The sequence below is a fragment of the Corvus kubaryi genome, unplaced genomic scaffold (assembly GCF_017639235.1).
Source record: "Corvus kubaryi isolate FWS band 111438036 unplaced genomic scaffold, C.kubaryi_AGA036_p1.0 37391, whole genome shotgun sequence".
Lineage (NCBI taxonomy): Eukaryota > Metazoa > Chordata > Aves > Passeriformes > Corvidae > Corvus > Corvus kubaryi.
Genome location: NW_024581130.1, coordinates 483,252 through 555,340, shown reverse-complemented (window position 1 = coordinate 555,340; position 72,089 = coordinate 483,252). Strand labels below are relative to the sequence as shown.

General features: G+C 38.5%; 1 long non-coding RNA gene across 1 annotated transcript; it reads left to right on the top strand.

Moving 5' to 3' along the window:
* Nucleotides 1–47,841: 47,841 nt before the first annotated feature.
* On the top strand, nt 47,842–57,805 carry LOC121669348. Its single transcript, XR_006017732.1, has 3 exons — nt 47,842–48,549; nt 50,466–50,603; nt 56,121–57,805. It is a non-coding gene; the product is annotated as an uncharacterized LOC121669348 (long non-coding RNA).
* The last annotated feature ends 14,284 nt before the right edge of the window (nt 57,806–72,089 follow it).

Genomic DNA, 72,089 nt, shown 5'->3' with positions numbered 1-72,089 from the left:
TAAAACTAGACTAAAAGCCTAGTTTTACAATACAAAAAGGAGTTTTGTATTTATAAATAAAAATTAAATTGATATTAAAGTTGCCCTCTAGGGATTTAAATTTTTATACTTCAGCTGCTTCATTAATACAGGGTACGATGCACAGGATATTTTGAGCTTTAATTCTTTAACCATCCTGTCTACCTGTAACACTTTTGACAGAAAGTAAGTACTTAATGCCTTGTTTTGCTTCAACATCTTTAAAGAATAACCTTTCTCTACTAGCAATGCCATTTCCCATCTTGCTTGATCGTCTGGTAGAAGGGAACCAGCATTGCCTACATATTTATGCACATAAAATCACACATATGAACCCGTAATGAAGTCCAGTTAACATAGGTTTCAGTGTGACTTCTTCATATATTTGAACATGCATTCTAGAAACCCACAGAGATTAGAAATTCTTAAGGAAAAATCAGGCAGTAAAGATATTGCCCAAGTGATATCTTACACCAGGGTGGAACCAACAGATCCAGTGTACATTCAATAATTTATGCAACCACTCTGTCAAACATTTACACTAATTCTTGGTTCTCACTGTCTAAAGTGTTTTGAAAGTTTAATTGTCAAAACTTTTTTGTTTCTGCTTTATGATCCACATCTCCTAGAAATGGCCTTTAGGAAGTACAGGGATTTCAAGTGGCTTTGAACCTGAGGGAGCTAAATGTACTTGTGTCGTTATACTTCACCTTGGTTGTTTTTGACTCACAGTATTGCTGTTAAACCCAAGTGGACATAAAAAAAAAAAATCAAAAGGCTCCTTTTTTTTATTAAGTTCTCTGATGAGAATATGTATCAAGAAAAACTAATTCATCAAAAAGAGAGTGTGATGGTGGGTCATTCTTTGGTTTGGAAAGTTGGGTCCTAAATGTGGTGTGTCAGGTGTGTCAGCCTTCTGAAAAAAACACATTTGAGGCACCATCTTACTGCTTGCTTAAGGCTCCTGTATAGTTGCCAAAAAGCTGTGAAAAGCCAAGAAATTGAAACTGTCATGGAGTATGTTTCACTCTAATTATCACAGTTCATGAAATGTTGGCTGTTTCTAACAGATCTTTACAGATATTTTAATCTGTGCATTTTTGTCTGTCATGTGCAGGTTGTTTGTTGAAGGAGCTTTTACATAAAGAGAGACTGAAAATAGCACCAGTAAAACAATTAATAGTGCTCTAAAAATGCTCTTTAAAATAGTCTTGTCTGTAAGTTATACCTGACAGAGAGAATTGGGAAGGCACACTAGAAACGCATTTGTATTTGTCTTGACTGGCAGTTGATGCTCTTATTTTTGGTATGAATATTGACATGCTTTAATGGTAGGGCGTTGTCTAGGTTTTGTCAGCTGCTGTGTTGCTGCCTCACAGGTAGCATGAATATGTACCTGTCTTTTGGGGTGACCCCACATTGTTGGGGTTTTCACACAGGCAAGTACTTGTATGTAAATTAAAATACTCACAGGCTTGACCTTTTCCTGCTAATTGTTTTTCTTCTGATTTCCTCTTGACATTAATTGCTCCACAAAACTACACTGGACAGTATATTTAAAACTAATAATAAAACAAGGAAAACTACCTGGAGAGAGTCCTTAATAGAAATAAAGTTTGGAAAACAGTGGAGAGTCAAAGACAAAGCATCAGTCTACTTGTTCTGAAGCAGCTGCTGTGTCACATGAGCCAGCAGCTGCCAAGGCCTTCGACTTGGAGGAATTCTGCCATAATTATCCTGACTCATTACAAACTTCACCTGGCTTTAATTCACCAATATAACCTACATAACATTTCCATTGAGATGTCCTGAGTGTGTAAGCACAGCAGGGATTAATTTGGGGACATCTGAGTTTTTTCCTCCTTTTCTACACTTTTTTCTCTTTTCTTACACTAAAGGACAACAAAGTTCTTGCCACAAGTAAGCGTAGCCATCACATGAACATCAACAGAATACAGCACGTTGTTTTAAAAACAAATGGTGAGTAAAGCAATAATGATTTGCTGGTTATTGTAAAGCTTTGCCAATTTAGCTATTTGCTATGCTCTGAGGATTTACATGGGCTCCTCACCAAGGCTTTAGAAAGACTATCAGCAGTGTGGCATGTTGATTCCTTCCTCTCTCTGGTTTGTCTGTGCATTGACTGTTGCACATGGTTTCCATATGCAGTTGCCTAAAGTACACTATTTTTGAGGATTTCAGCTGATCAGAGCAACTGTAGGTAGACTCTAATGCTGGTTTTGGAACATGATATAAAACTGTGGGGTGTTTTATGCTGAAACATCACTATTATATTAATTTTTAAAGAAGGTGCTAACCATCTTGTAGTCAAACGTCTTTATGTCTTATTTCTCTTTTCCATCACTTCTGGCAGCTTATTTTGATTTCAGATCTGCATTTTGTGGATGTGAAAAAGGGTTGTTTTTTTTTCTTGAAGTATATCTCAACACAAAGATTTATTTATTTCATAGTCCCAGTTTAAACAAAATTTAAGTTTGAATTGATATCTTAGATTTAAATTCTCTTGCAGAGGACTTAGGATATAGGCATTTGGCACAGCAATTTATGAGAGAGATGTTAAGGGAAGTGTTACTTATATTAATGGATGTTGTCGTTGTTTTAAGAGGTCTGAAGGGTTTTAGTTGTTGAATTTAGTGGAGTTTTTTTTGTTTGGTTTGGTTTTGGGCTGCATTTTTTTTGGTTTAGATGTTCTATTTTTTTTGTTTGTTTGTTTTGTGTGTTTTTTTAAGCCAGCTGAGGATAAACGTGTATGGGTGCCTAAGGAAACAACAACATAAAAAGTATACTATTTACTACTGAAAGCTACCTTGAAACATGCTCTACCTCTCAAATTTGAAATATCTTCATTGATCCTTCCAGTTAATGCTAAGAGCCAATGGTAGCTCACAGAATGGTAGTGCAGAGAGATTAACTGTCTTTATATTTGCATCTCTACTATTTCTATTTGTGGCTCTTCATTGCGTGTATCAGAGCAATTATATTCTATTTTGCACAGTAACATTAGGTTCTTTTAATTAATTATTTAGTAGTTTTAAAAATTTAAGTGTTGGGTCTATTTCTTTCATATATTTGTGGTCCTGATTCATAGAATCACAGAATCATTTAGGCTGGAAAATATCTCTGAGATAATTGAGTCCAACCTTTGACCAAACACCACCTGGTCAACAGGACCACGGCACCAACTGCCACATCCAGGTGTTTCTTGGAGCCACCATCCCTTGAGGTGTTTACCACCTCCCTGGGTGGTCTGTTCCAAAGTTAACAGCCCTTTTCATTAAGAAATCCTTCCTGTTGTCCAATCTGACCCTCTCCTGGTGCGACATGAGGCCATTTCCTCTTGCCCTGTCGCTGGTTGCCTTGGAGAAGAGGCTGACCCCCAAAGCCCACTGAAGTCAGAGGAAAGACTTCACAGATCTTTCTTTCCTTCATTGTTTTGGTGTTTGATTTTTTTTTTCTCTCTCCACTGAGTGGATTGTGAAGGCAGCAAGGTTTTGTTGACAAGTAACAGGATGATTCATGAAAAATTGACAGAAATAAGAGACTGGCCCTTGTACTTTGTACCTGATATTTGAGGCTGTAAAAGCACACAAGAATTGAGCCATAAGCAGAAATATGCAAGCAAAATCTGATGACAAGCTGCAGAACAGGTCTGAGGAGTTGTACAGAAGCTGCAGGTCCTTAGAATCTCCCCAGCCAGGTCCCAAAGATGGGCATCCTTTTGTTGGGCTGGCACACTTGGCTGCTTAGGAAGGGTTTGTTAATTCACTGAATACCAAACCAAAAGTGTCCAAATGAGAGAATGCCAAAGGTGATCAGCTTGCCAAAAGGTTTTGATTTCAAATATATGTCTCTAGAATGGTGTGGACTTTAAGGAGAGGTTTGTATAGCTGAGACACCAGCACCAGGTCTGTAGCTGCTTCTTGTTCTTGCTCTCTATTCCCCTTGTTTTATGTTTTATGCTCAGCAGTAGCCATTAAAATCTTTCCTGTTGCTGTCAACCTTGTACTAATTCACTGTGCACTGTGACATTAAAGCTGGAGAATACTGAAATACAACTAATTAGGCCAAAGAAAGAATAGTGAATATTTTCGTAGTTGCTATTGCAAATGGCTGTTGCAGATAGAAGCAGTCTTAAAGTTGCAAAAAATTGTTAGGGCATATTCTCACCTCTTTCTACTCCCTCTCCTAATGTGAAAATTGCCATTTTTGTACTCACACTTTACATGAAGCAATTTGTTTTAAATATAGTTATACTTATCTGACAAATATATGTATAAATGCATGTATAAAATGTTCACAATTATTTCAAATTATCCCTAATAGAAATCTGGTGTTACCTGAAAAAAACTATGAACACTGTTATTTTGAGTGCTTTTCTTGAAATTTTTTTTATAATAATCTGCTAAGAGAACTGAGAAATTGAAACAATTTAAGAAAAATATAAAAATATTTTAGCACTGATTTTTTTTCTAAATTTCTATTTTCAAGGACAGATAATCATTTGTAGAGACTGTTCTGATGGTGGTCTCTTGTTAGGAGGGTATCTGTGGGGCAAAATGGATTTGCATACAGGTTAAAATTTATATTGAAAGTAATTTTGAAAGGTATTTCTATGTATATTTTGGTGCCTTATTCCTAAAATGTGCTAGATGCTAACATGTCATATATATTCCTGCTATTTTCCCAATTAAAATAAGTATTAATTTTAAAAAAATCATGTTGTCTTTGTTTCTATGACTAACTTTATTTGAGAAAATAATATTTCTTTGTGCATCATGATGCAGCACAAGTTCCTCAGAGGTGATGCGCTGTTTCTACTGAAGAACAGGTAAAGGCAAATACTACTCTTTACCTCCAAATTTAGCAGACCTTTGGCAGGTTCCTTCTGTTCTGTGGGACAGAGACACCTTGGAAAGATTGAAGAGGCACCATGGGGGTGAGCATGATAAATTAATAAATCTTTTCTGGTTCCTCTTCATTCAAGGTTGTTTGTTAGAAGCAGGAGCATGAGAGACTGTTCAGGGCTGTCTGCAGAAGATGCTGAAAATTAGGTAGAGACTGACCCTGCAGAAAATGTAGAAAAGGTGGGGGCACAGTCATGTGAAAAGGCTACCTGCAAAAGTAAGCATGTGGCTTGACTACATTTCATTCCATGTCCTAGTTATTGCTGGATCGTCTTGGAAAACCATCAGGTCACAGAAACAAGTCAATGATGAGTTACAATTTACCCCAAGCTCCATCAGCAAGAACTTATAAATAAAAATAAATATATAATTTTTTAAAAAAAAGAAAGTTCAGCTTTTTTTAGGCATTTAGTTTGTTTTGCTGAGGGAAAGAAGGCAATCAGGAACAAAGGCACTGCAGTTTAGTGGCATAAGCTTACTTTGTGGAAGTGTACAGCTATAAAAGTAGCAATTGGGAAAGCCATTTGAAGAGGGAGAGAAACTGAAACTGCTTAGGGAATAAATATATCCATAGCAGGTAGAGACTGTGCTAGGGACATCCCAGCTGTTAGTTATATCCAGGAGCAGAAATAAACACACATTTTATGGATCAATTAAAAGGTTTAGTAAAAAGCACTGGGGTTCTTTTATCTAATCCTTTGTGCACCATCTAGATCTAGTTCCCAAATAGTCTTAAGAGAATACAAACCATCTTGCAAATTCCCTTCTGATACTTGTGGGTTTCAGGACACTTAAGCAGAGGACACATGCCCCGGGGTCTGTCACGACTCTGAAAGTATTTTTCTGCTTTTTCCTGTGTGTAATGGCACATGATCTCAGACATTTATTTTCTTTTCCTCTAATGAATGTTCCTTTCAGAATAATGTTTGAATAAGGATAGAAGTAATCACTTTTCCTTTTTTCTTTTGTTTCTAGGGTTTTTTTTTTCTTCTCATCAGTGATTCTTTTCTTCCTTTATTATTTATATAATTAGCAAGCAGGCAGCATAATAGGCCAAAATGTCTCTTAACATCATGAATTGAGAAATTCATCACCAGCTTATATAGTTTCTACTCATTCTGTTGGCTATTTGTTTTATTTCTGAATTACTTTTCAGTTTTTAGGACTAAAAACATGGATAAATTCCTGTAATTATGCAGGAAGATCCCAATTTTTTTCCATAAGAATTTTTTTTCCCCATCCCAATTCATACTTTCCCTACAGTTAATGAAAGTTACATGCAGAATATATTCCCAAAGGATTTACTGGAAAATTTGACAATGCTAAAATAAACAGAGGGTTGTGGCAACATGCTCTGGTGAAAATAAATGCTGTCTCTGTTAGCTCAGCTGCTTGGGTGCAGGAAAGCAGTTCTCTTCCAGAGGCTCTTGTCAGATGCCTGTAGGACTTTGGCTCATTTACCATTTAACCTTTCCACTGTGCTTGGCAGAAAATCCACACCACTGCCAAAATGTGATCAGATATTGAGGAAGTCCAGGTCCCTTCCAGTCTCTTGCCTTTGCTTGAGGAATCTGAATCAGGGCAATCCAACGTGGATTTAAGGCATGTGCAGAGAACACAAGTTTAAGTAGGGACTGTGGCTATGTATAGAACACACATTTGTCTTACTTTTTCTGATCATTTATAGTGACTTTGTTTTCCTCCAGAGACCAGCAATTGTAAACTGTAACCTATAAGATCTTGGGGAGGGGAGCAGAGATTGAACCTTCCTGGTTTCCATTCAGATGCACTTGGGCTGCTCAGTGTTCCCAAGGAGTAGCTGAACGATGTAGTGGAACTGGGCATTTGCTCTGGGCATGCTGTGACTCTCTGTACAGATGGCATGTATGTGCCGCCTCACAGAGGTTACCTCTGTATCCTAATCCAGTCATTCCAGACTCAAAGACCGGGATTGTTTTATTTTATATTTTTATGTTGTATAAAAAAGGCTGGTGTTGGAGGCTGAAACAATGAAAAGTGAAGAAAGAAAAAAGGAAATAATGAAGAAAAATATTGTTGTGTCATTTTCAAAGATATTATTCTCCTTCTTTATTTCCTTTCTACCTGCAACACTAATGTGTAATGAATATACTATTTCGGTGAAATAGATTTTCTTTACCTACTCAAATATACCGAATAAGTCAGAGTTGAAGTTGATACAGCCAGCCTGGGGTTTTTTGTTTGTTTGTTTGTTTGTTTGTTTTTTTAATCTGAGATAGACAGCAACACTGTCCTAGGAATCTTGTTGGCAAATTTTTAGCATTTACAGAAAAAATGGATCCTTTTCTGTTTCAGCAGTGTTGCAGGGCTTTGCTGTAGTTCTGCTGCCACAGTACTACGTGCTGATATCTAGCTCAGTAGATAGCAGGAGAAAAGCCAGTGTATTCATGGAAACGGTGCTTTCTCAGACAAGAGATAATCAGCCTAGTGTCAGTGTCATGCTGCAATCAGACTCTGACAAGGTTTGCAAATATCTTGAAAGGAACTGCTCATCTTCAAATGCTGTAGCTCAAAGCCCAAGTGGAACAAGCCCCGAGTTTGCTGCATGTCAGCTGCAGAGCTCTGTTGATGAGCACAGCACGTATAAACAGAGGCCACTGCTATCATCGCTGGCAGGAACAGCCAGATGCACTGGGCTGGTCGACTACTTAAAATCTTGCTGCATAACCACAGAAACTAAAAATGGAGCTTAAAAACCCATTACACAGCTCCAGAGCCATAGACTGTCTTTTTAAAGCTTCAAGGCCATTTTTAATCAGTGCCAAAGACTTTTTTTAGACATGTCTGTTCTCAGGAACTTCTGTCTGGTTTTTACCATTCATGAGAACAGAATGAGTCCTGGGGAGGGATAGGGCGTAGGACAGTGGTTCAAGCAGCGGGATAGTCCCTCCCAGCTCTGCCACAAATGTGCATGCTCTGCAACTGGGAAAGTCATTTGCTCTCTTCGTGCACTTATTTTTCCAGCTGTGAAATGGGGGCAATACCTCATCTATAACTGCAACACAAGGCCTTATTCATTAATGTGCTCCCAGTGCATTTTAAGCTCTCTGGGATGAATAGCGAGCACCCTGCAGGAAAAAAAACAGCCAGAAGGATAAAATATAGTTTGTTATGTGCTGGGCTATCTCTCTGGATACTGTGGTTTTGAGGCAAAGCAATTTGCTTTTTTCTGCTGTAGTCTCTCCTATCTTTGAGGATTAAGGGTTTGGGGAAGGCTAAAGCAGGATTCTCCATGCATTGGCAGCTCTGCCACCGTTGTGGTATGGTGAAGCCAGTCTGCAGTGGAAGGGCCGTGTCATGCGCATTACACCTGCTTTCTGTGGGTCTAAAATGACTTTCATAATGGGCCATACTGAAATTAAAACATGTCATAGCCAGAAAGGACCTAATCTGCTGTTGTCTGCACCTAGGGCTACAGAATCTCTCCCAGTGGTGTTGTGCAAAGCCCCAAAAGCCTGTCTTAGATGTACATTTACTTCCCTGGTGTGGAGGGAGGCAGTGGCAGCCTGGCTGGCATGTAGGGCAGGGAAGCCTTTGTCTTCATCTATGAAACACAATCAGTATTGCAGTTTGAAATGGCAGACTGTAATGCCACTATTTGACAATTTTAGGCAACGAGCAAATATAAAAGACAAAAAAAGAGCCCAACAAGTAAAATTTTACATGAGGTTTGATGTCCTGCTTTTTTTTAAAGACAATGTTTTCCCTTTTCTCTATACTTCCCTTGCAATGTTAAATACGGAAGTTACGCAGTGAGAACATTTCTTTCTCAGAAAAACATAAATCCCCTAAGAATCACATAGAGAGAAGCCTCTAAACCAATGGGGTTTTTGTTCTGCAAGCTAATTAGTAGCTTTTTATCTTATAATGAGCCCTGTGGGTCTGCAGTTGGTCGGTATTTCCATTTGGGCACATTCACAGGTGGAGGACCTTCCTGGAGCTTGCCAGGTTCCCAACTGAATCCCCTAGATCCTTGCTCTTGTAGAGCAGTATGATGAGAGAGTGAGTGCATTTATTACCTCAGTTATAGCTGTGCTCTCACACTCCATCAGTTCTTAGAGTCTAAAAGGACCAGAGATTCCACAAAGGCTTCCAAGCCAAACAGAAGGGACGCCTCCAAGAGCAGTGGGAATGTCCAAAGCCCCATGGTCACTCACAGGATTGCAACAGGTGCAGAATCCATCCTTCTGTTCTGCTTTGCAAGTTTGCAGATTTAAAAACCTGTATTTAAAATTTTGCCTAGTACTTTCTGTTAGCTGTAGAGCCAATAACACTCAGCGTCAGGCGGTCTTGGAAAGAGGTTAATAGACCATATCCCAGGACTTCATTGCCAGATCCTGGAAAGTCTGAATTTTCATACCCTTGCAGGTCACACTAATTTTCAGTAATTGTGAGGATTTTAGTATTGTTATGATAATTTAGGAATAGAAAGTAAAAACTGACATATGGAGTCTGGTTCAAATAAATTAGAAATTTGTTCCTGGAGACCTGTTGCAGTGCTAGGTTTGGTCTAGCAAGCTGCAGCTTTCCCAGAGAGCTCAGCGGGGTTGCTTAGGGCAGAGCAGCCATTTCTGCCCTCCCGTAGTCCTTTTTGGATGGCCCCGCACTCTTGCTCCGGCCAGCTGTCAGCTCAGCAGCACAGTGATAGCAAAGGAGGCGAGAAGGGTCTCTCCATGAGGGCTTCCGAGGACCTTCAATGTTACATCATGTTGTTCAGGTGGTTCCCAGAGGCAGAGAGACCTCGTGATCCCAGCACAGGGGGGTTTTCTCAGGGGCTCAGGGGTAGTCCATGGGCAGAGTTGGGGTACAGGAACCAATAGGGAGAGCCTGAGGGAGGGGCCAGGGCTAGGGGCAGGGGAAAGTGGGGGGGGAACAATGTGAAAGGCATTTAATAAGTGAATCAGTGGGAAATACAACACCACAGAGACTTCCCTCTGAAATAATTGCAAGACATAATATTCCACTTTACAATTTCCAGCTTTTGTTTACATTCATGAATTATGGTGAGACTGCAGCTCCAGGTCTTCATAGTGAAACAGATCAAATTTGATTCTAAAATAAGGAACGACATAAAGATCTGGACTAAAATTCATTTAAAGGAAAGTAGTACCCTAGAAAAATTAAAATCGTAGTTAAAGCTAGTTCAAACGAGCTTTACCGATGTTTTTCTGTGATTACTGGTGTATTTAGCTTTTTATATATTTATGCTGAAAAATACGATGTTTCTTTCTGAAGAATTGAATGTCATTGAATTTTGTCCATGAATAAATTAATCTCTTTTCAATAATCTATCCCTGCTAGGACAGTACCATAACAGGAGACCTCAGCTTTTGTGCATGCTATGGATCTTGTCTGGCTCAGGAGAGCAGATTAAACATCTTTGTTTTACGTGTGTTATTTTCCTGAAGCCTGAAGGACTACCTAGTTATAAATATGCAGGGAAAATCTGTTCCAGTACATATATACCTTCTCTGCATTATATCTCTAATAGAAAATGATTGGAAACTGACATACACTGACCTCCAGCAGGTAATTATCTGATAAAATTGATACTTCACTTCAAAATGCCTAAAAAATTATACTGTCAGATTGATGTTTATTCCTAACAGCATTCTGGAGAACTTCCCTTGATCTTAGATCAGTCCATTGTCAGATTCCTTAAAGGCCACATCATTTATAAATGATATGAACTGCAGATGTATAATTCATGTGGAACATAGGGCTTAAAACATTTGTATTAAAAAGGTAAGGTGATCCTATATTAAATCATATTTATGGCCTAATTTTAAAGTATGGAATCCTTCTGACTGAAGTTTAGCACTTCTTACTTTTTATTTTTTAGAATTTATTTGAGAAAGAGGTAACTGTGACAATGATGTTGGCAGACAAGTGGTCTCTTTCTAAAGTCCTTGTGTTGATCTGTCATATTATTTTCCATTAGCTCCCCTTATGCTTTCTGCAGATTGCTTTCAGCCATATTTTTACTAACTGTTTTTGGAAGTGCAAACTGCAGATTTCAGCATCATTGTTTTGACATTGCAAGCTCAAGGTTAATGGAATTTCTTAGTGGATAAAAAGAAAAATAACTACATTTTAACTTAAATCATCTCGTGGGTATAGCCAAATTGCAGGAATCCTAGAAACCATTACCATTAGAAATATATATTTTAAAAGAATATTCTGGATATATTTTGCTATTTTTTTCTTCCTTCTGATTAAGGTCTAAAAAACACCTAAAATTTGCATTTCTTTTCCTACTGCATAAGCCCAACTTTGTTGCTATCATCTCTTCTCAAACATCTTTTAATAAATTCTGAGAAGTATGACAATGTTATTTGGTAGGATTATAATATTTTTAAAACCTTAGCCTTGATCTCAATATTACACTTTTATCAATAGAAATAGAAAGTAAAAATTGACATGTAGAGTCTGGTTCAAATGAATTTGAAGTTTGCTCCTGAAGACCTCTCTCTAGCAAAATATAAAGATTTGCCACTGTCTAAGTTCATAAATGACCTTAATTGTTTAAAAGCCATGTCTTTAATTACACTTTTGAAGATCTGCAAGCATTTCCTAATATGATACTGAGCAGTGTTTTGGCAGAATTCTCTCTGAGATTTGTTTTCTTTGAAGTTTTAGCTAGAGTTACGTTTGCTGTCCTTTAATAATGAAGAAAAGTAGCAACAGTAATTGTTTTCTTGTAATACATGACGGACCTTTCTTTCCACTTTGCCTCAGTAATGGGAATTGTCTGGAAGTTTGCTTTTATAGTTCATGGGTGCTAGAAGTTAATGATCTTAAGTGAAAACAGGCAAACTTTTGGGTGCTTCAGAAGCGTCTTACCTGAAAAACTTTTGATGCAGTTATTTCATCCCCCTTTAGGCACTTGCTCTCAGCACACACAAGTGGGCACAGAACAGCCCCATTGCTGGAATGTAGCTCTCTAAGCGGGGGAAAAGCCGGGCTGCTGCTACAGCTCCCAAACTGACCATACAACTCCTTTAGTGCAGGAGGAATTTTGCCACTAAAAAATTTTGCTTTCCTTCTTTTCCCCTTTACTCTGCTGTAAGTCTTGCTTCTCCTTGTTCCCAGAACAAGCAAGCACCTTATTGTCATATCTTGCTCTTCCATACCATGCCCAGTGTGCTGTTTTCTTGCTTTCCTCCTTCTTTACTCCTTTGCCACATGTTACCTTTCCTCACACATAAGCAGTGGCTATGGAGTACTGTTTAGTCATTAAGATACTTTGCAGAAGTGCTTCCCAGGTGACAATATCAATAATAACAACACTAATTTTAAGGCTGAAAGTTTAGTATTTTAAAAATGTATTTCTCTTTTCCTAAGTGTCACTACTGCATTTGTAATTTGACTGTGCTACCGAGCAATAATACTGGGGCTAGAAAAATATGCAATATGTAGAAGAACCAACAACAGACTTGCCGTGACCTAGCTTTTATAGGTGTGGCGTTTCTACCATTCCTCTTCAGAAAACTCATTGTCCCTAGTTTAGGATGGGAAGCCAAAATTTTTGAAGTTACTTTGTTCAATTTCACCATCAAATTCTTAATCTGCCTCAGTAATTTCCCTCAATATGATTATTTCCTGAAACAGTAACTGAAATACGATAGCAAATAAAAAAAAGGGGAATGTAGCACTGCATGTGTTTATTAAAGTATGATCACATCAGATAACCTGATATTTTCATTAAATTAGGACTTTAAGTAACTGATTTCATAGGCAAGGAAAATGTTAGATTTTAGTCTGTGGGGACTTTTGTAAGGAATTTGAAATGGTACTATGCAGAAAATTAGCTTTGTTTAAGAAGATGGAGATAATAAGCAGAAATTTGAGATCAATAACAAATTGTCAAAAGTTTTGGTCTTAGATCTGAAGCAGTTTACCAATGAAGTTCCCTTAGGATCACTCCTGAGGTTTTTCTTACTCACCATTTCATTAATATTTTTCACATAGGGAGTATGCTAGTGACAACTGTTCATGATGTTAAGTGGTGTTGACGGTATACTGGAGAGCAAAGATTTCATACTGGAAGAAATTTCATACTGGATGAACTGGATAATCCCAAGGAATGGCAATACATGGGAAGAATAGACTTTTTCATTGCAAGAAGGTTGTCTTTTTGGGGCCAATATAAAAAGAATTCCCATTTTCAGGTAGGAGTGAACCATTTGGAAGTGATGAAAAGTATGTGTGCATATAGTTTTGGGGACAATTATGTGCTGGCCTTGTAGTACAACTACAAAATAGGGAAATGGGACTCCAAGGGTTACAAAGCGAAGGGCTTGCTGTTGTGCCTGGAAAAATTTAACTCTGTTGTTCAAAGACCTGTGAGATTTAACTTGAAGTAGCATTGAATCGTCTAAAATAGTTAGAATTTCAGCTGTGTAATTGACAGGACACAATCACCAGCAGTCTTTTTATTTTTGGAAAACAGTGAAAAAAAAAGTGATTTACAAGAAGCAAAATTGGCAGTTTTCTGTGATGCTTGTGAAAGGCACCAGATGAGCTGAGCAGGTTCCTATTGAATTACACTCTCAGGACAGACATGAAGTGGCACACACTGGTTTGGTGTGAGTCTTTGCGCAGTCTTCACTCACCTCTGTTACCATGCCCCGACCATTCCTGCTCTCAGAGAACAGGAATGTTCTGCTTCAGTCTGCTGAACCCAGGTCTTGCCACAGGGCTTTATGAACCTCTTTCTAAAGTGTTACCTCATGCCTGCAGAACTAGACTATTTTTAATAAAGGGTTTAATTACAGAGATGTGATAATATTATTTTTCCATGTAAAACAAGTAAATACAGACTTATATTTTGGTGCTCCTACAAATGTGTTCTTTGTTTCTGCCTTTATACAGGTGACTACACAGACTGTAGGAATGTGAAAATAATTTAATTTTCAAGGCCATTCTTCTCCTTCTGATCTCTACTGCAAATATTGTGATCAGTGCTGCTTTTTGTAGTAATTTTCTACTGGGAGAAACAAACAGGTCACCCAGGAGATAATATTTTACTAGACCCTGATTCAACACTACAAATTCATTTATTTTTAGGCTGCCAATCACTATGATCTTACAACTTTCATGTGGTTTGAACAAAAATATTGCTCTCCGCAGCCACAAATCTCTCATAAACAGCTCCGTGCCATCTAGTGTGTTTTGAGGAAAAAAAAAAATGTGCATATGGAGAGAATGAATACAGGTGTTTTCCCAGTTCAAATGAAGTTAACATAAGTTAGATTATGTACTTAAACCCATTGTAGTTTGTACTTTCTTAAATGAGACACTTTACATTTTGGGAGATGTTGCATCACAAGCAGCCTTAGGTGTCTTACCCCTCACTGATGAAGTTGAGCAAAATGCAAACCATGAGGGGAAAGTGAGGAGCTGGTGTTTGAGCACCTCTTGCAGGCATCTTTGTGAAACAATTTCAGAGTCAGTTCACAAGGGGGTCACTGGCTGTTCTGCTCTTTTGAATGTGCAAGGGTGATGTAAACTTGAAAGAGGAAAAGTTGAAGAAAAATGGTGTATTGTCTTCCCCCTGCCCCAGCTCTCTTTCAAATGATAAGAGAGGAATCATCAGTTTCTCTGGAACTAGCCTTACTTCAGTATTAAATCAGACAGAAATTTTGGCTGTTTACCCTGGAGTGGGCAGGGAGGCCATCTGGTTCTGCCAAGAATAAATCATAGATGGTGATAATAAGATTAATATTAATATTAAAGCATGCATTCCAAAGAGCAACAGCATTCGGGTTTGCATCACCACCAAGAGACAACATGTCAAGCTGGCTTTTATGGGATGTTCCTCCAAATGAAACTACCAGGAAATACTCCATGGGTGTGGGAAAGACCACACTGGATGAAGTGAAGTAAATGAAGCTATTTTGTTGAAGTCTTCATGACTTGAATAAGCATGTGTTTGGAAGACACAAACAGATGGGCAAAGTAACAATTGTTTTCAATGCAGGTTTGAATCTGCTTATGGTTTATGCTTTTTGGATTAGCTTTAAATGAGCAAAGACTCTATCTTTATCATCATAATTATTATCCTTTTTCATCATTCTGCACTTCCTCCTCCGTGACTAACAATTCCTAAGTATAGTTTAAGAGGGAAAGGGGCCTTTTCCCTATCTATATGGAGAGGAAAATCTGCCAAATTCTCCTAAGCGTAGCTTAAGGGAAAGGAATTTTGATGGAGAAGGAATGGGTAAGAACATTAACATAAAAATAACATTCTTTGCAGCAACCCCTGCAATGATGGAAAAAGAAAATATACAGATAAAATACTTTGATAGTGAAGGACCTGGGCTAACAGCAAATTGACATTGTCACCATCATCAAGAAGAGTTCATCCTGCTGTTGTTGTACAGTACAAAGAAAGTCAGGAATGATAAACATACCCTATGTTTACAAATCAATTACTTAAATTAAATTCCTTTGTATCTCTTCACTTTTGTTCTCACCTCTTTTTATTCACCAACTGTCTTCCATATGTGTATTAGCAGAGACATGCATATCTGGGGTTTTTTTCCCCCAATAAGGCTTGTTTTCAGTGGAGAAGTTATCCCTAAATGCATTCAGCATTCATAGACTTAATATTCCCATAACTGATAACAGATTAATTGGAGCTAAAGTGCTTTCTTCCCCGTTCTCTCAAACACACATGTGACAGGATATTTCTTTAAAGTATTTTAAATATTGCTTTCATAATTTTAGGTCTTAATTATCCTAACTTTATCTGTGCTCAGAAAAAGCTACTTCTGTGAACCTCTGGATAAACCAACAGTGACACTTCCATGCTTGTCCCTCTCCTTTGCTTTCTCCTCCTCCTTCTACTTGTTCTGGGATCCAGAGGCCATTCAAGGAGGAAGGGGAAGACCAAGAGAAGAGAGGCTTTGAGGAAAAGTTGGCTTGTATCAGAATATACTAGGACTGTTCCTTAATTTAATTGATGAAGCGGGAGCTGAATTCATTAGGACATTTAGCCTCTACCATATGTGGAATAAAAATTCTTTTCCCCACTCTTTTTATGTCTTAAAATTATAATCTTCTACTTCATGTATACATGCAGTGTGTACTCTTATGAGGATAAACCCTTTCTTTCTTTTTTATTTTTCACCCTGTTAGATTGGGTTTATATCTTCTCTGCTCAAACATTCCTTTGAAGCTTCTGCAATCAATATGAAATTACTTTCTATTAACTGAAACAATATATATATGAAGTGAGTATAATCTGAGCACAATACATTGTTCTAAGCAGCAGCAACTGCAAAGTATTATTTACTGCAGCACAATGGAAGTGATTAGTGCCTATGGTATCCATTCAGCTGTTATTTACTCAAATAGTGTTAAGAACACTTTAGCCAAAACCAAATTTGAAAGGCCAAACAGGAGAGTAAGAGTGAATATAAAAGACATGAGAGAGGGAGGGAAGAGGAAAGGCTGACAAAACTAGGGAAGTGAAATGGATAGACTTGTGAAAAGGGGAGGCAGACTAAAGAAGATGGCTGGCAAGGAAAAGGAAGGTGAATGGGAAGAAAGAATAGTTTTTATGTGTATGTTTGAAGTAATGTTTGATGCCATGTTTATTTCTGATACTACTCCCTTTAAATACACATAGACAGGCTTATATTACACAGAATTGAAGTGGTGCAGTGAATGCCTAAAAACATCAGTTAATATAACTTTTGCTATAAATTTACAGAATCCTAAATTCTTACATAGAGAAAATGAGGTGACACAGACCTGTGAAAATTAAGTGGAAGGAATTAATGTGGAGTCTGTATTTTCTGAGAGACTTTTATTTCAAGATGCGAAATCATTCTCGTAATGTACAGTTTTCCTCCACCACTTCACTCACCCAGTCCTAGTATTTTGCTACTGTTTCACTGCCTTCTCACAGGCTGCTGTTTCCTCTTTGCTTCTGACAGCTAGACCCCGTGGTGGGATCCCATGAACTCCCTTAAAATGCTGGAATGGGAGAATCCACGTTCTCTGCTTTCATAGTAATGCGAGCTTGCACGTTATGTGAAGATTTAAAGAGCCCTTTGTACATGCTAGTCATTAATTCAATCCATCAGAAAATAAACATGCATGTGAACTCTATCCTATTACATTCTGTGGGGATTTTAATCTGGAATATGCTGGTAAAATCTATTTGTATCTTTGAAATTACAGTGAAAATCCTCTCTCCTGCATAACTGGTAGTACCAGTTACCAATTATTTAAGGAACTAGGTACCTTAATCATAACAGCTAACTACTTTTGTGACTTTTTTAAGGTCTCTCCTAGTTATGTCCTTTTTGAAGATAACAAGTAGGGCTTATACCAGCCCACAAATCCTGGAAATTAATTTCCTGAAAGATCTCCCATAGATGCATTGAATTTTTTGAACAACATGTTTAGAAACTGCCAGCATTCTAGGCGTTAAATAGCATTCTGGTCATTGATAAAGCTTCCACTTATAATTGTACAAGGTATACATGCTAACAAATAATGGCTGAAGCCTTTGAAAATACAAACCTGTCTGTGTGAATTGGGGCTTTGTGCAGAATTGTCTCATAACATGTTGTGCCACCTATTTTTATCCTCACCTCCATAAGCAACATTCAGCCAAAGTCTAAGAAGGTGATTTTTTGTTAGGTGGTGTCTTGCTATTTGTATTGGGGGTTGTGGGCAGTTTTTAACTGTCCTGCAAAGTGATGATCACATGGTGATTGGTCATGGGAATCTTGTTTGTGCAGGGCTGGGAGAAACCACTGGTTGATTTGTAAAACACCCACAGAAGTTCAGTTGATCAGTTGCTAAGACTGCAGAGAGGAAAAAAACCTGGTTTGGTCCTCCTGGAAAGCTTGACTTATTTTTATTTTAGTTAGTTTTTGTGGCCATGTAAACCCTCAGGCAAAATAATGAAACAAAAGGAGAGAGTATCTGAAATTTACCCTTCAAAAAGCAATTTAGTTGGAATAATTGTTAGTTCAGTGCCAGAACTAAGGTTCAGAGAGGGAAGCAATTGGCCTCCATGTGTATGTGTAAAATTTGGGGTTTTGGGGATGTAATTTTCTTTCTTAATGGATACACATTCAGTAAAATGCCAGTTTAATGAAGGGAGAATTGTAAACAATTATATGTTTAGAGCTTCTCAAAGATTTTTTTAGGTTGAGTCTGTGGGTCAAAACTAATTGTGATGACTAGGAACAGGTTAGATTTCTTTTTTTGCCTTGCCAGTGTTGCTTCTTGAGCTTACCTAAATATTCCTAGGCTGACTCTTATCCTGTTCTCAACTGAACAAAAACTGTTTGTAAACCAAACATGTCAAGTACATCAGATTTTCACTCTCTTTCTGTGTCTATGCTTAATATTCAAGGAAAAGAATGGTATTGTTTCTGAAACAGGATTTTATTTCTTTGTAAAGATTGGTATTTGAAGCTGCTCTAGATTTGTAGAATTGGGGAATCAGTTAGTGGCCAGAGTGAGGTTAAATGGAGCAATAAATCTGAAGTTATGATTAGGCATGCAGACTGGGTTTCTTCAGAGCAACATATGCAACACAAATATACAGCCTCTATAAAATGGAATGGGAGCTGTGTAGTTGCAACTCCAGCACAGTTTTGAAGGTTTATGGCACTATTTTAAATCAATCTTGCAATTCTTCTGTTTCTTTTTGCTACAGCTGATCACAGGCTTATTTTCCTTTGCAAGTTGTGATTGGCTTCAAACCTTCCAGAGCCTTCTACATTCTGGATCAAATTTAAGATGTAAAAATACGTAACTTTTGAAATGCCATGGCTTTAAGAACAGTAAAAGACAGAGGGTAGGAATGAAAACAAGGTCATGATCTGGATTAGCCATGCTTTTGATATATGAAGTTTATTTCAGTAGTTTGGGCCTCTTTGGAATGGAGACTAGAGAAATTCACTGGGTTTTTTTTCAAAAGGTCCCATTTTCTGCAACTTCATTCTGGTCTGCTTTCTTCCTGTCATTGTCTCCTTGATCTCAAGAAAGACGACCTGACTTGTTTATGTAAACATGATGACAGAATTTGGACAAACAGGAAAGTAAGGAAATCGCTATGTTCTCAATCTAGGAGAAAGGCAAATATATTCCATATTTCAAGCAACATTTGGCTTTAATAATCATTCTACAAAGGGAAGAGACGTTGCCCAGACAGAAAGAAGCATTCATGGGGAGAGAATCAGAAAAGTGGAGAAGGTATATTCAATCCTTTGAGATTTATGTTTGCAAAAGTTAGCTGAAATGGAAAACAGAAACTACATATTGCTGTATAATTTTTTAATAGCCGTAGCTTAGCCAAATCCCTAAGGTTACAATGTTTAAAGAAAATAAGCAACAAAAGAAATAAAATTAAAACAAAATACTCTCAAGTGCTCTGTAAAACAATCTTGAAGACTATCCAGAAAGTACATCTGTTGCTGGATGATGGAAAACTACATGATAAACAACAAAAGAGCAGTGCCACTGGCATGGAAGGATACATTTTCAGATAGTAAAGATAAAGTTGTGAAACAGTAATACCTTCTTCTTGTGTTTGTAGAATTCAGTGCTTTAAAGGATAAAACCACGAAAAAATAAAATCCCTTTCAAGGTGGAGAAAACCAACACACAGGCACAATCTACATAAGATGTGTATGAGAGCCCTAACACTGCTGGAAATTGAACCAAAGTCCCCTATGCCCAGACTGGTGCCTCATCTGATAGGTCATATCTCTCCACAGCATATCGGGGCAAAGCTCTGTCAAGCTTTTTGTAAGTGCATTTACTTATCTGCCTTTTCTTGAAGATTAGAGCTCCTGGAGAGAGAATGCAGAAGTGTTTTTCTTTCTGCCATCATGTGCAAAATTATTAGGGTTATAGTTGTACTCAGCTGGTATTATCAGTTTAGTATTTCCTAGGTATTTACAAAGAGTCCAATACCTGTTTCAGTTATTTTTTCATAGTGGCAGCAAGATTAGCCCAATGTGTGCATGTAGGATGTTTAAACCTGGGAATTCAGCTGGTGGAAGGGGATCATGGCAAGCAAAGAGCTAGAATGGCTAACGAGTGTGTGTCCCTGTCCCAGCCCATAGTCTCAGAGGATGGTGAGGAGGTGGATGGACACATGGAGATGGTGTTACAGCATTGGAATGTGCTACATCCCTCAGGGTGATTCCAATCTGCCCAAGGGGCCAAACCCCTACAGAAACTCAGATAAAATAAGTCCACATCAGCCCTTGTACTCCTCCTTTTTAAACCACTCGTGCAAACTCTTGAGTCTTTTGACTCTTCAGTCGGGACTAGGGGCATAGGACAAGGGTAAAGGATGAATCATCCTCTTCAAATTTAAGATTATTTATACAGGTCACGTGATGTGTTAGTGTAAATATCCAAAAAGCAGGCACCCAAATAAAGAGTGTACAAACATCTAATTTAAACTTTTGTATGTTGTAGTAATGCTTATGTATTTAGTTTCTTTCAAAGAACAAGGGGGAGATATTTTTTAGCTGGAAATATGGGCTCTCCATGTGGACAAATTGCTGCAGAATGACCTGCAGTCCAGGGAACCTGCACTGTGAGCATCCCAGTACCTCGATCAGCCCAAGTATGTTCATGATCAGGATGTGCTGGAGTTACTACTACTGAAGCAAACACATTTGAAACAGGTTTGCTCTGATTTAGTACTGTCATAGACCTGCATGTGCACTATAAGCCAAGCTTAGACACCAGCCTTATTTTCACCATGCTAAGTTGGTGTTTGCTTTTGAACAGGGGGTAGGAGCAAGCTGCATTTCAGTAGCATGTAACTGTTTAATATTCAGACAGACATAGTTAACTGGCAAGGCCAGAATGTTGCATGTCAAGGTTTAATCCTCTGCTGTACAATAAAATTTCTAGACAGCTTGCCAAAAATCACAGAGGAATCGAGCCATAAAGCTTCTCTAGTCAACAGTTTATATCTGGAGTGACAATGCCAGGAGTCTGCTAAGTGTTAAGGTTTCCTGTGAGATGCATGGATTCAGCAACCATTGTCTTCAGTTCTCTACTTCAGCCAGGCTTTTGTAGTTGTCTGTGGAGAGAAGATACAAGAAGTCTACTCCTGACTCATAGTTTGGATTCAACTTATAGCCTACCCAACAGGTAGAGAAGGAAGGATCCAGATTTAAGCCCATTCTTTCCTGGATCCATTTTTATCCCCTGTGAGAGGGTGATGGTGTCTGCCAGCAGTAACTATTTGATCTCCCACTTTGAAGTTGTTCCTTTGCATGCACTCACTAAAACAGGACTAGATGCTGGTCTCCTGGGTGAATGCCTTCAGCAGTGGTCAGGCAGAGACTCCTTTTTACTTTTGCTTCAGATATTTCTGTGCTTTAGACAGAGCTGAACACAAAAGATTAGGAGTAAATGTGAAAGTTGTTGAAGTATGTGCACTGAGCATCAGGAGCAAGGTACCTCTGTGCACATTACCAAGGAAATTTGAACACATCAACCTTGTTGATGGAGGCTTAGCTCTGCAGGGACTTTATGTGCCTATGGATAAGGAAATGTCTGAACCAGAATATAAAGTTTTGAGTACATAAAGGTTCAGACCTCGAATCGAGAGTCTTTAGTTGTTGGTTTTTTCCCCTCCACAGGTGAAATTGTTGGATAAATATATCTCCAAAAGTTGGATTATTTTACTTTAATAAGTCACAAATGTATTGTAACTATCTTCTGCCTGTGATCCTACTTGTCTGTTCTTTTAGTACTACTTTTAATATTTTGCACACTGGGTAGCACATCTTTCTGATTCAAAGGAGGGAAGTTATGCAGCTGGGAATTTATGCAGCTTGTGACTGCAGAGACCTATGTTTCCAAAATTCCTTGGAAAGTATTTACCTTCTGCCAGTAATGATGTGCTAATATTCAGTGGTGACATATCCTCACATATTAACTGATTCAATGCTGCAAAACACGTGCTACAGAAGAAAAAATAAAGAAACTGCTTGTTAGGATTGGAGGCAGGCAATAATCAGGTTGTATTGCTATGAGTAATGAAAGCTGTGTGTACTGGTTCACTGACAACTTGGTCATCTGGAATTTTTAGCATGTTGGTAGGAATTAGTGGGTATTTCTCTGTATTTAAAATGAGAAGAATAATACCTCCATGTTCAGTGAAGTTATTCGTTCAGGGGATTATGCTGGATGGAGTAAACTGAGATAGGAAGGAAAATGGTCATAGCCAAATTCTGCTGCTTCATTAGAGACTTGAGATCAATATAACAGGTAAATGAAAATTAAGCAGAAATCCAATGCTGAATTGCAAATACATATCTTGGAATTAGTTTTTTTGTTGTTTTTAAGATGTCTATGAATACCTTATTTCCTGTTATTCAGCTGGGTTTTTGTTTTATGAAAGACGACCAATCCCTTCTTCGAGGGGATGAGGGAAAAACAAGGACCCTGTCATCTTGTGTACAGTCAAGGGTATGACCCAGAAAACTGCATGTGTAGATTTACAGCTTCACTTAGAGATAGTAAATTTGTGGTGAAATGAAAAGGGATTTGTAAATTATTTGGTAGAGGAGATGATGCTATTTAAATAATTGCTTAGCACTTGGAGACAAAAAATAAAAGATATAAAAAGTATTTAGCAGAAAGAGCAGGCAATGAAGTAGATGTGATGGTCTTGAGGTTATGACCCTGTTTTCTGAAGGTCTGAGTTGAATGGGTGCTCTATCAAATACATTTAAAACTGAAAAAGAGAAAAGTTGGTGTGTCCTCTAATTTTATTGTGGTCTTTAGGAACCATGATAGGTTCTCTGTTCTGTTAGCATGAAGACCACTTAATTTTGTTAGGATATTGCTGTTACTGAGACATTAAGTGCTGATGGATAATAGCAAACCAAAAAAGGAACTATTCATGGTTTCTAGAGCTCTTGCACTTCCCCCCTAGCATCCTGTGTCTCTCTGGAGCTGTCAATAACTGAAGGGAAAAGCTGAAGAGCTGCTTATGAGCTACTTCAAAAAGAGCAGTAGTAGAAATCAACAAGCTGAAACTTCCACCAGATAAATGAACTGCTGATAGGTTAAATAATAATGGGATTTTTTTTCCTTTGGTATTTCCAAATACCATCAGACACCCTGCCCCTTCCAAAAAAAGCCCCAAAAACCAGCATTAGGTTATTGTACTCTGACATCACTTTCATTCATGTGTTCTGTAATTAGCTTACAAGGAGTTTTATACATAAACATGGGAATTGCAATGATTTTTTCTGAACTGACAATGCTCCCTACTCTTACAGAGTTTCTGCAGCTAGTCCAGAATAAGAATTTTGGGAAGGATGAAAAAGGACCGTTTGCAGCTATTTCTGACCTCTCTGGACGACAAAAGCAGGAGAATAAAAAGGAAAATAAAAAGGCAACCAGGATGGAATTCTTGGATTTATGCTTTACTGCCAGTGTAGACTTTTCACTCTACGTACAACTACAAAAGATGTGCCAGTGTCAAAAGGAAGGAAATTCCAGTAGACACATCAGTGCAGCTGTGTTTTCAATAAACTTACAAACAGGTAAAATTGTTGTATTCCATTTGCATTGCATAGGAAATAGGCTTTTGGACAAGGAAAATCCTTACCTAGAACTAGAGCTATTAAGAAACAGGTTTTGGAGAAATAATTGCTTGTAAGGAGAGATCCATGAGGTTGGGATTTGCAATAAATACTTAAGAAAAAGCAGAAATAGATTATAACAAAATATTGGAGTTTGGTTTGTCTGTGATGTCACAGACCTGCTGAAGTTGAGGGGTCCTTGACAGTGAGTATCTACCCCTCAAAAAAAAAAGAATCTGAATTTGAATTCAAAACATTAGAAAAACCAGTAAAATTGAGACAAATTAGAAGCTTTTATTTGTCTGGGACAGCATCAGTTAGGAATTTTAAAAGGAGGTAATAATAATTTAAGGCATCTTTTAAAAGTACAAAACAAATCAATCTCTTTGTAGAAAAGCAAATTTGTGGAGCTGAAAAAAAATAAGAAAAAAGGGGAAAAGCATCAAGAGAAATAGCTCTAAAGGAGAATAGAAATGGAAATAAAGGGTAAATAGAAGCATGTTATACAGTGTTATGGGCTTGTCAGCAACAGAGTTGACATGACAGATACAGCCATGGTCATGCCATGCAGGACAGTGCCTTCTTCTAGAGGAGGAGGCCTTTAATGCCAACAGTAAACTGGCCTGGCAAGTATGGAAATTTCTATAAAAGCAAATACTCTTTTAAGAGAAAGATGGCTTTCTTGTTTGTTTTTCTTTTGTTTGGTTGAGGGTTTTTGTTGTTGTTGGTTTTGGTTTTTTAATTTTGATTCCTTCTATGTGTCTAGAACTGGAAATACAAAATATTATCAAAAAAGGTATCATTAACAATGCTTCTGGATAATAAAAGTGAGAGTGGGGGTAAATTTTTCAACTGTTTGAACTGTTTGAACCAGTTCCTTTTCAAGTAAGAATGTTTATCAAAACAATTGACCCTTTTTGTCTAGAATTGACTCGTTACCATTGCTTTAAATATCTTTCTTTCTGCAATGATTTTCTTTAAATCCTGAGTTCTGTTTCAATCCTGAGTGCAAAGCAAGATAACATGATATACTTGTTCTCTGCTTGTACTCATCATTCTTTTGTGTATCTTAGCTCCAGTGCACGAGAGATCTTATTTACAGAAAGTACACAGACATTTGATTTCACAGCCAATGTTGTATGTCAATATGAAGGCAAGACACTTAAATTCAGTTCTCAGCTATTCAGATTGTAATTCTAATGCCCTGGTTTTAAGTTCCGTGCATAATATTAATTTTCTTGACATTTATTTATGAAAAAATTATTGATGTTTATATAATCTGTAACTAGAGAAATGTAAATTAGTCAGTCAGGAATGTTGGTCAGCTTTGGCTTCAATTATTCAATCATAATATTTTTATTTGGTAGAGGTTTAATTATAACATGCATGTTAGCTATAGCTTGAGAAGCACATCCGTATGACAGTCTTACATCTACACTCTAGTCCCACTATTGTTTGTTTGACCAACATCAGTAATATTACAAGCATATTATGCTTAAGAGCTGTATTTGTGATAATTGAAATATATGATGTATAACTCTATCTATGGAGCTCTAATTACAGAACAAGGAGAAATGAAAATAATGCATTTTTATTGTCACTCAGATGTAGATTCTCCTGAGGAAATTAATCAAAATCCTATTTCAAATTCCCTAATTGCCCAGAAGACATTTTTCAGTCCTTCTCAATCCTCAAGTTTCTGTCTTTGTTTGCTCTGGGGAGTGGTAAAGGAGAGAAGTCAGAGAAAGGTAAGAAGGGACACTGTCTTCTTGTCTGAAGACAGCTCAGTGGGATTACCTGAGTGGAATGTAATATTCTGTGAATATAACCTGCAGATATGAAAACTGCTTAAGGAGTAGTAAGTTCTTGGTGACATCATCAGTGTCAGGTAAAGCATTTCTAGAAAGCCTTTGGTGTTCGACCTTGATGCAAAAATATATGAAGGGATTTTATGTGCCTTTTTGTGCTTATATTTTCATGTAACCTTGTAAATCTGTGGCTCCAAATGTGCTGCATTTGCTTTTTTGTCATGACATGAGATGCAAAGTGATTTCAAATTAACTGCTCAATACTAGTGCATTAATGCATGAAAAATAACCACACACTTCCTGGATTCGAAAGACTGCAGAGCAAGGCTCCATGCTAAGGGATAATCAGACCTGCAACTCCTCTTTAAGCTGCACTAGCTAAAAAACTGCCAATTCAAAATATTCTTGCCTTAGGGACAGGCTCCTGTGGCAAAAGCAAAATAAAATCCCCAAATCCCAGCAACCAAAAAACCCCACAATACCCAAACAAGATAATCAGAGCTAATCAAACATTGAAAAAGTATTCACATCAGGTTTACAGTCTGAATAAGAGCTCAAAGCCATCATAGTGTAGTCTTTCATGCAAACCTGAAATTTTTGGGCTTGCTTTGGACTGGGATTTTTTAGATTTTTTTAGAGAGTGGATCTTTTTAGTTGTGTATCTCCCTGAAATAAGTACCACCTGATCAACAGCTCTATTATATAGAATTTCTGTGTCTGTAGATTTTAATGCAGCAGACATGAGACGGACAGAAATGCACAGTCTAGTCATTTTGGAGCAGTGGTAACAAATAGAGAGGGTGGGATGAAAGCAGGTGGTTGCTGCAGCAGTTTCTTGACTCTAAAGGTTTTGCATGAGTCACCTCTGCTTTGCACAGCAGCTTCAGAGTTGCTGATTTAGGGCTATAGGGCATGTGAGTTTCCTAGTGGGGACTGTACCTGCCACCCATGGCTAATGCCATGTCCTGGGCCCCTTTTCCTGTATAGATCTGGCCTTCACAAGGTGCCTTTAGGAGCTCCCACACCCTGTCTCACCATCCCAACTCCTGCAGTGAAACTGCAGCAGTCCAGCTCTGAAAGCAATGTAGAAAACTGCATCTAAACAGCAGCATTCAGACAACTAAATGACTGCTCATTTAAATACCCTCTGTCATCCTGGGGACTGATTCTTTTTACAGACCAGCTCCACTCAAGACAATAGCATGGACTACATGATTGTAAAATCGGTGCAAATGGGATCAGAAGCAGATCCATTAACTCTAATTAGGGAATATGGTGTGATCTTATTTCAGTGCACTATATACAGCCTCTGTGGCTGTTATTTCAAGTGACAGACATTTGTTTTCCAGCACTTAATTTGCACATAGAATTAATGGTAATGCATCCAAGAACTGGTATTACTAATACGCAGCATTAGCATAGCTTGCTCTGTCCCAAGCTTCTGCTGAGAAAAGGATTCCAAAAAGACAGAGCTCAGACCCACTGGAATAATGATATTTTCTGTCTTCTATAGTGAAGCATTTCAGCCCAATGAGTGTTGAAAATAGAGACTATTATTTACTTTTCATAGTAGCGCAAACCATTTTCAATGGATTGCACATTTCCATCAGGGCATAACATTTGCTCCTCCTAAAAGCAGGAAAATTCTGCAGACAGATTTTTGCCTGCCTTTAAACCCCTGACCAGATGACTAACCCCCAAGGTTTAATAGCTGGTAGGAGTCTGTAGGCAAAAGTAAAAGAAATGAGTTCATCAAGGAACTATATCATGCTTCCAACATGTGGCAACATGAGTGCCTCTTCACCATCTGTTATTTGTGTGAGGATTTTATTATGTAAATGACGGTACACACTGCGCTCTAAACAAAGGAAGATGATTCTCCTTACAGTATGTTGCGACTGCCAGGCTTCTGTGTCACCCCGAAACAAATAATGAAAGCAGCAGAGCCATGGCAGGCAGAATATCTTGGGTTCTTCTACTTCTCCTCTCAAAAGGGAGCAAATATCTTGATGAATAATTTGGTTTTTGCATGTATTGTGACTCATAAAGGCAGGTAGTCAATGGAACAGTGAACAGTAGACAGATGAAACTAAATTGAGGTGAGGTTTGAAGACTTAAAATAGATTGGAGAAACAATCCTGCAAAACTGTGGAGAATTCTAAACTCTCTGGTCTTGCTGAGAGCCAAAAATAAGAAACTGGCCTCCTAAATCATCTGCAACAGACAAAAGGTGTTGTGGGATAGGGTTGGAAGCAAAATCCTGCCCTACATCCTAGTTTAAAATTTTCCATTAAATTACCAATTTAAATTGACATGTAATTATCTTAACTGGCATATTTTTGGCAGTTGTAATGAGAAGAAAAAAAAAAGAAAAAAAATCCCTATGCTACACTGGATCAAGTAAAAGCCCATAGGAGTTCTAGCACTGGCCCTTAATCAAAGTCTGCAAAGACACAAAAGCTTTGAGCTAATCTATGCCAAGCCATGTTGGACAGTATGGCACTGCCTAGAGCATCCTTCTGGTGGCATTTAAAGCACCTGGTGCCCTAGGAAAAGAAATCATATCCAAAGCTGTAAATTCTCTGTTTTCCTTATACCCATCTACCGACCAACAGGGGTTGCTGTGATAGCAGCACAATATTGCATGGGAAAGAGAACACACCATTATTTTTATTACATTAATTTATATAATGTGTAGCACACAAGTAGTTATCTGTGCACACACCCTTACTGGGTGTTTCATGTGGTTTAATATAATTAAAACACTGCTGCATTTATTGGTTTAACACAAATCTTAATTTGATAACTGGAAAAGATATGCATTAGGGATTAATTTTTATTCCAGATTAATTTAGAAGTAACTGAAAGCAGTGTCAGAATTGACCAAATTGATGATTTTAGGGTGCTTGGTTGCTTCTATTGCATTGTTTTTGTGTGATTTCTTACACTTGTATTTGTCAGCTTTTCCTGACTTAATTATGATTAAGTGTTGAACTTTACGGATGGCCAACTGCTGGTACTGCTGTATTGATCAGTTGGTTTTATTAATGTGTTAAATTTTGTGGTTGTAGCAAGATCATATTTTGTGATAGAACAGCTAATAGCTAGAGAACTCTTCCATGAAAGTCCCAAGCAGCCCAGCCTTAGCAGGTATTAATTTTTCTTCAATTTATGTTTTTTTCTAATTTATTTATTCATTAACATCTAACTTCATTAAAGATACATCTGGAATGTTTTCATGCTAAAAGACAAACCTGTGTTACTTTTTAACAGATAGCAGCGAAATAACAGAAAGTGTACAGAAAGAATCCAGCTACCACTGACACCTGGAAGCACAAGTGCAACTGGCTTTTTTTTTTCCTGAGCTCCTCAAAATCAAAGTCTGTATTTTCTGTGAGAACTTGTTGTCATGGGGCTTTTTTCAGAATTATAAATCAATGGCAACTGTAATCTAATTCCTCAAGTCAAACAATTTGGTTCAAGTTTGCAAATGTGAAATAAGCTTGCTTTCATCATTGCAGGTGTCAGAACCAGTTCAAAATAAATTAGGATATTGATGAATATTTCTGTGTCCTAATCTTTTCCCCTCATAATGTATGTCTAAAATTCAGACATCATTTGAAGATAAATTTTTACATAGATGGTATTCAAAACAGCCTAAAAGATTTTTGTGATGTGGAATAGTACTGAAAGTTAGGAAGAAGTGTGAAATACATATAGATTTTTTCATCACGCTTTTTAAATCACTACTTACTTCCTACACATTTCTGAGCCTGTTCTCCTCTTATTCTATGAACAGTAATATTTTCATAAGTATCATGGATAAATTTTTAAATGTTGTGTCCAATTTGCTGCCATTTGAAGTTATGCCTTCCACAGTGTCCTCTGCAGACAGACTCCTTCCTTATAGCATAAAATTGAATTAAACTGTAACTATAGAGTTTCTGTCTTTTATCCAACAAATGTTATTTTATACATCACATATATGAAATTGGTAATTATTTTATATTCTGAAACTTAGAAGTGATCTTTCAAACAGGAATGCCAATATTATTTTTCTTGAGATACAACATATTACATTGTAACTATAATTATTCATTCCTATGTAAATGTTTTTCTCTACCAGTTTGTGTATATATATACATAAACTAATGGGGAGCAGTTACATAATAAACACTCTGTAGGGCTGAAGTCTGCATAACCTTAGAAGCCTGGAAGTGACATTATTATTATGCCATGCAATGTTTTACCAGGTCATCTGTTTTCTGTTTCTCAGAGCTCTTCGGCTCAGGCAAAGGAGCCCAACTTGTGCACTACTCCCTGATTTGAACAGGAGCTGAAAAATCATCCCACTCTGCCCTTGGTCACAGCAACAGGACTTTAGTCCAAGGCAGGTTGTGCCCTGCAGCTGCTCCTGAAGGTCAGCAGAGAGAGGGCACAGCCACCACTCTGTGAGAGTGAAGGGTTTGCCACAGCCCCCGGCACTGCTGGGATGGCACAAGTGAGATGCCAGTAGATGCCTTAGCAGGGTGCTAAGCTCAGCCCCAGCTGTCAGGAATGCCTTCCAAACCCTTTGGTCAAACAACAGGGGGTCTTAGGAAGTGTTAAAAGTATTGGCCAGCCTTCTGGCCTAGGGTTGTGGAAAAGCATCTCAGAAGAAAATATTTCGGTCCTGGTTTTTGGACTCCAGGGAAAGTAAAACATGAAGCTGTGGCTCGAATTTAGTAGTTGGTTATGCTATTTGCACATGCAAAACTCCAGAGAAAAAACCACGAGCAAAATGAAAACAGAGAACTGTAAAGGCAAGACCTTTCCATTCAAATTATTCCTCCAGAATGCCAAACGAAGGTATAGCAACAACAATTACACAACGTGAATAATTTTTCTATCTTTAGTTCCTGTAAATTCAAGCTGACAGTCACACCTCACCTAAATTCTGATACATGTCTCCTCTTGATTTACATGTGCTAGGTTTTGCAAAACAAATTTAATTCCTGATTGCTGCTTGATGGTGCAATCTGTTGGTGTTTCTTCTCTTACTTTCTGATACCTGTTCATTTTTGTGTTGCTGCCCAGACTCCCCTTCTCCCATGTAACCAATCATTTCAATCCTTGTTTTAACACTGTCTAATTTATTATTTCTTTCACAGTGCTTTCTTTTCTTTCTTTTCTTTCTTTTTGTTTTGTTAGTGTACAATCTCCAAGGTATCTAGCAACTCTTGGGATAGATTAAATAGATAGAGTGTGGTGGACTGGATGTCTGAGAGTTAATATTCTTTGTAACTGCCAATAGTTTTGAGCATGTCAGTTTGTCATTCAATATTTTTATTTTTGCTCTCCTCATTTCTAATAATGCAGAGAGAGTGATCCCCCTTCAGAGCAAAATACCATGATGTTCACAAGAGCTATAGAGATAGAAAATGGTGCTGGTAGCAGCAAAAGAGGAAAGCTTTCATCATCAGAACGACATGGACCTAAAGGTGTTGTAAACTAAAGGCCAGTTATTCCCTAAGGTCCATGAGGGGAGCTACTTCCACTATAATCAGTCTTGTGAATGTGAAGGCAGAAGAGGACCTTGACTGTCTGTATCTGGACTTTGTCAGGCCATTTGTTTGTGACCAGAGTTGTGTCATTGCTGTGGTTTTCAATAAAGGGACGTTCACTGAGGCATCACGTTGATATTTTTGAAGTATGTTCCACATTTTCAAAGGAACAAATTTATCAGCATAGAATTGAAATGTCTAGCTGCTTCAGTATGCTATTGAGATTCCACATCACTGATGTGCAAGGGCATTCATTTTTCACCTACTGGATTTAAGGGGAATGGACCCCCAACCGGATTGCTGCATCCAGCCCTGGAGGGCCCAGCAGAGGAAGGACATGGACCTGTTGGACCAAGGCCACTAAGATGATCAGAGGGATGGAGCAGCTCTCCTATGAGGAACAGCTGAGAGATTTCAGATTCTTCAGCTTGGAAAAGAGAAGTCTTTGGGGTGACCTAATTGCAGCCTTCCCGTACCTGAAAGGGCCCACAAGAAAGACAGGAAGAGACAATTTACAAGGGCCTGAAGTGACAGGACAAGGGGGAATGGCTTCACATTGACAGAGAGTAGGTTTAGATCAGATATTAGGAGGGGTGATGAGGCCCCAGCACAGGTTTCCCAGAGAAGCTGTGGATGCCCCATCCCTGGAAGTGTTCAAGGCCAGGTTGGATGCGGCTGTGAGCAACCTGGTCTAGTGGAAGATGGCCCTGTCCCCAGCTGGGAGTTTGGAACTAGATGATCTTTGAGTCCCTTCCAACCCAAATCATTCTGTGATTCTATGATTTTCAACAAGTGAAGACATGTTAAAAAGGAGATGATTTGGCCAAACCTTGTTCTTTTTTTCAAAGAAATTTTGTGGAAAATCTTCTTAGGCTTTCATCTCTGAGTCCTGTACTAAGCCAACCCTTTGCGGGTGTTTTAAGTCTTCTGATGTTTCTGCAAAATATGGCCTTTAACAATGACCTTTGGACCTTCCATTGAGTATGTTCACAAAATCTGAAGAGGAATCCTGTTTTGGCTGACACATGTGACTCACGAGCCTGAGAGCTGAAGTGGTTCCTGCAGGGCCATGCAGCCAACCAAGATGATTCCTTGGGCACTGAATCTCTGGCATCACTTGCTAAATATGCTACAGAAAGCAACAGTTGAAGCTGTGTAGTTACTCTGCAACATCAATTCTTCTTCTAGGATCTATGGAAAATGGATGAGTGAGCCCAGTCTAGCTCTTTGCTGACAGGCCAATTGGAGTAATTGGTGTCTTTTTTTGCAGCATTTCTCAGCAAAAAAAAAAAGCAAGGCTGGGGCTGAAAGGAGGAAAAATCTCTTCATTGAGTGTTTTATGTCTAGAATCAAGACTTTTTGAAGGATTTAAGTCCCAAATAGAAATGAAATATCCAACCAGCTATTATAGCTATTGGGAGATGGAGGAACAAAAAGGAGAGAAGAGGGAAAGGGAAACACTTCCAGAGAAGGTGATGCTGTTTGGAAAAAATGTCTCTTACAGTTTGGCATCTAGCTGTTAACATGCTCTTGCCAACCTGTGAGTTCATTTGAGGTTTATAGCAAGTTACAGGAAGAATAAAAAGTTAATCATGTGCAGAGCCTTGGTGTTGTATTCTTGCCATCCGTTTCAATAGCAGTAATAACCTACAGACTACGAAGTGATTAAAGAATGGCACAAGCCTCTTTCTACTTGAGTTTGCAAATGTATCTCCATTAAAAGCTTAATTTGTGTGGTTTTCATCCAAATTTAAAAAGATAATGTGAGGTCTAAGAACACTATATATGGGTTGGATCTGGGGTCAGAGTCTTCTATCAGTTTTTACCTGGGATAGACATGGGGACTTTTCTCCCTCTATCTAAAAACAAACCAGTATTTTATTGAGGTTCAAACACACAAAAAGAAATAAAAGGAAAAGTGGGAGATCTCAGTTAGGAAGATGGTTGCTCAACAGAAAATTTAACTACATGTTGTATCCTGTATCTTTTTAACAAATCCCAAAAGTTCCTATTAAATATTTTGAGGATTTGAACCTGAGGAAACCTATTGAAATACTGTCTGGACCTGGATTAGCACTCCAGACTAAAGATTAATTTAATTTTCTTTTTAAGATTTGTAATTCTTTTTCTTTCTTTTAAATTTTTAACTATGGACTTTACTGTCATCAGCTGAGATAAAAGTTCTTAATGCATCTAAAATTATCATTGCTACTTACAATGAACAAATAAGCTTCTCAATAATAAAACATGGACTAGGAAGACTTTTTAGTGGATTAAACATTTTCTTTTCTGTTTCTGAAATACTTTTGAGTGGTAATCACTTCCCTGAAAATCTGCACCTTTTTTGTTGTATATGGCTGCAAACTGGACAGAGGCTTTTTTGTTCTTTGCTCTCACACTACACAAATGGAGTGGCAAATTTTACCCATGGCATATACGTGCCTTTAACTACATTAACATCTTTATTAGCATATTAGCATGCATCTGAGTGATCCTGGTACATTATAAACACACTGGAACTGAGGTATATAGCAACATATAAAGATTTATTATTTTATTTAAAGGACTTAAAATTCAGCAAGAACATGCTGCAGGTGAGTGACCCTACTTATTAGGGATGACTTTTAACAACTTCAGTCCACAAATTTCTACTGTCATTTGGGGAAAACAAAGAAATTGATTTTAGAAAAAATGTCTTTTCATTCTTTTATTTCTTGTCATTTTTTCTTTGTTTCATATATCAGTTTCTTGTACAATGCTTTCTCTCCTTGTTTATCAAAGTTATTAATTTATGGTCTATTGATGCAGAACAGTCGTTTAAGCTGAGACTTAGTATTTGGCTGTCAGTAAGAAAGATGAGAAGCAAAAGTGTGAAGGATTTTCCCAGGGTAGAGCAAGAGTTACAGCCATGTCTCTAAGTGGAAAACTTAGGCAGGTGTAAAAAGTTGGATTGCAGAAAAGTAGGACAAGGCTGTCATTTTTTCTTGGGAGATAGTGTAGTTAGATTTATGTGTTTAAAATAGTTATTAAGAATAGTTTATATTCAACTGCTTTGAATTTTCCAACACTTTCACTACATATAATAGTGAGACTCTGCAATTTATTTGGGTTTTGTCTTGCCAACTGGCCTGCCTCCTTCCCTTCCCTCTTTCTCCTCTTGCCTCTTTTGCAGTGTTATGTTAGATATGGGAGTGAACGTTTTGCACTTATCCTGATTAGAAGAGTTTTCTCTAAATGCTAGTTCTTTGTCTTTTAACCTTGAATTATTTGCTCAGTAATGGTTGAATTGCTTTTTTTTTTCTTGAAAGAGAGCATAAGATTTGTGCAATGGTGCTAATGTCTGGTCTAACCTAAGTTTACCAAGATTTCTGGGCACAATCTAATATTATTTGTGTGTATGTACCCTTCTTATCCGCATGAAGATTAAACTGGCCTTGCCACAGTACTGATTTCACTAGAAATATGTTGACTGTAAGTACCAGTATGCTCAGGTTCTAAAAAGAGTTGGTTAATAATTTGAATTTCTATGTGAAAGACAAGGGAGGGAGAACATTAAAACTTTGTGGAATAACTTCTTTTCTTCAGTGTTGTAACTTAAAAAATTAAAACTTGAATATTGATGCTCCTTTCCACTCCCCCAAGAAAATTTTATACTTCAGAAAGGGCCTGAAGGCTCAGTGGGAGTTTAGTAAGAATGCAGGAAGGTCACCATCTTTCTTGATGAAGGTTTATCTCATAAAGTTCTGCCTTGTTCTTTAAAATGAGGAGGAAGTTTGTCTCTCTAGGTCTGTGATTTACACGTGCATTGATTTTACATTCATCTAAACTACAATGCTATGCCTGTCAGTTGGTTCCTTGATGCCAGTGTGGTTATACTGCTGTCCTGAAGGGAAGGCATGTGGATTCCTTGTAGCTCCAGCACTGCAGGTAGGAATATCAAGCGTATGATTTCTCTTATTTGGAGTTACCAAAATGCTGGAAGAAGAGGTCAATGCCAAATAGATAGGCTGATTAATTATGTTTAATTTCTCCCTAGAAGATTGGTTATATCAACAAGAAATGCTGAAAACCTGTCTTTAAAAGGAGCAATATTTATGGAGCCAGACAAATGTAAAGTACAGATTGTCTGGTTCTCTGACATCTAGACTGAGAGATAAATATGAGGTGAGCTGCTGTGACTGTGGTGAGACAGCTGAGTTTCAGAAGTAAAACACACTAGACTATTGTTTCAGTGCTAGAGGAATGTGTACATTTTTCTCATAAATTTCTAGGGGGTAAAAAAGCATCTTGTGCATGCTGTCCTCAGTTTGAAATTATATAACTAAATTTGTAAAATTAAATAAATTTTAAAAGAGTATTTCTATGCTAGGATGTTGCCATGACAGTATTGTTCCTGATATATACTTGAATATTATCATCATAATACTGTTCAGTGCTGTATATTTATGTATTTATTATACATATTCATTATTTTTACATTGACTATGTGGAATAATTCAGCTTTTGTAATTTATTTTGCTAAAAAATAAACTTGTTTTATAACTATTAATGGATGTACATACAATTTATAAATTTAAAACTCTAAAATAATTTATTTCTGATTTTTAACTTCTGCTGAAACCATAGTGTAATGATGGTATATACAGAGTAATATCCTTGCACTTCCTGAGGCCTTAGCTGGCAGAGTTGTCAAATTAAACTGGAACATTTTGTAAGTGTATCTTTAATAAATACATATGTCCGTCATGCTTCCCTACTCAGTCTTATAAATCAGATTGTATCTAGCTGTCAGATACTCTCAACCCGGTTGTCCTAATCTGTCAAGTAAAAATTATAGCATGTAGGCTCCCATCCTTCTCTGAAAATATTTATTTATACCAGTGACATGTCAAGGACACACCATTTTATGAATTTATTTTTTTCCCCAGCAACAAAACCATTAACAGCTGGTTCAAGTCCCTGCCAGGAAGGCAGTGGTTAATACATGAAGGGAACTTATAATGTAGGAACACCCCAGCCAAGCAAAATAAATGCTGCACAGCATTTTAAAAAATTTTGCTACATGCCAGATATGGAGCATTCAGCCTTGTTTTACTTGGAGTCCAGTAGTAATTTTATGCCATTTATCATCCTCACCCCCATTCATCTACAGATGAGCCTCCACTCCTCTGTTGCAAAGAGGCTGTCTCCAGGTTCAGTGTCTCTGCAGTGTCTGGTGATTAACCATTACAGTTCTAATGACATGTCAGACACATCATAAACTATTACTATAGCTTGAGAAAAGGATTTAAACAAGCCACAGAGAGTAACAAAGCTATTGATTGTTCTGGTTCCATCAGCTCTCCCTGAACAGAGAGTAAAACATCAGAAGTTGAGAGCTGGGGGAGATGGAGGTGTGGGAAAAGGATGAAGGAATCCTTGGTATTTTTAAAAGAATAAGTCTTTTTATTCCATATGCATGAACAGATGTTGGAGAACATTGCTTTTCACTTGTCTTTTTTAAACTGCATTCCACTTAAAATAACTGTTGAACCTCACCTGCCTTCAGTCTGACAGGAAGAAAATGAGCCTTAACTCTTTGAAATCTTTACCCAAATAATTAAAGAATAAAAATCCCAGTTTATTTACTTGTGACTCATTCTAGTAATCCTAAAATGATTTTTCATTTTTCTTTTAATTATCTCTGAGTAAATTCTAAATAATTTTTTTTTGAAATGTGATTGGTTCACCCTTATTTTGAGCCTATGTATTCATGTTATCTAGTTTCTGTGGTAGTCTGAATTGTTTTGACTAAAGGATTGCAATGTCCCACAAAATAAGAAAATGTAATTTCCTCCCTTTTTGCTATACTAAAATAGACGCTTGCCAATTGCCCAAAATAAAGTTATAAAAATCTATAGATAAAAAAGTTGGATTCCAGTTTGATATAGTATGTGAAGCTACTGAAGTTTCAGATTTCTTATTCTGGATATGCTGTAGGAAGAATTGACAAGAGAGAAGAAGGCCTTCTCCAGAAATCAGAAGGTGTCTCATGAGCCAAGGATCAGCCGGACAGGACACGATGTGAGGGACATGAGGGAGGGACATGAGTATCAGGACATTCTCTAGAAATCTGCCACAGCTTGTCTTGATCCCTGTGTAAACACGGCCACAAGTCTGCTTTCTACAGGACTAATTGGTGAAGGAATTGCTTTCAGAAGAGTGATACTTTCTCAATAATAATGACTGTTGCCTCAGTGCCAGAAGTGAGTGGAACTTGAGTCAATGTGCTGCACATGGGAAAACAGTGGGGATAGCCTGGGGGGGCAGCACATTGCCTTGCAATCATGAAAAAGAGTTAATCACTTTGGAATTCCCCCAGGTGTATGACAGGGAATTGTACTTATCACAAATGAAATCTTTCATCAGTGGCATTTAAGTAGTTATCTCCTTCTCTGACAGGCTGTCTTGTTTAACAGAAAATGGAGTCCCTTTTTAAACTCCTTTACAGTTGTTTTAATAATATTATTTATAATGAGCTTTTGGAGAATTGAAATATGATAGATGAAGTGAAAAAAAATTCTGAAAGTAAAATGTTTTTAAAAACCACAGGCCAGAAACTGTATAATGAATGTTGGTTTGGCTTCCCTAGTGTGGGTAACCTTTAAACTGATATAGCTGTTTGTTTGCTTTTCCTAAAAGCCCCAGGCTAGTTCAAGAATAACCATTCAATTTAAGCAGAGTCTGATGAAGAGCAGTCCCATGGACTGTGCTAGACTGTGATGGATGTTCACTGTGATCCTTTCTGCCCTTGAGATCTGTATGTATCTGAACGAGCCACAGACAGTCCATGAGAGTTTTGAAACCAGATAATTAAATGACTGCAGTGCTGGTAGGTAACAAGTAGCAAAAATGTGGATGCAAAGCTAGGGGATGTGGGTGAAAAACATCTTCAATCTCTCAAGCCAAAAGTTTGAGAAATTTAAATAAAAATTACGAGAGACTGATAAGGGAAAGAAACCTTGGATTTCAGTCTGATGAAATCAGTATGAAAAACAACAGCAACAGCAATGAAGTTTGGATGACTTTTATGTTCAGAAAATGAGAGATAAGATAAAAGCCACTTTCCTTCTTGATATCTGGATAGTAGTAAAGCATTAAAGTACTTTAACTTAAAAAGGTATAGGTCAAATGTTACTTGATTTGTCCCCGCGTGTGAACTTTCCTTACAATTTTACAAGGAAACACATCAAAAGTGGGCTGAAGAAAGGCTTATTGTAGATCCAGACATATAAGCAAGCAAGAAGAGAATGATCAACTTGGGGAACTCTACTGCTTTTCTTGGGGTAACAGCATTTCTCCTCTGGTTTTAAGAAATCTAATTCCTTTTTGTTATACTCTCATAAATGTGTGGTAATAGTAACTTTAAAGGGCACTATATGGATTTACACTCTTGAACCTTTTTTATAATGTTTCATACAAGTATTTTTGCTAAAAAAAACCATTAATGGTCTTACATAGAATTTACTTGGTGATTAAATTGAAGGTATTAGTTGCAGCAAATTCACCATTAACCTTCTCTAGAGAAGGGTGCAGTACTTAAATGCACATAGTGAATTAATCATGAGCTTGTTTCTCTGAACAAAAGCAGTATTTAAAAGAATTTATTGTGAAAGAAGTTTTATCATCCATAATGAAGTGTTATAAAAGTCCTGAATGATTTCAAGTGACTAACCCCACATTAGGCTCTGGGAAATGTGTGCTTGGAACAGCTAGAAGTACAGAGGGCCTGATATAAAGCATGTTGAAGTCGACGACTATTTTCCATTGTCTGCAGTGGACATAAGGTTGTTCAATTTCATGGGACGGAAAAAATTTATTTTATGGAACACACATGCACAAAGAAACAGAACTCGTTCCCTAAATACATGTGCTTGCTTCCTGATGGTTTTTAATGGGAAACACGTGTGCAGTGTGAGGTGAGCACATTGAATTACCCAGCTTTTTGTAGGGAATTACTCTCTTTTGCAGGGGAATCGATATCCAATAACAGGAGCTGATCAACAGTGTTTCAATTCAGTTGAACATGCCAAAAAGGTGCTGTGAGATATGAGCTTTCATTGGTTTTCTGACTTTAAAAACTAGGGGCTGGGGGAGTTAGACTGTCTAAGAATCAAGCATTAAATTTATGTTTTATTTTTCTAAATTGGGAAATGGGACAGTGAAAAGCATTTCTGTATAGTGAGTGTATACTCCTTCAGCTGCTGATGTAGGAGAAAAAAAATTAAAATATGGTTGCAACCTGCATAAGGCTTAAGCAATGAGAAAGATCTCTAGCAAACTGATGATTGTATACAATAAAATATTAAAATTCACTAATTTTTGTGTCCTGAGGAACTGTTTATTCCTCCAGACTATAAATCCCGTCATGGAGATCAATTGCAGTAAGAGCAATAACTGTCATTCGATATAAAGAAAGAATTTCAATATTTAATATTCACTCCTTAGGCATAATGATTGTTTTAAGCATTTTCTTTATGATGGACAGAGCCCATGCCTTACCATAGTGTGTTATACACAAAGGGAGCATCTTTAACAACTAGCTAACCCTCCAGCTCTCTTTAGTGAATTATTGAAAAACTGCTGTTGCAATTGTCCTCTTGCACAGATTGCAGCTGTCCAAAGGGTTTTTTTTAATGTATATCTAGAACCACAACTGCTAAATATAAATATATCTGTGTTAATAATAAGCTTGTATATATTTCTAGCTAGTGAAAAATGTTATTCAAAACAGAGACATCTCTGTTCATACAATTAGTGTCCACACATGTTGGGGTTTTTTACATGAGTCTTTGATGTCCACACTGGATTCTCCCATTTGTAGTGTCTTTGCAATTATGTTAACAGGTTTTGGAGTCACTTCGACTGGAGTACTGATTTTGGCTGGCCTAGAGTTAATTTTCTTCATAGTAGCTATGTTTGGTATTTGTGCTGAAAGCAGTGTTGATAACACAGGGATGTTCAAGCTGTTTCTGAGCAGTGTTTGGACAGAGACAAAGCCTTTTCTGCTTCTCACTGAGGAGGCTGGGGGTGTGCAAGGAGCTGGATGGGGACGTGGGGCAAAGGGATATGTCATACCCCTTTGTTGTAGTGCTCAGCAACAAAAGTTGGAAGAAAGGAATGGGGGATGTTTGGAGATTGGGATTTATCTTTTTGGATGTTGGGATTTATCTTTCCAAGTCATAATTATATGTTAAGAAGCCCTGCTTTCCTGGAAATGGCTGAACACCTGCCCATGGGAAGTGGGGACTTACTTCCTTGTTTTGCTCTGCTTATACATGTGGCTTCTGCTTTACCTTCTAAACTCCCTTCAACTCAACCTCAAACCACGACACCTGGCCACAGTACAGCCCTCGAGGATCTCTGATATAGATGTCTTCTCACATCATCAGCACGACAAGCTGACTTTGGGTTGTGACACACAGTTTTAACACTATCACCTCAGGGGAAGAAAGAAACAAACTCCGGTAAGTTTTGCAGAGAACTAAGCAGCCAAGGGGTACAACATATTTTCTCTTAATGTAAAATTATTTTTAAATGAACAGTGTAACTAATAATCAGCTGCTATTTCAGGCTATTTAATATTATTACAAAGCAAAATGAGTAAGCTAAAATCAAGGACTAGAGTACAAGTGGAACAAGCAAGAAAAAACAAGAGAAAGCAAAAGGCAACACTGAATTTGAAATAGAGTGAAGAAAAAATCATAAACATTCTTTTCTCTCTTGTATTCTTTCTCTCTTACAGCATTTAAAAAGTCCTGTAAGGTAGCCTTCTTTTACAATGAATCTTACAAATTGAGAGGATTTGCTTTTAATTCTTCTAGATGGTGTGGGAGAAGAGCAGCAACTTTAGTGCTTCATTTCCTGACCCTATAAACACTTAAGGATTTTGCTTGCTTTCAAGTGCAAAGGCCCACTGACACGCAGAGGGACTACTCAGAGGCTTAAACTTAAGCAGGTATGTAAGTGCTTGTGGAACTAGGGCTTTTTTATATTTATTGACTGACAGGTTCATTGCCCTACAGGGAGTACTTCACCAGAGTACTTGCAGTGACTTTTTTTCTTTTGGAAAGCACACTTTTGGTCTCGCCCTAGTTACAGCTCCACAGATTTATGCTGTGGGAAGACCTGGAGCAGTACCACCAAAGGTAGGCTTTGCACAAGGCTGTTGGATCAGCTGTGGCCTCATTGAGGGCTGCAGGGAGGGATTCCTTGTGCTGTCAAAATGTGTGTTGCAGGTATTTCATGGCATCTGCAGCCCACCCTGAGAAATACGCTCCTGTCTGTGTTAGGAGAGGAGCTTCTGGGACAGCTTTGAAGACACCAGATAAAAGAGAAGTCTGAGAATGGGTTAGGGCAGAGGATGCTGATAATGACATTGTTTATAGTTCTTTGGGCAGAGAACTTTAGGGCTGCAAGAGGTGCCCCAGATTTTGCTTTGGAGAAAAGCTGACCTGCATTTTGGGTCCAGGGGGACCTTCAACGCTGCAACCCCTTCTACAGAACTACATTTTCTGGCTTTAGGCTGATACATGTGAGGGGGGAAACACATCCTGGTTTTTACACAGGCTTTGCTTGTGTGATCTGTAGAAAAATCCCAGATTTCTTAGGATTACCTTTATCTTTTGAGGGGATTTTCCCTCTCTTTTGTGAAATCAGAATTTGTGCTCTTTTTAATAGCTCCTAGAAGGCCATCTTCATACTGTGCTCTGAGTGACATGCATTAAAAGATCCTGTAGTTTATAGAATTTGCATGTGCACTTCCTCTTACTAATATTATGCCCTTAGTCCACTCACTACCATTGATGGAATTTATTAATCCATTGAATTCTGTTCCTAAACTTCTTTGGAGTTAAAATGACTCTATGCAAAACATCAGCTATTAAAATTAATGAAGACTTAAACAAGTCTGATTTATGGAAGAAGGTGTTGTATTTCTCTTTGGTGAAAATCTAAAATCAGATGTCTATGAGAAATTGTATGCTAAATAGACTGCTCTTATGATCTACTGTTTGATCTTTTGGCATGAATATTTCTCTCAAATTGTACATTCACCTTGTTAGGTTCATTCTTTCCTAACTACCTTAGAGTGTTATTAGAAGTGCTCCTGTTAAAATACACCTTTTTATTATAGAATGGTCTGCTAATATAGCTACAGCAAAAAATCATCACCCTTTCCATTATAAATATAAATCTCTATTTTCAGGGACTTTAAGCTCTGCTATAAATACTCATTCCAGGATAACATTTGGCATGTAAAGCTAGGTGCCTGTAGGAACAACAAAGCTAGTTATTATTAAATTACTTTAGCCATTTGAATACATCTTAAAGCAGACAAAGTAGAAATAGTTGCAAGAGGGGGTTTTGTTGCTCTTTTTTTTTCCTCTGATATATTTCTAGAGTATGAGAAGCTGGAAAGGGAGGAAGGTGCTGGGGAAGGAGGGCTGGGTAGTGTTTCCTGCTGGTGCCAAGTCACTTCCCTTCACTGTCTGGTTCTGCCCAGGCCAGGCTGAATTCAAGGGGCATTTCATCTTTGGTTTTTTGGGGGTATGGGAGCCTTTTCAACTACTGGATTTCTGCTATAGTCTTCCCAAGGCACATTAATGTCTTACTTGAAAAATTACTTCTGACACCCTGTCAAATTTTTCATATGAAAAGCAAATGTTTTTATGTTACTTCTGCTCCCATGAGCTCCTCAAAGATCTGAACTCTGGAACCAAGTGTATGTGAGGACCTAGTGTGTGTGAGGTAAAGTTTGAGATGGGCTTATCTTCACATCAGACGAGTAAAACTGCCCAAGCTCGCCAAGTCCTTTGGCTATACCCAGTGCTGAAATTTACCATCTTTCTGAACATTAGTACAGTTCTCACTATTACTGAAAAAACAACAACAAAAAAGTGGTTTCAGACATATTTGACATATTTCAGGTTGTTGTTGTGTTTCATGATCATTTTAGACTGCCCTGGGTAGCAGCTCTTGCTGAAAGCAGTTAGTTGTGGCACTTGTCCTTCCTGTCCTGGGAGCTTCTGCAGTTCCTGTGTTTGCATGGTCAGTCAAGCAGACCCAGAAAAAAACATGGGTGTGAGTTGGATTTGGGACAGACAAACTCCCTGTCCACCACATCAGGTGACCCACAGGGACGATGCTCATGCTCAGCAGGGCACTGGGAAATCAGACTGTCCCCCTCTCACCTGTCCTGCTTTGTTTCACATGAAACAGTGAAACTGCAGCAGATGATGCTTAAATGACTCATTGAAAATCTTCCAGAGAGCGATTCCTTGCAGTAGGAAGGGATGCTTAAAAGGATTTTCTGAAGTTTTTGTTTCCTTGGAATGTCCACAGGAATAAAATGCCTTGAGGTCCAGGTGCCTGTAGGAAACAAAAAGCCCCATCACCAGGACAACATTGAGCAAATTGCAAATATTTAGTCTAGGAGCAACAAAGGCTTGATAGCAACAGCCTGCCTGTGTTTGACAGCACTGCAGACAGCCTTGGTCAGATGAAAGCCTGTGCAAGAGGATCTGGAGGAGAGGGAATGAGCAGGTATTCCTGATCACTCATAGCCTGGAAATGCACGAGCTGAGAGGAGACCTAGAGAAGACAAACCCTTCAGACTGCAAACCAAGTCACAAGTGGATGGGCTCATAGGATTTTTTGCTTTTTAATGACAATTTGCTGGGCCCAGCAGTGGCAAACAGTTTGCGCAAGTAGTTGGTAGCGTCAGAAAAGAGCATGTGTGGGATATCTGTGGTTGCTAAAAGCAACCTGCTTTAGCAGGAAATATTTTATTATGCTCAAAGCTTTATTCTGAAAGCCCCAGGGTTTATTAATTGAAAAGCAAAACAATACCAGAAAAGCCCCTGTGCCCTCTCACAATTAGCTGTGAAATTTCTGAGGCCTTGCTTTCACCTGTGCCTGCCGAGGTGGTCTCACTGGGCCTTGGCATCACCTCAAGGTCTGACCGTGCCTCAGTTCTGCCAGCCCACTTCTCACATCCAGGAGAATGAAGGCAGCACTGATATTAGAGGGAAACTCTTTCTGACTGGCATTAGCCCTTACACCCTCTTAATTGTAATACATTTTTCTCTTCAGCTTCTTCTTGATATTCCAATACTTCTTTTTCTCCCTGAAAGCTGTGTGTGTTCTTGCTCCTATGTCTCTTCCCCACTCACTCCCTGTGTCCATGTGCCTCTACTGTTGGGTTCTCCTAACTCTTTTATCTGGTTTCCAACTTTACCAGGACTTCTTCAGTGGAAACTGCAGACTCCTTCCTGAATGCTGAGAAGGGGGAAAAGAAAAGGTGATGTGGTTAATTCAGAAATGAGTGATATAAAGGTTGCAGGGCCTTGAATATGTGAGTGTGGTGACAGTGGAGAAGTAAAGGTTATGTTAAATAAATCTGAGACATTTAAAAGATTTGAGGGTTGGTTTTTTCTTACTCTTCTTTTTTTTCTTATCAGTTATTGATAAAAGCTGGATAAGGAAACATAGGACAGCTAAATAAGATTTGCTTTATCTTGAAAAAAAGCAACTATAAAGCAATTGTTAACAAAAAACCCTTTTTGTACCACCATTGATATTTTGTTCAAAATTATGTTCTGTTTGACACTTCAAAAAAAGAGAAAGTGAAAATACATCCATGAAGGGTAAGCATTCTGCATTTCAGACTTGGTCTATGCACCTTTTTGATCAGTCCAGCTCACATGGACTCATGCTTCATATGGGTAAGACTTATTATGTTATTATTTGAGTTTATCATCAAGTAAGTGAGACAGGGAGTTATTCATGGGACCACCCTGTTTAAGCCATTTCTTGTCTTAAGGAAACCAAGCCAGTATATTCCCACAAGTATTGAATGTGCTGCTGCTTTGACTGCAGTAAAAGACCACCTCTGTTAAGCAGTGATTTATTTTTTCTGTCAGTCTCTTGGGTGACCACTGATGGCAGATTTTCCTGTGTTTCCTATGGTAGAAGCAATATGTTCTGAAATATTTTGATTGTGTTTAAAGTATATGTATGAAAATGTGATATATGGTAAAGTAATGTGTGGCAAAAAATAATATTGATATGCATATTGGATACATCAAGAGGAAATGTGGAAGATATTTTCATAAGCATATGTTCTACTTTATTTGAGAGAGGAATATTGGAAGGCATGGGAATACTTATGAAAATGTATAGAGGCCTTTTATAGAGTTTTGAAGCAATTTTTCTGATAAATGTTTGGAAAATATCCAAAGGTGTTATGGTACATAAAGAAAGCAATATGTAACTTTTAAAAAATTATTCTTAATATGGTTAATTTATGTTCATTTACTTTAGAATATATTGGAACCATATTTCATAAATATTAAACTTATTTTGTGCTGCCTATGCACAGTATTGAAATTCACTTGATCTTCATGAAACACAGAAATGTATTTCTCCCGATTTATAAATATCTGTGAAATATGCAGTACATATATTTGGAGAGAAAAGGACACATTTATACAGATTTTTACTAGTCTATCTTGTGCTCAGGACAACACTCACAGAGTAAATAGTGCTTTAATATGCCCAAGGAATCTTTACAGGTTTATGCATATACTTACATTCCTCTATACAGGCCATAGTTGTAAGCAGTATTTTCACAAGTTATATCTATCCTTTTTTGGCTTTGTAAGAGTCTTGGAGAAAATTTGCTGAAGAGAGAAATTTCTTCCTACTAAACAAGGACACACCAAAATAAAAGTTGGTGTCTCTTCAAAACCGTTACTTAAAATTTCTCTTTCATTTTTACAAGTACCTCAAAAGTAGACCTTCTCTGTTGACAGATCAATGCCAAATTTCATCTGTGGAACTAAGGGCAGAGACCTCTTCTGATGATGACTTTTTGACACGTCTCCCATTCAAAGAGTGTACTGATGGCAGTAGATTAGGACTTGTTTTGCTTCCTTACATTTCTAGAAACCTTTTCTATGCTGCTATTTTGCTTTGCACTGCTTTATGAAATTATATGTTAAACTTACATGTGGTTTCCCTCTGTTAAGCTCGAGAATTGCTTTGGTTTGTTTCTATAAGAGACACTGTTCTAGGATGAATAGAAAATTGCAGTGGCAACTTTCCAGAGCCTGAGGAAGACATCTCAATTGATACTCATTTGCACGATGTATTCATGCCTTTCCATTAGAGTCCCTTAGACTAGGACATTTAAAAGACTAAAATACACTAAGAAATGAAAGAATTACATTTAGATCTACTTTCTTCTCCTTTTTTCTCATTTTTTCTGTCCAGCCACCTCTTTTTTTTCTCTTTCTATCTCTCATATTTCCACTTTCAAACTATGGCACCCTTTCATCCTTTTCAAGTCCAGAAAGAGCAACTTGAAAGAAGTGTTAACAGGAAAGAAACTCACAAGGAATTTAGGGGTTGGCCTTTGCATAATAATCTGCTATTAGCATATGAACTCACTATTTGGGATACTTTAAATTAATAAGGAAAGGGAAAGGAAAGGCCTTACTTTTGATTTCAGTACTTCAGAAAGATACGTTTTATAGTTTCCCAGGAGTTACAAAAACAGCACCTTTAGAAACCTTGATTTCCTAACCCTATGGAAGTTCTTTTTGAAATTTGTTTCATTCTAGAAATGTCAAACTTTCTTGACACTTGAGAGTGCTTCTGGGAACAGAGAAGTTGCTCAGGAGGGGTATTCTCAAAGCCCAGCTTCTGCCTAGAAAGGCCAATCATCTCCCTTACCCTCTACTGCCAATGGAGTGACCAAGAGTCTCCTCCAGGGATGATGCAGAGATCCTAGAACTGGTATTCTCACTTAGCCCTCGGAGGACACTCATGTCTGTAGAGACTACAGGAGGAAGCTTGGCACACTAGCACCTCCCAAGCCTTTATGATTCCCATTTTGGCATACATGGAGACAAGGACTTCAAAGGGTCTGAAAAACAGGTTAAAAAAGAGATAATTTTCCAGTGTTAAGTGTTTTATTTAACTAGTCTTGGGGGATTTTTCTTCCTTCATTTCTCAACTGAAGCATAATTGCTGGCATCAGGAAGGGTTGGGTTTTTTCCTGTTCCACCAAATATTATTGCAAATTATATTTCAGGTTAGTGTTTGAACCTAAAAAATAGCTGAAGACAATTTAATCATGATGAGTCTTATCCAAATTTAAAAAGAGAGGTTTTCTCTAAATTAGCAAGGTAAACATCAATATTCTTGAGAGCAGGCCTATCAAAGGACAATGTTTCTAAAAAGGTGTGCTTTGACTATTATCATAATCAAATTCCCTCAATTGTAGCAGGTACCCAGTGTCGTTGAAAATCTGGATGGATTTGAATATATATTTCTTTTAAATTTTATTTGAAGATATTTTCCAGACTTTTTACCAGAGAAGGACAAAGGAATTGGGGAAGGGTCTGGAGAACAGCTCTGATGAGGAGGAGCAGAGGCAGCTGAGGAAGCTCAGTCAGGAGAAAGGGAGGCTCATGGGGGACCTTCTCACTCTCTACAATTCCCTGAAAGGAAGGTGGAGCCAGGTGGAAGTTGGTCCCTTCTCCCAGGTAACAAGTGACAGGACAAGAGGAAAAGTCATCAAATTGCAGCAAGGGAGGTTTAGATTGTATAGTAAAAATTTCTTCCCAGAAAGATGTGTCAAGCACTGGAACAGGCTGCCCAGGGAAGTGGTTGAGTCACCATCCCAAGAGGGATTTAAAAGATGTGTAGATGAGGCACTGAGGGACACGGTTTGGTGGTGAGCACAGTGGTGGTGGTGGGCTGATGGTTGGACTTGGTGATCTTAGAGGTCTTTGCCAACCCTAACAATTCTATGATTCCACTGATTTTTCTTTTATAGCTATGGTTTTTATATGAAAAAATTATTAAGTTCTCAATTTAACCACTACCTGGGGCTGTAGCAACACAAATAAAAATGTTGCAGCCTTTTTATCTGGCTCACAAGGAAGTATAGCCTTGAACCTTATTTCAAATGTGCTGGTAAAAGAGAGGGTTAAATGTCCAGAGCTAAATCATTGAGCCACTTCTTTTCCTGGGAACTGTAAGAATGGGCTTGCCAGACATTTTGTCGCCACTTTTTCCTAAAAAGATGAAGATGCTCTTCAACTACAAAGGTCACTGCAATTTCTTGTTGCACCATAAACTCATCCTGGTACAAGCCTCTGACCTGCTGTATTTGTTAAAAATGGCACGTCTCACTGTGAGAGGGTCATCCAAGGTCTCAGGCCACAAAAGTAACTTCTAAGTCTTCCTTCAGCATGGAGGAACTGCAGTCCTCAGCATCCTAGGAATTCCTCTGCTCTTCAGCTTCAATAACACACATCTATATTTTCATATGCTCCCCCAGACTATGAATTACGCTGACCTTTGCCATAAGCCTGAGGCATTGACTGGCCTTGCATTCTGGCTTTTCTATAGCACCTGAGGCTTTATGAGGCTTTATAAAAATCTTGATAACTAATTTTTTTTTTTTCCAGAAGAGAATTCATATATATTTTATTTGAATTATAATTCCCTTATGGAGAAATGAACCCAGAGGCAGACAGCTAGGAGAGACAGAGGAAAAAATCTACAGGTAAGAGGAGAAGAGAGAAAAGGGGTTGTCATACAGCTGGATGAAGAAGTGACAGACAAGGTGCTCTTGGCACATTACATTTCCTATGAATAAAAATATTGCCCTTTAGAAACTTTTAAATGTGTTTTTGAACATTTGTAACCCTACAGAACAGTGACACTATCAGAAATGTTGTACACCAGCTTCTCAAGCAATCCATTATTATAGTGGCATTACTTGGCAGGCAAATGCTGACTGATCTACTTTGTAGTGGATCAGTGAGCAAACCCCTCTTTTTAAGCTGCCTTACACATGTTCAATATGTTGATCCTTTGTGTTCTTATTAAAAATAATTCTATAAACTCAATATTTTATATTAAAAAATGGAAAAATAATATTGAATTTTTAGTCTCTTGATGAATTCATATGTTTTACTAAGCCTTTTGGCACTTACAGCCCTGGAAACCTATGGACAGGAATCAATTATGCTTTTGAAAAGCCAAATTGAAAGTTGTATTTGTTTTTATAAAAGGAAAAAGGTCACTTAAACTGTGGATGTTGGAACAAAGTGTTCAAAAGGTTTTGCTTTGTAGGACGGTCGGCACTTTCTAATGAATTTATAAAAGCAGTTGACTTGTATTTGTGTACTGGTTTTTAATATTTTTAATTACAGATTAGCAGTATTCTAGCATTAGTCTTACACAAAATTAGTGAAGACAGGCTACGTTTCTTTAAGATATTTCCATCACATTAGTAGAGTCATGCTTTGTTACACCATAAAATAAAAGTGATATAAATGTAATGTTGATTTGTAGAGTGAGGTGCACAAAGTATGACATGAAACACAGTGAAAGTGGTTGGTAAGTGTTTATGTGAAGGTTCAGCAACAGCTCAGCAACAAAAAGGCAGGACTAAAAGTTCATTGAGAGGAGTTGTTTTTCTGACACAGGTATATTCTTTTTTTTCAAACCACATTTTTTCAAAATGCAGCAAATTACTAGACTGCTTGTTAGAATGCTTGTGTTAGCAATAGAGGATTGACCTTATATTTTCTTGCTTTTTTCACACAATCAGGCAATATTTCCCATAACAAAGTAAGCAGGGTTCATGTGAAAATTTTAAAGAGCATACCAAGTTAAAAAAACTATATTTAATTTGGATTTTTTGTTGCTCTTCCTCTCTAATTAGAACCAGAGAATAAATGAAAATTACAACTACTTGAGTCAAAAAAGATTGTGAAACACTTGTTTTGAGTGACACGAAGGCTCACTTTCGTTCCTGTTAAGTTTTTAATCCTCAGCAGTGAAAAGGAGTTAATCACAAGTGTGACAGCATGATTCACCATATGAATGACTGGAACTAGCTCTAGTTTTATTCCTGCTGTAGGATATACTAACTTCTACTGCCTGCCTTTGCAAATTCCCACCTAATTAAAATCGTCAGCCATGTCCTTCATGGTGTATTGAATTTGTAACCTCATCAGATGTGATTGTGCCAGGGTGAGTATTGCACTTACTTTGGAGGAGTGTGAGCTGAGACCAGTGGTACATGTAGTATTTGTTTATGGGGATGGGATGGAGTATGTTGGAGACAGACCTTCAGAAACCTGTTTTAAAAGCATTGGGTGTAGACCAACCCAGCAGTTTTGCAGAATGCTTCTTCAGTCTGAGGAGCAATGAGAGAGAGAAGAAGAGTTAAGAAATGGAAAATTGACTTGCTTGAAGGTTTAATTTAGATGATCTCTAAAGTGATTGAAAGAAGATGAACAAAGAGAGGAAATAGCCAGCTGTCACCTGTAATCTATGAGGTTCCTTCTCTGACTCTATTCCTTGGCTGGTACAAATCAGAGTCGCTCATTTACAGCTGTTAAAATTACAGCAATGGGATTTGGTTCTGGACCTTTTTTCAAAAAGTGTTTGATGGGTTTCATTCATCAGGAAACTTTTCAAGTTCATAGTCAAGAAGTGGCATCTACAGTAGAAAGTCTGACTGATCAAACCACCCCTGGAAGAGGTCACAGATCCACTCAAAGCCCTGCTCTGTGTTATCCATATGAAGAAGCTTTCCAGCCTCAGGTGAGAGGCCTGGTCAGCCATGCAGCTGAATTATTTCTGTGTTTTGGGGCATTCTTTCCATGAAATGGATCTAATTTTATTTCAAAGTGTAGTATGAAAAAGATAATATTTTGAAATGTTTCATAAAACACAGAAACCTTCAGACCAGCATTAGTATCAATACAACTGCTTCCTCTTGTTTTCTTACTCTCTGATGTATCTTTGTCATCTTCTATGTTTCTTTTCACTTAGTACCTCATATTTGATTGTCCTGGCAATGTTTTTCACTCTTTTTCTGTAACTCCTCATGTGTTTTTAGTAAGAGAATGTAAGAACAGATTGATTTGCCACAATCCTCTTTGGCATTGCACTGTATTAGTTTTTTCAAGTCTGTAAAAAGGACCAGGGAACTCCTTTGTGCCTAAATTATTTATATGAAACCAAATAGGATACAGTGGAGGTATAATCTTTTACTAATAAAGCTCTAAGAAACTGGGCCTGCTGCAGATGAATTCTGCTAGAGAGGAAATGTCTGTGACAGCCTAGGAATGGCAAGTACCAGAAGTACTTTTCTGGGAGATGAAGCCTTCAGCATGACTGATGTTTTCTAATGCTACACATGACTGAGGGCAGGACCTTGGGAAACATAGCCTACTAGAATTTCTCCTTTCAAATGTTTTCAAATGAGGCTACTTGAAAAGCAGTGGTACATTTTTTAAATGGTAAAGAACTGAAAAAAATAGAACTCAGTCCTCTCTCTAATGCCCCTCAATGTTTTTCATTTCAAAATGCTGTGTACCTTTTCATTCATCACCTTGAAAAGAAATAATAGTGTTTGCCTCACTCAAATATCCACACTGCAGCAGCACAGATCATCGAGTCACAGAATCATAATATCATGGAATCATTGAGTGGTTTGGGTTGTAAAGGACATTAAAGATCATCTTGTTCCAACCCCCTGCCATGGGCAAGGACACTTTTCACTAGATCAGGTTGCTCAGAGGCCTACCCAACCTGCCCTCAAACACTTCCAGGGATGGGGCATCCACAACTTCTCTGATTCCATACAATCATGGAGCTGCCCAGGGTAGAAGGCACCTTGAAAGTTCCTCTGATACAACCTCTCATGGGAAAGGGAGCCTGCAGGAGAATGTCTAGCACCCTGTCCAGTCACATCTTGAACACCACCAGGGATAGGGACTCTGACACATCCCTGGGGAGGTTGTTCCACTGAGTGATGGTTCTTACTGTAAAAAAATTTCTTTCCTATTTCAAGATGAAACCTCTCCAGCATAACTTTTACCTTTTGCTCCTTGTCTTCTCCATGTGGCGCCTTGTGTGGAGAGATCCTCTCCATCTCTTGTGTTTACTTAAACATGACCTTTAAGCAAGATTCTTCTCTAGAATAAAATCAGCTTACTGTAGGTACTAATTATGTCAGTTAATCTCCTATTAAGATGTTGACTAAAGGTAAGACTATGATTCAGATTTAATAAGATTAATTTCCAAAATGAATGACCTTTTTTTTCCTAACTTCACATAAATCATCAGTAATTAAATTATATTTTGAAGTGAGTCTGGATGAGAAATCTAGGAACCTCTAATTTAAGCAAAAAAGTACTTGCTATTTTTTTTTATCTATTTGGTTATTTGTCCCAGATCACCCAACCATACACTTCTCGATATTGATTTTTGATTTTGAGGTATTTTAGAGAGTAGAGCAAATCTGTTTGTATTTCAGCCTCTCCTTTCCTCTGGAAAATAAGTTCAGTTCAAAATATCTGCTATTTCTTCACATCTGAACACTTTAAACCCCAATGCTAGAATGTTGCATATAAAGTAATTTGTGGTTTTAAACTTCGGTTTCCACTCTCCCATATAAATGCAAATAAAATGTTTTCCATTAGAATAACTGTGCCTCGTGCTTTTTTAATGGAGGCATTGGAGACTACAAAGTAGAGTAGAATCCATTTTGATAATACTGTATCTTCTCTCTGAGCTCCAATCTAAATATTTCCATCTGTTAGATTTTTTATTTAATATTCTGAATAATGGAAATTGCAGGGAAAAGAGAACAGTGATTTTTATTTCACTTTCTTTTGCCAGGCTTTGGTGGTCTTACAGTTTCTTCTTGGATTGTAGAAATGTGTGTGTGAAGATTTATAGTCCTTTCCCCTGCTAAGATATCTCCTAGAAATCCAAAGATGTCATTTTCAAATGTTCATAAACAAACATATTTTCTAAAATTTAAAAAAAAAAAAAAATCCAGCTTTCCCCAAACACAAACTCAAATCCCTGCTGAAGTGGAAGGAAATGTATAAAATCAATCTTGGGAATATGAAAGTAAAAACTAGAGAGGTTCTTTCTCTTTGTGTAAATGTATAAGACATAGCACTTTGATTATGAATTTGTTGTCTTGACATCAGTCTGGAATGCTGCTGCCACCTCTGACATTGTCTAAGTGAATATGGAGCATGCAACTGCTCTCAGATTAGCCAGCAAACTGTTAAATTCCTGTGGCATTTGCTGGGTAAAAGAGGAAAATTATGATCAAGCAGTTCCGAGAAACTGAAAGGTCAAAATATCACATGAAAAAGCAAGTTTCAATTTTTAAAACTCTACTTTCTTGTGAACCTAGCTAAAGCAGCTCTTGGTGAGGATCCACCTTTATGAACTGTTTTATAGTTTCGTGTGATTCAGACATAAGCAATTGCCTGAGTTAAAGACTTGATGTGCAAGGTTATAGTTGAGTGGTTTGGGCTGGTTGGTTTGGGCTGGCTGGTTTTTTTCAAAAAGTCCTTACATCCAGAAAAGAAAACAAACAAACCTGTGCTTTTATTGTTTAATTCCAATTTTCATATCATAAAATAGTTTCTACCTTTTTTTATTATTTTGTCTCTCTTCTTTAAGTCAGATGGTCCAAGTTCCAAGTAATACAATACCTAATACACAATGGAATATCAAATGTCCACAAATCAAAGCCTGCCCTCTCTTCCAAGGTCTGCTTAGGAGCAAATGTTAGGAAAATACAGAGAAATCTCCCAGCATGTCCTATATGAGAGTCCAAACCCCATGAACTCTGTAATGAAAAGTAAATAAATGACTCTGTCCTTCACTGCCAAGCTGCTAATCCATAATGTGGAGTTGGCCTCTGTTGTCAACAGTGATATATAAATCATATGAGACAAAACAAGAACCAAGCTGACCCTTTACTCCTTCCTTAAGTCAAATGTGGACCTTTATAATGCCTAAAAACTTTTCCCCCTGTTTTCTTTCCCCCATTTCACGTGTCTCTCACTTGCTGGTTTCTGCTGGGTTGAAAAGAGTAGAAAAGTGTGTGGGAGGCTGTTTGAAGTGTTCGGCAGGGAATTTCAACCCAATTTCCTAAGGCAAAGAGATCTCAATAACAGCAACCCACCTAAACTTTGGTCCTTCATCAAACCATTGCTCCTGCTGCTCAGGACTCCTGGGAAGAGGAGTGCATGGAGAAAGCAGCTCTACAAATGAGGGATCACACAGCCAGGGATGACACAGAAGAAAAGCTACATTGTAAGGGGGAAACGAGAGGTGGCCTTTCAGGAAGATCCAGAGAGACAAAACCAGGGAGACTAGGAAAGGAAATACTGGCTGAAAGAGTTCAGGGGGAAGAAGACTGATGGAAATATATGAAGGCTGAGCCCCTAAGAGGTCTCAGGGTAAAACACTTTAAAGTCAAAGGAAAGAGTGCAGCTGGCTTAGGTATCAATGAAAGAGGTTCCTTTATGTCTCACCTACACTTAATTTAAGTCAAGGAGTAAAATATTCAGTGACTTTTGTGTTAGTTGGACAGGGCCCTAAATGAAAAAGGGCATGAAATTAACTGAATTTTAACACTTGTAAAGCTCCTGCAGAGCTCATTTCAGGATCAAAGCCTAGAACTATAATTGTGTTGCTCGTTAAAATAATGGAACAAATATTGAGAGAAAAATAACTGAATCCAGGGCAGTAATGCCAAGAGCGATAAACGACATGAGTTTATAAAGAACAGATCTTGCCTGACAAACCAGATTGCTTTTTGCTAATACAATTACAAAGGATCAAATTCTGCTATGTTTGTGAGGGCTGACTTGCTAAAGAAACCCTCAAAGTCTCTTCCTGGTAGAAATTACCTATGTCAATAACAGTCCTAAATGCTGATCTATATTTAGCAGATGAAGGGAGAGCAGCAGTTTGATTCTGTGCCCCATAACATTTTATTGATCAAGGGTAAATTTCCAAGGAAGTTTTGTGGTGTAGGAGCCGGGATGTCATTTGGATAATTCCAGTTTGGTTTGTACATGGTACTGTCATGTGAACTGCTGTCCTGCGTGAAGCACCACAACCAAAAAAAAAGCACTCACCAACTGCAAAGTACAGCTCCCTGCATGGAGCTTGGAATGCCATGTCAACACAATGACTGTACTCAGTCAGGACTGCAAAATATAGAAAACTACTTAAGGGAAGTGCCTGGAAATTCTTAGATAAGTTGTAAGGCATTGGGATGAGACAATTATGCTGTGAAAGTGAGAAACCTGAAAAGATCTTTCCAGGTAAAGTGGCGAAGTGATCTGAGGATAGGATTTAAGTTTTCAAGGACCAAAATGGTTGGCCTACATTTACAAGGTGAAAATGTGGGGGAAATACTGATTCAGGTACTCAAGAGACACATGAAAATTCTTCATGTCACAAACCAGGCTGGTTAATAGACCATCTAACAACATAAAGCTCCAGTTCTCACTTGGAGAGGCATATAAAGCTTTGAAGATGCGCATCAAATCAGAGGGAAAAGGATAAAGCAATCAAATCCAGGGAGAAATGTGTCAGGTTTAGCATGGTAGATAAAGGAGAGAATATCTATAGCAATAGTACCTATAGTAATAGAGCTGTATCCATACCTATCCACAAGTTTTTGATGAAGGAACAACAAAAAATCCATCAGACATATGATATGAAATTGAGAGAAGGGAAAATGTAAGACAGTGTCTGAAAGAAGTTTGTGAAATGAAGCAGTTTGCTGGGTGGAAGAGGTTATTTTATGCATGACAGCTGACTTGACCTGCATAAAGGTAACACCTGTGACACCCCCTCTAAGGGTAGCAGAGAATCCCACAGCAGCATCCAACATCCAGTAATCCCTGACTCAGCCTGGAGATCCTCATGTTGCTTAGTCCTTCTTTATCCCTGTCTGGTACAACAAATGGCTTAGGGATTGAGCTAGGAATGGATTATTCTGGTGTTTACTGTTGGCAACTGCCTGAAAGTATCAGGGTTTTTTTCTCTGATAATTTTTTCAGGGTTTTAGTGACTAATAAATCCTTATTTAGTCAGGCAGTCCAGTAGGGAATCAACAGAAATATTTGAATAGTTTTGCCCGTGTGAGTGCATTATAGCTCCAGACTTTTTATTTTCTCCTTGCTTTTCAGCTGCTCTAAATTATCATTGTACTGTTGAAATCAATTGTATTTAAGCACCTGCCACTTCCAGATGTCCAATATTTGCCAGATTTTTTCTTGTTGCCAGTGCCAAGAAAGAAAAATGGATCATTTGCTAGTCCCTTTGATGACATGGAGTGAGAAAATGAAGAAAACCCATACATACTGCCTTACAAGATCTCTAAAACTCGGCTATGGAGGAGAGGTCAACTATTTCTAGAGTGAACAATAAGCTTCCATGTGGAGTTCTCTGATAATTCATAACACATACTGGACAGAAAGAAAACAAGCAGGAGCCTCCATCCCCTCTATACAGCCATTGTATTTGGCCTGCAACACTTGGAATCAAGTGGAAACCCAGCATGGAGTAGAAAAAAATATCACCTGCCCATATCCTTTTTTAAGTGATGCTTTGCAGTAAATTGCTTTCTGTTTAATTTGGCTTATGCAAACAACACTGCCTTTGGTGAGGCAGCATGACTCCTGAAATCTTCAGCATGAGCAGGATCAGCCTGTGCACTTCCTTGTTGCCATGGAGTATCTGGAGAACTGTCCTCTATGGGTAGTCCTTATGCATGAATCTAATTACCCTCACAAGCAATGGAGACTTTACATTGGTACAGACTGAGCTTTGCTTCTGAATAGATTACTTGGAACACTAAAATAAAAGTAATTTTGGCTGAATTTTATTGTTGCACCTACAAAGAAAGAAAGTAGTAATTATTGTTAATGTTTCATAAACTCCAGCTTTTTCGTCATCTTAACTACATTGAATTTCAGAAACATTATGATCTGTAGAGTATAGGATCATATTCAACAACAACAAAAAAAACCTCTTTGTTTGTAGAGTGTATTGCCTTGTGTTAAGATTTGGTTAGTAGGATATAACCAAAATGACTTTTCAATTATATCTTACATTAGCTCATTCAGTAATGAGATAAACAAGCTGTCTGGCAGAATGGGTTTTGGTTGATGAGGAAATAGGTGAATACAAAAAAAAAAAAAAAGGCTGTAATCACATTTATTTCCTGAATCACAATAAAGGATTAATGTTATATTCTAGACCAATCAGTCACACTGATTCTGTGGACATATGTTAATGAACATGCAAAAGAACCCAAAGAACTCTTAACATCAAGCAAGAAAAATTTGTGAGTTTAACTATCTGGAAAAAAAAAAAAGAACAACATTGATGTGTTTCTATATGGTTTGCAACCATAGCTTTGGAACAACAAGGATGTTAAATTGCTGGAAAGTTTTCTGGAATATTAAAAACTCCAAATCTATATTCAGCAGATGCCAGCCCTTACTCTGTGAATAAAAGCCTCCCCTGCGCAGCATTTTTTATTCTATCTTGTATGAGCCTTACACCTAACTGAATTTCATGCAGTGACTTTACAGAGAGCAAAGTTCTGGCCTCTGAAGGCAGTGGAAAGGTTCCTGAAAATTTCAGAGCCATCAGAGGTAGCCTTGCAAAGAGCATGTGCAAGAAAATCTTCTTTCCAGGAGTTGTGACAGCTACACATAGATGCCATGTCCATCCTCCAACAAACACAGTGCTGGAAGAACTTCAGGGAGCTTGGAAAGGTAAGAGGTGGTGAGCTGCACCCCCAAGGAGTTCTGGTTATCTGCCCCAAGTGTTTCAGATCTGCTGTGCTCTGCCTTTGCTGAGTGCATCAAACCTGGCCCTGCATGTTCCAGGAGGGAGATACCAGGTACTGGAATATCAATTACGTATTCATCCGTAAAAATAAACCAAGTGTGTCTCTTCAATGGCTGTTACTGGTCATCAATGTGTGTATGCAAGGTTATCAGGAGGACTCATCCTAAACCTTACTCTGCTGTCCCCTGCTGTGCTAAGCCAGCAGGAATGTTCCCCTAGGAAGGATGAAGATGCATATGTCTGGATATTTATATGTATCCAAGGGTCAAACTCAAGCTTTGATCTTACTACTCCCTCACCTCAGGCCTGTAAGGGAAGCACAAAGGTGTGGCATCAAGAGGATCATCCCCTGGGCACCGGAGTTGCAATGTCATTCCCATTATCCCTCTGCATTGACTATACCCCTAGTGATGAAGCCGAAACTGTGACCACCACTTCTGAGGTCATACCAAGGTGTCTCAGATAGACACCAATACTTGCTTCCCCTTTTCCCAATATTGTTAGCAAACACTTTCCAAGCTCTACAAAAAAGAGGTCACCTATTCCATAGACAAAGGCCCATTTGTGTTGATTTTAACTGAAAAAGAGAAGCTAATTCATCTATGTGCAAAGAACTAGCACTTGTGCCAGCTTAAGTACCACTGTTGTACAATTGAATTTACAATGCTTGGCTGAGCCATTAATTTTTATGCTCAGTTTCAGACCAAAGCTGCTTGAAATAGCTGCATTGCAAATGCCTGAGAAACCCTTTTTGTACCGGAGGTATCTCCTTTGATTTAGTCATTCCTTATGGTACCAATGTAACACCTTTAGCACCTTTATCTGTGGTCTTGGAGATATCATAAATCTTTTCTGTAAAATTTTGCTTCAGAGGCTGTGTTTCTGGAGAAAAAGTGTAAGTACCATTAAAACATCTGTGAGAATTCAAGGGAGATTTTTATGAGGTGGGAGCCTGTTGCCAAGACCCTTAAGCTGAGAATCTGATGTAGTTGAGCACTGCTAAATACTACACAGATAGTGGAAGGCAGTAGAAAGTTCTCCTCACATTCAGAAACTGGTTGACAAATTATTTTACTTGGAGACTTTGGCAAAGTCCATCAAGCCTGGAAGGGCACCACACCTCCCAGCAATGGATGTGTCCTACCCATTGAGTTTTCATATCTTCAGCTCCAAGAAAGGAAAATGTACGAGAAAATATTCCTGTTGATATCAACAGCCTAATCAGGGATTTAAAAATTTGTGTACCTTCTGTAGAGCCCTGAAAGCTGCTGCTGGTGGTCTCTTTAACACTTAGTAGTCCCAAATAGCAATTGGGATTGGTGAGGTGGTTGCCCATCACATGAGAACTGTGCCAGGCTGCTCGAGGATAAGCTGGTAAAGACTGAAAATACTCACAGTCATTTGCCATTTTTTACATTTCTGAATTCTAATGATAATTTCTTTATTGTTTATGTTTTTAAATTGCTATACACCTCTATGATAACATATGATAGCACCCATACGATTGTACTGGTTGTTCTTCAGCTTTTATTCTATGGCAAACTATGTTTTCCTCTGTTGTTGATATCTTCTTGTTGACCTTGAGTTATCTTTCTATGAAAAAATATTCAGAGAAATATCTAAGAATTTTTTTTCTGGTAGGCAATGCCTATTTCAAAGTATGGCTGTCAAAGTTTTAATGTGACAAGAGGAACTTCAAGCATAAACATATATCAAATGCTTAACTAGTTCTTGCTAGTAGCAGTAACAGTTCTAATACCACAGCACACCAGTGAGACAACAGAACAACTTTCAAACTTCTGCTGCCCCACTGTACATTAAAGTATGACACAAAGTCAAAATACATGTTATATTGCAATGACATGATACAAGAAAAAACAGAATTTCAAAAAATAACATTATTTTAGACTTTTTCTCCCTGATCTCATGTCACACTGAAAAAAAGAATAAAAAAGGAAAGATAAAAAATACATCTCAATGAAAATTGCATCCTAAACAAAATTTTAGCATTTCTTAAAGGAAAATTTTACTGAATGCTTTGGCTTTGACAAAACTGTGGAAAACTCTTCCATTACCAATTCTTGGACCAGTAGTTTGTGATTGTAATGACCATGCCCAAAGAAGGGCTCTGAATTTCTTCTTTAGGCCCATTTGCTTCCTCAGTAAAGCTCCTTAAAACACCTCATAGAGGAGCCTACGGATTCAAAGTCACTGTTTCATTGGTTCCCATGGCTGGGGGAGGCAGCACAACTCCCCTCTTTTACCTGAGGGGGATGTAACAGTAAGTCCTGGGCTCTCACTCCCAAGCAGGGGCGAGTTCCTGCTCAGAGCAGAGTCAGAAGGGCCTTGGAGAGGTTTCTTTCGCAAGGGTTCGGAGGTGTCAGAAAGCAAAGCTATCAGAAAGCAAAACTGCAACAGGAACAAAGCTTCTGGAACTCAGTTCTGACTGAAAAAGACTTGAAAGTGAGATTAAACATTGCCTTCTCTTGTGTTTTTCTGGGCTTAATAAGTAATTTTTGAGGAAACTGAACTGAATCAGTGAAATCGTGACTCCACTACTCCTTTTCCTCCTGACATGAAGCAGCCCCTCATTTTTTGCTGACGTTTCAGATTAAAGAGAATCAATGTCTTTTATGGTTCAAATAAAAAATTGTTTCCCTATAGGATCTCTCCTAATTGAGCACCTGTATACAAACAAAAGGGACCTGGATTTTGTTTTAGCCTTGTAAATAAGAAGCCTTGGATGTGATCCAACCATTCAGTGAGGGAGTCAAATAATTGACAGTCTGGTCACAGCTGGCAGCCACACCAGTAGGGTTCCAAAATACAAGGGGAGGAGGGAGAACAGGTATAAAATATGTGCCTTTTACAGGATAGGGTCTCACTAAAACAACATCCTAGTTCTTCAGCTGTAAATCTCAGAAGTCTGCGGCTAAAAGACAGAACTCTCTGTATAGTGCTAATTCCTGCCTAATGCTGCCCTTTCAGTAGGGACATCTCAAGGTAAAAACTCTGTGGCAGAGGTTGCTGCTTTTTACCTTTAGCCAGATGGCAGAATCTGATCCTTACCCTCTTAGATTTTTACTCCCAGTAATGTATATTATGACCAAATACTTTATCAATAAACTCTTGAGTCCGCGTGGAAGTTTAAAATTTAGAAATTTACTGACAAACTGAATGTTAAAATGACAATGGCCAGGAAGCACACAAGACCCTTAATGAGTGTGAATTGTGTTTCTCCAACAGGTATTCTGATGAGCTTCATCTTTCTCTCCTCACATTTCCTTGAATTCATGCAAATCTTTGAGATCCCCCACTGTGCTCTCTGCCTAGTCAGAACACTTCCTGAGTTGCATTAATAATATTTGGCTTGGCACCAAATAACCTTGAAAGGGTTATGAGTGGAGTACAAAAGCGTTCAGAAGCTTTTATCAGGTGTAGTTGCAGGGTTTATTTTAAAGTAAATGCTTAATATAGTTTCAGTTTCAAAGAGTCTTATTGGGTGCTGGTTTTATTCAGTATGTAATAGTCAAGTCTTGCAACGTCTCAACTTCTTTCAGATGTTCATAAATGGTCTTACAAAATCTTTTGGTGCTTTTTAAACAAATGTACCCATTCAAAAGATAAATGTACTAGATCTGCTGATATTCAGTGGAATGCTTCAGTCTGGCTTTGTTTTGTACATATAAAAGTTTGTATCTGGCCTTTTTCACCAGTAATTTTTTGTCCATCTGCTTGAGCCTAGATTATAATCTCCCCCACATGAGTGTACAACAAAAAACTTTAAAGAGGTACAATCTATAAGTTTCATTATTATAAGAGGAATTAGTCTGTAAAAGTTTGGACCAGGGATAGTAAGTAAGAAACAAGTATCATTTCAGCTTCTTCCTTTGGATTACTCCTGCTTATTTTTATGTGATATGAATACATTTTGCTTTTTTAAAAATTTTACCTTGCTTTTGCTTAAGAGTCTCACCACACTTTGGATGTATGTGAATGATAAGGCAAATCCACAAGATGGGATTTGGGGATTGAAATGAGAAGAGGAAAAAAAGTTATGTAGATTTCTTTCTGGCTTTGAGCAAGAAAAATTTGAGAAAAATTATTAACAGTACCCAGAGGTCTGTCACACTCACAAACTAATGCAAAAGAAGAGAGAACTGTGCTTTTTTCTCATCTCTCTAGTCTAATAATTTAATACATGAGCTGTACAGTAATTGCCACAGGTTTTGATCATTAAATATCTCATCCTGTTTCACATTAAATTTTTGGAAGAAGTCTGAGAGTGGAGAAAAATTCATGAATTTCAACTTAAATTAAAGATTTAATGTAAAATAAAGATCTATCCACAATGAAAAAAAAAAAAGTTTTAGTCCTTGCAAACATTGGAGAGTCTAGTTATAGTACCGAAACTGTAAAACAGAAAAATAGTGGGTGATGGAAAGGCCAGAATAGGGCTGTCAAATTTTAAATTTTAACATATGGACTGCTCACTCCCTGCTCTGGTTGCTAGTCATTCCCAGATGGTGTCTTTAGTGAGTGATGGTGAGGGGAAAGGAGCAGGTGGCAATGGCAATTTTTTGGGAGGTTTTGTTGGGTTGTTTTTTTTTTTACATACATCTACTTAAAATTCTGTGTTCTATATTAAAAAAAAAAAAAGAGAAAAAAACCAGTAAGTGTGGTTAAAGGTAATACATAACTTGGCATCTGAGGCTGAAATTAAGGAAATCCTATTGCTGTGGGCTGATGAGTCAGGATCGGGATTTGGATCCAGATCTGAGCTCCCCCCTAAGTGGTGGGGTTCATGCTTTCATGCAGGGCCTTGTTCAGCCCCTAACATGGCTTGGCCCAGCAACGGCAGGAAGAAATTGCCCTCCAGAATGGGGTTAGCTTCTCCTTGGGTGCACAGCATCAAATCTCTCCAACACATGCTCAAAGAGAGGTTTGCATACATGTTTAAATGTGTTTGTCTAGACGGAAACTGTGTGCCAAAGACATGGGGCTTGTGGGTTTAGTGCTGAACACTGAGTTTGTGATGTCAGGGATGATATGGATCTCTTTAAGCCTGAGGAATTTTTTTGCAAGAGGTTTCTTCTTATGAGAAACATCCTTAACTTCTCTTTGTTAACTCTTTGTTGGCGACTACTGCTGAAGTGTGCCATGTCCTGATTTAGAGAGTGATTGTACCTCCCGGTGCTGACTCCAGGCTTTTCCTTACAGTGAGCATAGTTGCTCCTTCACATCTGGCAGTAAGAGCTCTTACTCCACAGTACAAGTCTCCACTGTTTCTTCTCATTGTTCCTTTGTGCCCAGCTGTGTCACTAGTTTGCTGGGTTTTTCTAGAATGTATGTAGCATTTCTTAATATGCTATAATGAACCTAAATTATGGTTATATTTCCTTATCATTTTCAGTAATGCCTTGCTGTTTTTCTCAGTCTTTCCAGCCTAAATGGTTGAGAATATGATAACCAAAAGAGAAAAAAAGGAAACAAGTTACCTGTGTGTCTCTGCTACAGACATAGCCTCTTGGTTTGTAAACCCTAATAAATGTATGAATCTGATCAGTACCTTGTCTGTTATTGTCACAAATCCTGGATGCCATGGCTGCCTTTAATCTTCCAGCTTTGAGAGTAAAACCTCGCACCTAAATCAAAGCTGAGAACAGCCTGGTGTTAAGAGGCAGCTCATAATGGAGAGAGCTAAATTTCTACTAAAATATCATCGCACTTAAAGTGTTTCTATTTTGCAATTTTGGACAAGACTCAATGGCACAATTAAAAATGTCAACATGAAGTTCAGAGCTTTGTAAGAACCAGCATTGCATAATATATGTCATGATCATTCTAAATTGCTACCACACCGTGGGTAAAAGCTCTACATTTTTTGAATCCAAGGCAACTTAGAGGAGTATTGATTTTCCCTTTACTGAGAAATGAGAATCACATATTAGGAGCGAAAGCTGCAGACACAATGTAATGACCTTTCTCCTTGGCTTCTCTTTTCTAACACAAACAGAATAATTTTCATGGCTAGAGTGGATATTAAACAGTATATCTTGTACTAATGGGTTTGCAACTGTCTGTGCTTGTTTTATCCAATTAGCATACTTACCACAAGAGCAAAAAAAAAAAGAGTAGATACAGCTTTTAATTTCTGGAGATATCAGTTCCATCCAGAAAAACATTGAAAAGGCTCCAGCTGGAGGTCTATTCCATCTGTCCCAGTACTGCAGGGAGGAGGGGTGCTTTCTTCCTGCAATTTTAATGCTGATGCTTGATTTAGAGTAAATAGGTAATGTCACTGAGAGCAGAGGACCTTGGCTGACCTCTGGCTTATCCTTTGCATGTTTTTTGTAACACAGTCCCACACGTACTTATCTGTTAAATGGTGTTTCGGGTCACAGACATGTCAGTATTCTATTTACTGCTTTAATTATATAGAACTTAAAACAAACTTATCAATACCTGACACATTACCTTAGGGGGAAATATCCTCACCATGAAACAGCTCAAGAGCTATACTTAACCTACCTCAAACAAAAGCTGGTTTCCAGCACAGCCATTAGGGGCAGATTTTGTTTTTACACCTGCTGTGTCTTCATCTAACCACCTTCTGTGAGTGTGTGAAACAATGGCTTGAAGCTGCATGGACTTCTAACTTTTTGATGTTTAGTTCCTTTCCCCCTGGTTTAAAGCAACTGCAACTTCCCCCCGGTTATTACTTCAGTTAAAGCTGCTCCTGAGTCAGCAATGTGTGCGTGCGTGTGTGAATGTGTATGAAATGACATCCTTGACCTGCTTTCTCTGGCTGCTGGGGAAAAATATGGTGGAATTCTCATGGTGGGATATTTGAAATGTAACTCAGTGCAGCCATCCTCTTACTGTGCTGAAGAGCTCTTGACTGTGATCTAGGCTTCCTACTACAGACCTGGTCATTGTCCAGAATAGAGGAGCAGTCAGTTCTGAGCAACTTGTTCTTCTGGATTATCAAAACATGACCCTGCAGGTTCCTGCTCAGGCCCAGAAGAGTTTTCACTCTCTAAAGACTCTGGTCCTTTACCAGGTACTCTAGAGTGATTTAGCAATCCAAGTGAGCTGAGGGCCATCTGGGAAGTGTCATGTCATCAGCCAAGCCTTGACACTGTGCAACGTGCACTCATTTTTCTGTTGTTTAGAAATTTGTTTTCTTGGTCAGTTTTATTACTATATCCCACTTTCAGACAGGCTAATTTATAAGAAGTTAGAGATCAGAAAACTGCAGAGTTCCTGGACATTCAGGGGTTTATTTGAGGCACAAGTATGTTCCATCTACAGCTGATATGGCTTTGGAATGCCTAGAGGACATGAATACACTTAAGGCTTACATGTAATGTCAACGTGTCAGGTGAGTTCCACTTCTTTGTCTTTTGGGGCATGCAGATTTCTATTAACCTATGTTACTTTTCTAATTTATTATCTATAAGTGTATTTTCCCACTTATTATACATGATATATGTCATAAGTTTGATGTGAAATGCCCAAGGTATAATAAAGTTTGCAGTTTGCACAAACTGTCACCCCTAATCTGTCTAAAGTGCTATGTCAGGAAAGAATGTTTCCTTTCTTCATGATTGGGTGTCTGGATCTAGTAAAAACAAACATATAAAAATCTAAATATACCCAGTAAGCAGTAGAATATTACTAAATAAGCATGGGGTTTTTCTCTGTACATTTTCTTCAAGAGGCTAGTATACAATAGATTGGGAAGTTCATGATTCCTGTTCAACTTCCGACTGATGATATTTATTTTTATATATTAAAACAGCTGCAAGTTTGTAAAAAACATAGTCAATTAGAAATGGGAATATGGCCACTAAACTTTTCAGATTATTCCATCTGTGTTGTGTGACTGTGCTTGGTAAGTCTTGCTCCAAAATTGCCTTGCTCTGTTTTCCTTTCCCAAATGACTGTTTTGGTGGTTTCATTACCCAGCCCACAGATACCTGAGTTGTTTATTTTTAGAATGAAAGCTGAAAAAAAGGTGAATGAATATGAAAAAAAGATGCCCACTAGCCCAAAGCATCCAATCAGGAGGTGGAATCAACAGTAGCAATAAAAACAGATTGCAGAGAAATCTAAGGCTGACAAATGTTCATGGAAAGAACAACCTGAGTGTACCTAATGGAATTCACAGAAAGCAGTGAATATTCTCTCAACTGGAAGAAGAATTAGGAAGGACAGCTTTATCAACAAAATTATTTGGGAAAAGCTTTTGGAAAAGCTCCTCATGAGGGGGAGCCCAAAAGAAAAAGGAAAAGAAGTGTGGGGAGAGGAAACACAGGTTCAGAACACAAAGATATTAGCAAAAACCTCCCATGGGACAGCAGTAGCATGTTGAACATGAGAGGTTATGGGAGAATTTGTGAAAGCACCTCTAGCTGGGGGTTTGGAGCGGGAGCCAAGCTGCAAAGGGCTGGCTGACTGAAGCAGTAAAGCCAAGGAAAGAGCCTTAGGGCCAGATCAACAGGGGAGGAATGGAGCTGCTGCTGCCTCATCACCTGGGCCTGTGGCACAGACTCTCAGGAGGGAATTTCCCTTTGGCTTCAAGGGGAATATAGCATTACCTTCCGATCCTGGAGGGACTGGGCATGCCCCTTGCAGTGGAAGCCAAGGCAATGAACACGCTGCTGACATGGAATAAATTTAGTTTCATCTTAATTGCAAGTTCAGCCATGGTTTTTAAAGGATTTTCTTGGGGTTTCTTTGTCTGCCACCATCTGATGATTATCACTTCCGAGCCTTAAGAATCGCATTAGTTACAAATGTAATTTGTCCCTAATGATCTATTTGTGTATTTCAGAGCCTTTTAATCCTGTTAACAGGAGATCGTATCAGCTAATAGGGAAAGGTAAATATAAATGAGGGTGCAAACTACTGTTATAGCCATCAATGAAAATTAAGGAATTTCTCCATATTTCACAGCACAAGCAGGGTAGCCGAGGTCAGAAGAAACTCGCCTTCTGACCCTGTATAATCCACAATTAGAGTGTGTGTCATTTGAGGCTTGATCATTCATCCTAAATATCTCATGTATATGATTGGTAGAAGAGCAAATTTTGGTACTATTCCTTGGTCTTTCTCAGCATGGTAGTCCCTGTGCTCCATTAGTGCCACAATATTTGAACAGCTAATACTAGAAACAGTCTCTATTTTGTCCTGTCTTGGACAAAATCCCAGTTTTTTATTTAATGTCCATTGTTCTTGCTCCATTAGGACATCCTTCGCTTCTTAGTCCTTCCAGTGGCAACTCCACACTGCATCCGTCAGTTACATTTCCCGTTTTAGTATTTTCTGTCAATGCAACACAGTAATACCGAAGTATATTGTAGGCAGTTTTACATTGCAGAGCTAACAAATTTAATTCAAGATAATAAGCTCCCACTACATGTTTGGAAAACCAAGCCTGCCCGAAGCACAGGGCATATTAGAACTTCTAAGACATACAGCTTTTGTCTGACAAGCTGCAGATAAGACTAAGATATACATTTTCTAGAAAGTGCAGAGTCCTTGGAATGATATAAAAGGTAGTTTTCTGCTATTTTTGGACAGGCAATGAAACAGCCTTTAGTCTGCCATTACTGGATGCTTTTGAAGATTGTACTTACATTGCCATTAACAGCATAAGATGTGGAGTGATGGATAATTTGTTGTGGTTAAAGCTGAGTGTGGTTATGCTTACAGCAATCAAGTGAGTGTCATCCGTTTTGAGGAAAAGCATAACACTTAGAGTTTTTTAATTAAGGTATGAAGATGAGTGTTTGTACTTATCTTACTTTAAATAGCAGAACATGAGATACCTGCAGATAATTTGTTACTGTTGTTAAAAGTGATAACATTTACCTTAAAGGAATATTTTACAGCAGCCCCCTTAACTCATTTCATAGTGAAAATTTCTTAAGTATGTTTGTTTTTCTCTCAATCTGAGCACTTGTGAGGCCACACAGATGGGTGACACATGGGATTCAGTAGAAGTCATGAAAAGACAAAAATTCTCTGGGAACATAGAAGGAAATATCACATTTGCTTCCAGGGGTTGGAATGATGTTGCACAGATCACCTTGGGGTTCCTATTTTCTCCTAACTTTTAAGTCTGTGGCATAGTAACCCCTCTATGTACTTCTAAATGTAATTCCTTGTACTTTTCAGACCTGACAAAAAGTAAACAAAATGTTTGATTTTTGAACTTTAGTGATCTCCATGTCTTCAACCAGACAGAGGCTTTTAGACTCATTGTTCATGGTGCTACTACTTATGGAGCCATCAAAATATATTTTACACAGAATGTGTTTTTCAACTTAGTAATTCAGTTCCAGAACTGCAGATCCTTCCTGCTCTGCTTTATCTTCCCTTTTGCAGAAATTTTCCCTCTGTTGCAACCCTTGTTTCTATCCTGTCCCTCTTTCCCTTGTCTTTTTATGCAAATGACCTTTGCTCTTCTTCCTGTCCTGCCTCTTCTCTCACGTTTGGATTTGTTCCCCATCAGGTGCCCAAGGGCTGTCCTCAATACCTAGGGAGACTGAAGCTGGCCTAAGGGAGGTGGAATCTTTGTAGAAGCTGCAAAAAGCACCAGAGGTGGTGCTTTATCCTCGCTTAGACCTCTCATTCAAACCTGTCTGCTTGGACATGCCCACGAAACACTGGACAGCAGTTAGGTGCTCTGCCTGCAGTGAGTGCCACTTGTCCCCTGTGCAGAAACATGTCAGTGTTCCCTGCTGCTCCTTCTCTTCATCATATCTGCTTACTGTCTCTCGTCACTAAGTTATTTATGAACTCTCTTGGGCACAAAAAGTCTCTTTGTTTTGTAGGGCCTGGCAGAAGTAGCACAGCAACAACCGGGATGATGATAGTCTTTTAAAATGCATGCCATCAGCACAAACATGTAATCTTAAAATCCCAGGGATAAGAAACTCAGTAATGGAGCTTTGGAGCAGGTTGTTACATGTCATATGGCACCTCATCAATTTCTGAAACCCGCCTTTCCCAAGGTATTCACCCAAATCATCTTTCAGTCTGGTCCTTCAATATCTTCAAGAGTACTGAGGGCTGGAAGTCATCCTAAAGCACTCCCACAGTTCTGCAAGTATGTAAAAATGAAGCCACTCCCTGTTGTTGTCCATGCAGTCCTTAAACATCCATAGAAACATTGAGTATAAAAAGCTGGACTGCTCAGATGGTTTTGTTTTCTTTGCAATTGCAAAAAGTAATTGATGAAAACTGTCTTCTCAGAAGTAGTTGGAGTACCTATAGATAAGTTTCAGCTTCTTTTAAATTAGTGGGTTTTTTCCACTAATAACCACATTTACAATAAATAGATTTGAAACACCATTTTCTACTTTCATCAAAACAAATTAAGAAGAGCTGTCTTCAACAATCATTATTTTAGATACCATAAAATAATTGCATTTTTAAAATTCCTACTCTCACTTTCCTTTCTTCTAGGTATTTTACCCATTCCTCTGTGTTGTACTCCCTGAGGACCAATTATATTCTGGTGAAGTTGGATAACCAATGTTGTGAATAGTAGCTTTTTTACTTTGGGGGTTTAGTGCTATTCCTGTATCAAGCAGACATGCACGCACAGAATCAGTCACAGTTCTTCATGTTTTATTTTCATTGTATTAATTACATTCAAAAGCATGCTGCCAATCAAATTGCTATAACTTTTTATGGTTGTAGGTTTTAGAAACTCTATGTGAAGTGACTCAAATGACTCAAAATACATTTGACACTTAACTTGTGGCAAAACAGCAAATGCAAACAGTCAGGCTTTTATTTAGTATTGCTCTCAGGGAACCCCAATTTTTTTATACATTGCAAAGTCATACAGCATAAACACATTGGGAAAAGTTACATATGTATCTTCAGTTTTAAGTATCTGTTGCAATTAGGTATTAAAGAGCACATCTTTCCCAGCGTCTTCATTCTTGTATATACTGTGATTTCTACAGCAGATGAAGGGCATGAAGTTGGAGTGAAAAGAAAGGTGAGATGCATTTAAAAGGCAGAATTTTATCAGTGTAATTGAAATTTCTTTTGGATTTAAGCAGCTGATTTTTTCTGGAATTATGTTCCATCCCAAAACTTGCATCTACCTTGAACATGGCAGTTTTGCAGCATGGCTCCAGCTTAAGGCAATACACCACTCATTTCCCCTTTTCTTGAAAGGGTTGTGTTTGTGTGAGGGGGGTTTTCTTTTTGAAAATTAAAGTCAATGACATTTAGATAGCTCCTCACCTGGCCAGACATATATGGGTTATGAAAATAATGAAGAAATTTTATCCAATAGTTCAGCACAAATGAGTAAGTAGCAAAAATTACAGAGTTTGAGCTTTGTATGTCTACTTTATTTGTGGAACAAAAACTATTCTGGAAACAGAAACCACAAGGGTTTTTTTCAAAGCTCACCAAATTGTTTTCCATCATTTATCATCACTCCTGGTGAACCAGGGAGGTTCCAGATTACTGGAAGCTGGCCAATGTGATGTCCATCCACAAGAAAGAGGATCTGGGTAACTCCAGGCCTATCAGCCTGACCTGGATGCCTGGCAAGCTTATTGAATAGATATCATCTTCAGTGCAATCACACAGCAGCTACAGGATGGCCAGGGGATCGGACCCAGCCAGTATGGGTTTAGGAGGGGCAGGTCCTGCCTGATCAACCTGATCTCCTTTTATGACCAGGTGACCCACCTGGTGGATGGGGGAAAGGCTGTGGATGTGTCTACCTGGACTTCAGCAAAGCCTTCAACAGCATGCTCCTGGAAAAGCCATCAGCCCATGGCTTGGACAGGTGCATTCTTCACTGGGTTGAGAACTGGCTAGATGGCTGGGCCCAGAGAGTGGTGGTGAGTGGTGCCATATCCAGTTGGTGGCCAGTCACCAGTGGTGTCCCCCAGGTCAGTCCTGTTTAATAACTTCATTGATGATCTGGGTGAGGGGATTGAGTCCACCATCAGTAAATTTGCAGATGACACCAAGCTGGGAGTCAGTGTGGATCTGATGGAGGGTAGGAAGGCTCTGCAGAGGGATATGGATACATGGGCGAAGTCCAAAAATATAAGGTTTAACAAGTCCAAGTGCTGGGTCCTGCACTTTGGTCACAACAACCCCCTGCAGTGCTACAAGCTGGGGACAGTGTGGCTGGCAGTGTTCAGGCAGAAAGGGACCTGGGGGAACTGGTTGACAGCCACCATGAGCCAGCAGTGTGCCCTGGTGGCCAAGAAGGCCAAAGGCACCTGGCCTGTATCAGGAATAGTGTGGCCAGCAGGACCAGGGGAATTCTTCCCCTGCACGCAGCACTGGTTAGGCCACACCTTGAGCGCCTGTTGCTGCCTGTTCCAAGCTTCCCTTCCCCCTCCCCAAGACAAGCCAGACCTTGCCTGTGCCATGTGTTCTGAACTCCTTTGTTCCAAGCGCGGGCAAAACCGAATGTAACTCAAACTCTTTAGCAGTGTCTGATTGGCCGGTCACCCCGGGTCCGCCCCCAGTCATCCCCTTTCCCCTTCTCCGAATAAAAGAAGGGCCCAAGAGGGGGCCCACCCTCTTTGGTTTGCAATCCTTCTGCAAACATCTGTGTGCTTCTGTCTCTGTTTGAGAGCTCTAATTGCAGGAATTAGGCAAGCTGAAGACTGTATTTCTCCCTCTTTGCTTCTGCTGGTGGTATCAGCTTTGCAGCTACTATTGCTGCTTTTAGAGCTACTGAAATGCTGGATTGCCCATGCTACCTCTCTAGGCTGCCCGAGGCTTTCTAAGGCATTGAACTACGGGCCTAGTCGGTAAAAAGCTGTGAGTATTTCCACAAGCGCTGTGTCCAGTCCTGGGCCCCTTAGTTTAGGAAGGACATTGAGATGCTGGAGCCTGTCCAGAGAAGGGCAACAAGGATGGTGAAAGGTCTGGAACATAAGCCCTATGTGAAGTAGCTGAGGGAGCTGGGGATGTTTAGCCTGGGGAGGGGGAGGCTCAGGGGAGACCTTATCACTCTCTACAACATGAAAGGTGTTTGTAGCCAGGTGGGGGTCAGTCTCTTCTCCCAGACAACCACTGACAGAACAAGAGGACACAGTCTTAAGCTGTGCTAGGGGAGGTTCAGGTTGGACATTAGGAAGAAGTTCTTCACAGAAAGGGTGATTTGGCATTGGAATGGCTGCCCAGGGAGGTGGTGGAGTCACTGTCCCTGAAGGTGTTTAAGAGAAGATTGGATGTGGCAATCAGTGCCATGGTTTAGTTGACAAGGTGGTGTTAGGTCATAGATTGGACTTCATGATCTCAAAGGTCTTTTCCAACTTAGTTGATTCCATGATTCTGTGACTTCCTGTATCCTTTCTTTCCCATCACTGAGGATGCTGAATCTAACAG